General features: G+C 40.6%; 1 protein-coding gene across 1 annotated transcript; it reads right to left on the reverse strand.

The window, feature by feature from the left end:
- Positions 1-19,069: 19,069 nt before the first annotated feature.
- LOC113115821 (phospholipid phosphatase-related protein type 5-like) lies at positions 19,070-48,380 on the reverse strand. Its single transcript, XM_026283455.1, has 6 exons — positions 47,987-48,380; positions 37,959-38,091; positions 33,063-33,313; positions 28,624-28,800; positions 23,348-23,482; positions 19,070-21,100 (listed from the first exon to the last, which is right to left on the reverse strand). The coding sequence occupies exons 1-6, from the start codon at positions 48,188-48,190 to the stop codon at positions 21,071-21,073; spliced, it is 930 nt and encodes a 309-aa protein (XP_026139240.1). The 5' UTR covers positions 48,191-48,380; the 3' UTR covers positions 19,070-21,070.
- Positions 48,381-58,024: the final 9,644 nt, after the last annotated feature.

Genomic DNA, 58,024 nt, shown 5'->3' on the forward strand with positions numbered 1-58,024 from the left:
AACCCTCATTCCCTGAAGGAAGGAAGGGAGACGTTACGAATGGGGATCTCGCCCGAGAGCCCAATCACTTTCGAGAGGTACAAAACGAGCCAATGGTACACAAAGTACCTTGGTCTGCGGAATTTGCATCACGAGCTCCGCCCTGCAGAGCGGGTATATAAGGAGCAAAGCGAGCAACTCGCATTCAAGTCTTTGCTGAGGAGCCGAGCCAGAGACCCGGCCGTTCAGCGGAACAGCGATGTGGCAAGGGGACATAACGTCTCCGTTCCCTCCTTCAGGGAATGAGGGTTACATACGTAACCAAGACGTTCCCTTTCAGTCAGTCACGTTCGACGCTACAAATGGGGTCCCTTACAAAACGCCACATGGCTGTCTTCCAGCGACCCGTGTGAGTGATAGCACCCTGTCGTGAGGCCAGCACGAGTGAGGGCCTATAGCTCGTACAGAATACACTGGGTAGCATATTCCAGCTGGACATATGCTAGCAGGCTGCCTGCCCATGGGAGGACATACAGAAAGCAGGTATCTACCAAGGTGGTGATACATAAGAACTCTGAGGTACCCAGCCCGCAGGGTGGAAGTTTCAACCACAGAGCTGGCAAGGGGCTTGCCAAGGGAAAGACACATGCTGCGGAGAGACTTACTGTGGACATACACACGTGGGATTACCCAGAAGGGGAATCACGACACATGGAGGCACCTAGTTCCACACATGGCTGACCAAGGGGCATGTAAGCAAGTGTTGGACATCAACAGTGCTGGAGGAACCCAGGGTTCTGACTGAGGAACTCACCTGAGGGGAATAGCGCACGCATCCAGTCTGCGGAGTGGAATGGCGCAGCAAGCGGATTGACACCGAGCAGGTCCTTACTGGCCCGAAGGGGCAAGTACCTGGGAGGACACGGGGTCTACACAGAGATTTTAAATCTCGCAAATGTGTTAGGTGTCGCCCAGCCCGCAGCTCTACAGATGTCTGCTAGCGAGGCGCCATGCGCCAGCGCCCAGGAGGAAGCTACGCTCCTAGTTGAGTGAGCTCTCACCCCTAGGGGGCATGGCAGGTCTCGAGCCTGATAAGCCAGGACAATAACATCCACTATCCAGTGGGATAACCTCTGCTTGGAGACAGCCTTTCCCTTCTGCTGGCCTCCGTAACAGACAAAGAGCTGGTCTGAGGTCCTAAGGCACCAAGTTCTGTCCATGTAGGTGCGGAGCGCACGTACTGGACAGAGCAGCGCCAAGGCTGGGTCTGCCTCCTCCAGGGGCAGCGCATGCAAGTTCACCACCTGATCCATAAAAGTAGTGGTGGGAACTTTGGGCACGTACCCAGTCCGGGGTTTCAAGATAATGTGAGAGTTAGCCGGCCCGAATTCCAGGCACGCCTCCTCAACTGAAAATGACGAAGACCCTCTTAACGGAAGCCAAAGTCGTCAGGAGCGCAGTTTTCAAAGATAAAAACTTTAGCTCTACTGAGAGCAAGGGTTCGAAGGGAGCTCTCTGCAGTGCTGATAGAACCACTGTGAGGTCCCAAGAGGGGACTTGCTGAGGGCGATGCGGATTGAGCCTCCTTACTCCTCTCAGGAACCTGATGATCAGATCGTGCCTTCCAAGAGACTTACCTTCAACAGGGTCATGGTGAGCCAAAATGGCAGCCACATAGACCTTGAGGGTGGAAGGAGACAGCCTTCGTTCCAACCCCTCCTGAAGAAAGGAAAGCACTGACCCAATCGGGCATTTCCAGGGGTCCTCACACCGTGAATAACACCAAGTGACGAAGAGGTTCCACTTCAAAGCATAGGCATGTCTGGTGGACATGGCTCTAGCTGAAGTGATGGTAGCTACCACCTGTGGTGGCAAGGTACCTAAACCTTCCGTGACCCATCCAGAACCCACACATGTAGGTTCCACAGATCGGGACGTGGGTGCCAGAGGGTGCCCCGACTCTGAGAAAGAAGGTCCCTCCTCAGAGGAATTGGCCAGGGAGCGTCTCCAAAGTGTTCCCAAATCAGCTGAACCGACTGGGGGTGGAGTCTCCATTCCCCAGGGCGAGACTGCTGTCGTGAGAGCTCGTCGGCTGCACGATTGAGCCTGCCCGGAATGTGAATGGCATGAAGCGACCTCAGATGCTTGTGACTCCACAGGAGGAGATGGCGAGCGAGTTGCGACATGTGGCGGGAGCGTAGACCACCCTAACGGTTGATGTACGCTACGGTCGCAGTGTTGTCCGTATGGACCAGAACGTGCTTGTCCTTCAGCAGGGCCCTGAAGCGGTGCAGAGCAAGACGTACTGCTAGCAACTCGAGGCAAATGACATGCCACTGAAGTCGGGGTCCTGTCCAGGAGCCTGACGCAGCATGCCCATGGCACCCCAGCCCGTGGCAGAGGCATCTGTTGATACAACGACACCGGTTTAAGGGGCACGCCGGCCCATAGAAACGAGGGGTCCAACCACGGGGTGAAGTAATGGCGGCAGGCCAGAGTGATGGTCACTCAGAGCGTGCCCTGTTGCCATGCCCATCTCGGGACTCGGTCGTGAAGCCAGTGCTGAAGCGGTCTCATATGGAGTAGCCCGAGCGGTATGACTACCGCCGCGGACGCCATATGCCCCAGGAGCCTCTGAAACAGTTTCAGTGGAAGCGCTCTCTTGCCCTCGAATTGTCTCAGGCAATTCAGCAGTGACTGCGCGCTCGTTCGTAAGCTGCGCGAACATGGTGACCGAGTCTATTTCCATACAGAGAGAAGAGATCCTCTGCACAGGGGAGAGTTTGCTCTTTTCCCAGTTGACCTGAAGACCCAGTTGGACGAGGTGTCTGAGCACCAGATCCCTGTGCTCGCACAACCGCTCTCGAGAGTGAGCTAGGATCAGCCAGTCATCGAGGTAGTTGAGGATACGGACACCTTGTTCCCTGAGAGGAGCCAGGGCTCCCTCTGCGACCTTCGTAAAGAAGTGGGGAGACAGTGGGGAGACTCTGCAGAGCTTGATTCAAGGCACGCAGGTCCAGGATTGGCCGTAACCCAACTTCTTGGGTACTATGAAGTAAGGGCTGCAAAAGCCGGACTTCATGTCGGCTGGAGGGACCGGCTCTATCGCACCCTTTGCCAGCAGGGTCGTGACCTCCGCGCACATGACAGGGGCATCTTTGCCCACCATCGTTGCGTGGACCCCCCGAAACCTGGGGGGACGCCGGGCGAACTGAATCGCGTAGCCAAGCCTGAGTGTCCGGATGAGCCAGCTGGAAAGCCTGGGGAGCTCTAGCCAGGCTCCCAGGAACCAAACCAGCGGGGTCAAGGGGACTACAGGCGTACCCACAGTGGGGCAGCATGGTGGAGCAGACAGCCCCGGCATGGGAGGCATAGCGTCTCTTAGCGGGGGCGGAGTGCGGGCACTCTTCTGACTCCAAGTGGCAAAGAGGGCATGAGAAGGCGAAGCGTTCTTGAGCCATCTTTGCATGGAAACTGGCAAGGGGAGAGGAGAACGAGAGCGGCGAGGAAGCACGTCGCCAGCTGTCGTTCGTGGCCTCTTGGGACCCGGAGGTAGAGGAAACAGCTCTTTTAGTGAGGGTTTGGGTACGACCGGCCGCAGGGCCAGTGGCGGAACAAAAAGAAAACTAGAACAAAGGATTCTCCCCCGGCCCTCCGGTTGCGCCGGCGGCGGGGTGGAAGCAGCAGTGGGCCGCCGGGGCAGGATTTGTCTGATGGCCTCAGACTGCTTCTGGGCGGCAGAGAACTGCTGGGCAAAGCTCTCTACCGCGTCGCCGAAGAGGCCATCCTCGGACACCGGGGAGTTGAGGAGCTGAGCCCAATCAGACTCCCTCATGTCTGCCAGGTTCAGCCATAGGTGGCACTCCTGGACCACCAAAGTAGACATCACCTGACCCAAGGAGTGGACAGTGTCCTTAGTCGCCCGGAAATCGCGGTTGGATAGCAGTGCGCGCCTCCAGCAGTTTGGCCTGATAGACCTGAAGTGAGGCCATGGCATGCAGGGCAGAAGCGGCCTGGCCCGCAGCTCTGTAAGCCTTGGCCACAAGCGTGGATGAGAACTTACAGGCCTTGGAGGGCAGCTTGGGACCACCACGCCAAGCGGAGGCGCTCTGAGGACACAGTTGCATCGCAACAGAACGCTCCACCGGGGGAATCCCAGCATACCCCTTGGCCGCCCCGCCATCGAGGGCAGTGAAGGCGGAGGAAGAACCAGAACGGTTTCGGGCAGTTTAAGGTGCCTTCCATGAACTAGTTACTTCCTGGTGCACTGTCGGGAAGAAAGGAACCAGAGGGGGGTGCTCTCTGCTGCCCGGGAAAGCACGGCCATCAGCTCGGGATCGGACTCGGACAACGCTGGCACTCCCGAGGGAGGCAACGCAGCCGAACCCTCATCTCCCGAGGACTCAAGCCCGCCTTGTGATGCGGCGATCGACATACGGTCCTCTTCGCAAGCCCCGAATGAGATGTCAGGAGCCTGAGAGGGTCCAGCAAACCCATCCGGGAACTCAACCGGCTGCGGCGTATGTGAGGGGGTGTGGCCCGAGGAGGTTCGCTCGTCAGGGAAGCCCACACAGTAATCCTCAGATCACCCTGGCCACCAGCCGAAGTATCCCTCTTACGAGAAGAAAAGCTAGAACGGGGTGTGGCAGAGGGGACTCTATACCTTTTAAGGTAATCGAGTCTCGATCTCAACGCCGAGATGGTCATGTCCCCGCAATGAGAACATGAGCCATCCACGAACGCAGTCTCAGCGTGCTGGAAGCCCAGACACGTGACACAGCGATCGTGACCGTCACGAGGAGCGATATATCGACCGCACCCAGAAACACACGGGCGAAATGACATCTTTAAAAAGACGCAAATCGGCCCGTATCTCTTTTGTGAGAGAAATTTCTTTTTTAGGGGTGTTGAAGCGCTCAGGGCAACGCAGGAGCTGTCGCAGGAAACCTGTTTTGTACCACTCAAAGGTGATTGGGCTCTCGGACGAGATCCCCATTCGTACCGTCGAACGTGACCGACTGAAAGGGAACTAAACATCCATGTTTTCCATAGCTCATAATTTAAGACCATAAAAAGGAATAAACATGATTTTGTAAACAAAACTTAATTTCACAGCTATAAGAGGATGACAAAAAGGCTGTGTATGCCTTTATTTGTTGTTTGCATAAACCTTGGACTTCACAAATTTACTTACATAATAATTATTATAATTATATTATATATTATAATTATTTTTATAGTGGCTTAAGTTACACGCCAGTAAATATACCTCAGTCAACTTCAGTGCAATAAAGTGCATGGGGTTAGATGATAATGTTATGCATAATTTAGTATTGCAAGTCTAAGAAAAATAGTCATGGTCTCCACATTTTGATGTGTTTGCTAAGTGAAAAAGCCTTCTTGTCATTATTGTCAGACTAGCTATTCCCATAACAAAACTAATCTCCCACATCTTGGAAAGTCAACAGGCATAGGATACTTACATTGTTTGGCTTTTGAAAAAAGGAGGTGATTGTTTTTTGTCTCTTCATTACCTTTATGTGGAAGTTATGCAGTCTAAGGATGTGTTAATCAGGAAAACCTGATTAATCTTTTGTTTTACGGATGTGTGTCACCTTTCGTGGTGAAAGTGAGGGGGACAGATCGTGTCATTATGAAACTGAGGGGGTCATGACCCTCCCCCCCCCCTCCCTAGTGCCATCTGCGCGCCTGGGCGAGCCCGTAGTTTTGGTACCTAAAATGGACAGCTCGGTGCGGTTTTGTGTAGACTATTGCAGGGTGAATGCAGTATCTAAATTTGATGCTTATCCAATGCTGCGAATTGACGAGTTGCTCGATCGGTTAGGCAATGCTCGCTTTTATTCGACATTGGACTTAACAAAGGGATATTGGCAGATCCCCTTATCTCCCATTTCCAAAGAAAAGACAGCCTTCACCACGCGGTTCGGATTACACCAATTTGTTACGCTTCTGTTCAGCTTGTTCGGGGCCCCAGCTACGTTTCAGTGCCTCATGGATCGAGTGCTGCTGCCCCATGCTGCATATGCCGCCACCTACCTGGATGATAACCACACATACTGTATGTCAGAGCGTTAAAGGGGGATCAGGAAGGCAAATTCTCTTAATGGCATACAGTGTTTGAAAGATATAGTGAATAGTGAGTAAAATAAGAGAGATGAGTGACCTGATAGATCAGACTGTGGTAAGTCATGTTACACTTCAGTGCCATGGAAAAAATGTCTAAAAGTAAGCAAAGTAAGCAAATTTTAGGATTTACTTGGAAAAAAAAAGATTTTAGGATTTAGTTATTATTGCAGTGATGATTCTGCCGTGTTGTATGTTTGGCAAAAGTTCTTTTAACCCTAACTGATGCAGTACGTAGCTGTTTATTTCTCAAACAACCATGTTGGAAAACATACCTTAGTCCATAAACTTATTATTTACTGCAATAATGATCCAATATAGACTTAATATATAAAAAGTTTTTACTTGATTCAAATGTCAACTTAAAATGGCCAGGCAGGGTTTCCCTGAGATTCTGCAGTTTGAACATATTCATACACATGTAGTGTATGAATATGTTCAAAATGCAGAATCTCAGGGTCCCAGTGTCACAGTGTCTGGGTTGTGTTCCCTGGGTGTCCACTAGATGTCCTCTTTTCCCACGTCTGTCTGTCACTTCATTAATCACATTCCTCATGTCCCTGCTTAATTATTGCACCCAGCTGTTCACTAATTACCAATCATCACACTCTGTCAGTTTCCCATTAGCGTTTGTCTCTCCTTGTGTATTTAAACCGGTCTGTCTTAGTATGTGTCACGGAGTCCTTGTCTAATGTTATCCGTAGTCTTGATCTTGCTTTGTGTTTTGTCCGTTTCTTGTTTATTGGATACTCTGGTTTTGACCCTGCCTGGACTGTTTACCCCTTTGGATTACCCCTTAATAAATATCATACCCGGACTTGGATCTCTCCGTGCTTCCTTGTATCACCGGTCGTGACAGAAGGATTCCGTCACACAGAGAACCAGCGGTATGTCTGCTTGTGTCTCCTCCCCAGCCACAGAGCGGGGGAGGAATGGGTTTGAGGAAACTCACCTGGTGGTTTTTCGGGGGACCAGGGGAGGTCGCCGAGGAGGGAGTGGTCGAGAGGAGATTCAGCACCACTCTCAACCATGGCCTCCTTTCGACCCGGGGCTCGTGTGGGATGGATCAGAGCCACCGTCTCACCAGGGCGGACGGAGAGGAGAGAGGAGAGAGAGGAAGCACACGTCTGCCACGGCGGTGCCACTGCCCATGATGGCCGCTAGTTCAGCGCCACGAGGCAGGATGGACGCCAACACAGCACCACAACACAAAGTGATCACCAGTCCAGCGCTAAGGTGCAAGATGGCCGCCAGCTCAGCGTCAACGCTCAAGATGGCCGCTGACTCATTCTTGGACTACTTCTCCACGCTGTCAAAGATCTTAGAGATTCCCAAGACTGTTCACGTCACAGCTGCTGAGTCAGCGACACAGCCCAAGATGGTCGCCAGCCCAGCACCACAGCACAAGATGGCCGCCAATCCAGCGCCATCACACAAGATGGCCGCCAGCCCAGCACTACAGCACAAGATGGCAGCTAACCCAATGCCATGGTCCAAGATGGCCGCCCGTCCAGAGTCATGGCCTAAAATGGCCGCCAGTCCAGCGCCACAGCATAAGATAGCCGCCAGTCCAGCGCCACCACACAAGATGGCTGTCAGCTCAGCGCTACAGCACAAGATGGCTGCCTGTCCAGAGCCATGGCCCAAAATGGTTGCTTGCCCAGCGCTGCTGCACAGGATGACAGCCAAAGCTGTCCCTCTGGAGTCGAGTCAGGTTCCAGTTGACCCTCCGGAGTCGAGTCAGGTTGTGGTGGTCTTCTGCTCCGCCCTGGAGGGCTTCTGCCCTGACCACACGGTTGTGGTGGTCTTCTGCTCTTCCCTGGGGGACTCCGGCCTAGACCACAAGGTTGTGGTGGTCTTCTGCTCCACCCTGGGGGGCTTCTGCCCTGACCACATGGTTGTGGTGGTCTTCTGCTCCGCCCTGGGGGACTCCGGCCTAGACCACAAGGTTGTGGTGGTCTTCTGCTCCACCCTGGGGGGCTTCCGCCCTGACCACATGGTTGTGGTGGTCTTCTGCTCCGCCCTGGAGGACTCTGGCTTTGACCACAAGGACATGGTGGTCTTCTGTTCCGCCACGTGATGTCCTTTTTGGACTTGTGTTTTGTGTTTCTTGTTTTCTGTTATGTTTTCTGTCTGTTCCCCTCTGTGAGCCTGGCCCTCCGTCCCTCCCCCTGTTCCTCCTCCGGTCCTCCTCCCTCCTGGTCTCTCTGTTTTGTCTACACTTCTGGTGTATGTTCCCCATGATTTTTATTTTCTGGCCCTCTGTCCCTCCCCCTGAGCCTCCACCTGTCCGCCTCCCTCCTGGTCTCTGTGTTATGTCTTGTCGTGGAGCGTCTGGGAGCCGCTCCGTAGAGGGGGGTATTGTCACAGTGTCTGGGTTGTGTTCCCAGGGTGTCCACTAGATGTCCTTTATTCCAACGGTGTCTGTCACTTCATTAATCACATTCCTCAAGTCCCTGCTTAATTATTGCACCCAGCTGTTCACTAATTACCAATCATCACACTCTGTCAGTTTCCCATTAGCGTTTGTCTCTCCTTGTGTATTTAAACCCGGTCTGTCTTAGTATGTGTCACGGAGTCCTTGTCTAATGTTATCCGTAGTCTTGATCTTGCCTTGTGTTTTGTCCGTTTCTTGTTTATTGGATACTCTGGTTTTGACCCTGCCTGGACTGTTTACCCCTTTGGATTACCCCTTAATAAATATCATACCCGCACTTGGATCTCTCTGTGCTTCCTTGTATCACCGGTCGTGACACCCAGGCATATGATTCTTATCAGGACCTTAATTATGAACTGTTATCTTTATGTTTTCATTATTGCTTTTTACCTTCTGCTCTTCTCACATTTTAATCTTTGCTCATTTTGTTATACTTGCCTGAAAGCCTTCAGGATCTAAGATAATGATTAATTATTATTCTCAGGGATGCAGATTACATATTTTCAAATATTTACTTCATACTTTGCTGTCATCTAATGTTATTGCTATGGTGATACCATGACAACCTGAACAGTGCCAAAAACTGTAAGGAGGTATCAGAAGACTTTACCGCCCTGAAAGAATCAGTAAACCCTTGTTATATGTTAATTACTTAAAAACATTGTTTTTTGTATTTTTGTATGCCTCACTCGGATTGTTCATCAGTGTTGCAAAAGTGACATGATATAAAAAAAATCCTACCCTTTCAACACAGTAGACCATCTCAGATGTAGATCATTAAAGGTTAGATGAAGACCGAATCAAATCCATTGCATTGGGGCTGCCATCTGGATGAGACGAGACCCCTCTGATGCAGCTAGCAGTTCTTTGTGCCCTCTTTTACAGAGGCTGCCCAGAGCACAGGCGAGTGCCATCATACTAATGCCACTTCCACATGCAGAGCCTGGATGCTGGCACTCATCAAACAAATGTTCAGACTGATCATAGTGCTCATACGAAGATACTTTAGTATGAGAATTAAGGATAAAATCTCTTTCGTGTATGTGTGAAACAAAAAAAAAACAGTACACAGAATCTCGTAGATTACAGTTTGCAACTAGACGGATGCACTGACTACAGTCAAAAATCTGGGTGTTATATTAGACAGCAAAAAACCCTAATTCCCATGTTACAAAAACAGCATTCTTCCATCTTAGAAACGTTGCCAAGCTACAAAACATGTTACCTGTTTCTGATGCAGAAAAGCTACTTCATGCATTCACGACCTCTAGACTGGACTATTGTAATTCACTTCTAGGTGGTTGTCCTGCATCTTCAATAAACAAGCTACAGGTAGTCCAAAATGCAGCAGCTAAAGTCCTTACCAGGTCAAGAAAATATGATCATATTACCCCAATTTTATAGTTTCTGCACTGGCTACATTAAATTCCATTATCAGTTATAAATTATTATTACTTATCTATAAGGCCCTTAATGGTTTAGCTCCTGCGTACCTAACTAGCCTTCTACCACGCTACAATCCATCAGGCTCCCTAAGGTCTCAAAACGCTGGACTTTTGGTAGTTACTAGGATAACAAAGTCCGCTAAAGGAGGTAGAGCTTTTTCACATTTGGCTCCCAAACTCTGGAATAGTCTTCCTGATAATGCTCAGGTTGCAGACACACTCTCTCTGATTAAATCCAGATTAAAAACACGCTTCTTAGGTCAGGCATTCAAATAATGCATCTCATAATCTTGGACAGTTATATCTGATCAAATGCGCATTATTATTCTTTAGCTTGGGTTAAATAAATTAATTTTACTTGGTTGGAACAGCAGCTATGCTAATTATATCTCTATTCGTTTCTCTTTTTTGCCTACTAGGATTTACACAAGCTTCAGTATGGATCCAGAACACCTGAGAAGAGATGATGCCAACCCCTCAGAGGACCTCAGATGATGCTAACTCTGAAAAAACATACAGAACTACCAAATTTTGCTATAAGTTTGATTGCATCATATAATAGCTGCTGTTAAAAGCTCATCGCCTGTTTGATTGTGTCTTTAATAGCTTTTTCACAACACACATGTACGTCTGCACTTTGAAGCAACATACAGTGCAAACATCCTTCAACACCAAGGCATTGCACACTTTTTCTAAATGTCTTCTATTGTTTCACTTATATAAGTGAATTCCATTAATCTAGGCGTTTGAGGTACTTTATTTCTGGAATTTTCAGTGTGAACACATTACTCAAATGATTTATACAACAAAATGTTGCAGGATAGTGCATAATATGCCATTAAAGACACACCTACTTGTTCCATTGCTGAATGAATCAGTGTTTTTTAAACAAATCGATCTAGTAAATGATTCAATGACTTACTCATAAAGACAGTCGTTGTGTTTCCCCCTGTATCCTTATGTTGTGGACTATTTAAGGGGAAAGCCATTTGTAGAGGTGTCCAAAACAATAGACATTATTGAGTGCATTCATCCAATCCAATAATCCACCTAATAACACAGCTTGACTAATTAAAATAAGAATATAGAAATATAGATGTGAGCCATTATTGACAGATAGATAGATAGATAGATAGATAGATAGATAGATAGATATGCCAATCCACTCTTAAACCCATGACTCATTAGCTCCTTTGGCATAGCTGAGCACAGCTGATTAAAGAACAGCGTGACAGACTGTGAGACATGCTCTTAATCAGAAGTGTGTGCTGGACAGTTCCATTCAGATCCTCAGAATGATAGCCGGGTATCTATCCACACAGCTGACCCTCATTTCACTCGCTGATAAGAGAGCAGAGGCAGGTGTGATGTCGCCCTGTTGCTCAGCCTGTCAGAGTAAATCAGCAGCAGATGTGATGCAGACAGAGGCACACAGGAGTGAGTGGCACCTCCAACAGCGGCTCAGTGCATCGCAATGACAAAGAGAAAGTCAAGGAGAGCCACTTGTACTTTCCACAGAAGGTATTCCTTTAAAAAAGACCTGGATGCTAGTGACACCACTAAATAAACCAGGACCTCAATGATTAACCACCTCTAACAGGGCAACTGTACTAGTCAGACAGATTCAATAGCAAGGTTTACGCAAATGAATAGTATAAATTAGACCAACACTAATATAACATTTCGCCATTAAATAAGACAGACTTCAGTGAGAATTGTTTTTGTTCTTTTCTTTTGTATTTTCCTGATTAACCATTAGTTTAAGGTGTTGAGAGCATGCTGTAGGAAAAATGAATTAGTATTGTATGTGCCAATGTTGTTTAGGTATTATTCATATAGTATTAAAAATATTTGACATATGTAAAATTTGTAGTTATGGTTTAAATTTAGGTTCCAATAATTTTGTTCTTTTTTCATATTTTCTAATATTTCTATTAAGCTTTAAATTTCAGTTTCACTTTTAGTCATCACTTGAACTTAAATAAATATATTATATTATATTATATTATTTATTATACAACCGATTGGACAAATTATATCCTCTATACTAAACTTGCCATATACTAGATGAGCAGAGGTGAATAAAAAACAACATTACATTCCATTATATCTCTGTGTTAGTGGCCGGTGTACAAAGAGAGAGTTACGCATGTTAGTATTAGCCCTGGGTGCTCTCTGCTCTCTCAGTTTTCTGTTTTATCTCTGCAGTGGAAACTCTCATTGCAAGAGAGGATGCACTGAGATACCATTGATTCATTGAGACAGAGAGCCAGGCAGCCCATCGTCTAACCATTCTGCCCAACCCCTCCCCTCTCTCTGATTCAACACTCTGAAGCCCCCAGCTCTGTGGCATATAGTCTAAAGAGACACACTTAGCCTGCTTACTGAGGGAGAAAATTCACTTTAAATATATTTCTTTACATATCAGGCCCTTTACTTATATAAAACTTTACTATCAGTATTTGTGGCTTTTAAAAGTGTCTAAAGACACTAGATCTCCCAAAATGTTTTGAATTTAAGAGGACTGGCACCATGATCATTCCCGACCGATACCATATTCAGTTTTTTCAACCATTTAATGCTTATTAAAAGTTTCAGACATTTAAATACACATGAGTATTAGCAAAAACATACATTTACAGTTTGTAAAATATATGCTGATGTCTGTGGAAATGGCAATGATGATCCTTACAAATATAATCTGACTACATGTTTTTAATGATATCATATACAGGTGTGTAGGTAACTAAAGTTTACTCTGCTCTTCTCCCAGTTTTCCGTGGACTTACTTTTAGGAGGAGAGGATGAATTTGCGTGTTGTTAATCCCACAGCTCAGATTAATCACCAACTAACATGGTGGCGCCCATTACTCGGTATAGATCCACTAACACGGTCGATATAAACGTGTTTTAGCTACCAAATATATTTACTTGCACATATTTCAGAATCGGAATATCAGATATTTCATGATATAGTGAGCATGTCTTGTGAACATTTTGAATAAAACAGGAAAAACAATTTCACCATGGAAACAATAAGGCAATACATTCTAAAATAACGGTTGCCTGAAAAACTCACGACAGGGTCTCACTTAGGCCCGAATTCTATGCAATTAGGGCTTATCGAGAGTGCTTGCAAATCGCCCACACGCTTAACAGATGCTAGTGCCAACAGCAGGGCTGTCTTTAGCGACAGGGCCTTAAGGCCTATGGACTGTAGCGGTTGAAAGGGGGCCCTCTTTAGGGCTCTCAGTACCGTGGGCAGGTCCCATGAAGGGACAGTGGGAAGGCAATGTGGATTAAGCCTTCTGGCACCTCTCATAAATCGGAAGACTAAGTCATTTCTGCCCACCGACTAGCCTGCTATAGGGGCGTGTGACGCCGCTATAGTTGCTACGTAGACATTGAGCATGGAGGGGGTTCGTCCCTTCTCCAAGAGCTCTTGTAAAAATGACAGTATCACTGATACGTCACAGGATGTCGGGTTTTCGCCATGGTCTGAGCACCATGTGGAGAACAGACCATTTGTGTCACAGTGTCTGGGTTGTGTTCCCTGGGTGTCCACTAGGTGTCCTCCGTTCCCACGGTGTCTGTCATCTTATCACTTCCTGTTCCCTTATTTGGTCACCTTCCTCCTTGTTTTAGTTAACTGATTGTTCCCCCACCTGTCTCCTGTTTCCCCATTATCCTTCTGTGTATTTATACCCGGTCTGTCTGAGTCTTTGTCACAGAGTCCTTGTTGTATGTATGATACCTTCCAGAGTCTGCTCTTCCCATGTGTTCTTGTTTTGTTTTTATGTTATTGGATTTTCTGGTTTTGACCCTGCCTGGACTGTTTACCCCTTTTGGATTGCCCTCAATGGGCTAGGTGCACAAGATGGCGCCGGTGAGCTTCAGCGACGTGAGTGTGTGCATAATTATTTCCTGTCCTGCAACGCTTGCATTTACTATTACTTACATACGAAACTTGGCTAGATGGATATAATTAATGTTTTTCAAATTTAACAGCAAATAGTGGTATATCAAAGACACGAGGAAACATCCTCCCTAAACTTTTGCGTACCTCTGTGTGGAAATTAATCCAGACACAACGCAAAGATTGCTTTATTCTTCTGTTGATTATGAGGATCAGCATCAGGTTAATCAGTCCACAGGGATTTCTTCCTTCAAACACAAACCACTCAAATATGCAATACTTTACATTTTCGGAGAGCTGATTTTGTTCTGACTGTTAAATATAAGATCATAAGTTTTCTGACTGTCAAATGAGACAAATATTTCTGATAAAGTATGTATTTTTTATTAACTTTATTTGATAACAGTTTATAACTGTGTACAATTTAACGTAATGCCATTATGGTAGGTTGCATTAATTAAAAGATCGCTGTTTGCATTCACTGTTTTGTAAAATATCTGCAGCATAAATAATTTTGTCTATAAGCAGCACATGTATTTTTTATACGAATTCTTCAGATAAAACAAATATTAAAATTAGTCATGTGTTAGTTGTAGTATTTTACAGCCCGTTTTTTCATTTCAAAATGTTTGATGCAAAGTTGACTATGTCAAATAATAAAATATGTTGTGAAAATGATGATGAAACAAACTAATGTATGTGCACAATTGAGAAATGTGAAGATAAATCACAGCCCATGTCTCACAAGGTGAACATTTAATTAAATAAAAATAATAATAATCAATGTAAGACAAACATTTTCGAGAAATAAGTAATTTTTACATTTACATAATTGGCAAGGTAAAAATAAATTATTACTGTATTAATAATTATTGTGTAGACACCATGAGTTCAATTTTCATTTCGTGAACAGTAGGGAACATTAGTGTATTTAATTCATTCACCGGACCCAAACATACACAGTTTCAAATGCACTGGCTCAGTTAACATTTATAGAATAGTAATAATAGCAGTGTACATTTATTTATTTATTTATTGTTTGCATTTGAAGTGATATTATAAATCCTTTAAACATATTTAGAAGGTAATATTTGGATTTCTCCGGTTCTCTGCACTGGCGTTTAGCACAACCGGGAATATCTACGCACACACTCGCAACACCGGAAATCCAAGATGGCGGAGATATGCAACTAGCCCATAAACCTCTTAACTGCATTTGGATCTCTCCCGTGGTTCTTGTATCACCGTACGTGACAGAAGGACTCTGTCATGCAGAGATCCAGCGGTATGTCGGTTAACGCTTCTTCCCCAGCCACTGAGCGGGAGAGAAGCGATCGCTTTGAGGGAACCCGCCTGGTCGTATTTCGCGGGACCAGGGGAGGTCGCCGAGGAGGAGGTGGGCGAGAGGAAGCGCAGCATCGCTCCCCACCATGGCCCCCCTTTGACTCGGGGCTCACGTGGGAGGGACCAGAGCCGCCGTCTCACCAGGGCAGAAGGGGAAAGTCAGCGACACTGCCCATGATGGCCGCCAACCCAGCGCCGCTGCGGTGCATGGCCACCAACCCCGCACCACGAAGCAAGATGGACGTCAGCTTCACCCCACAGTGCAAGATGGCTGCCAGCTCAGCACCAATGCCCAAGATGGCCGCTGACACCTTTCTCGATTACTTCGAGAGGCTATCAAAGATCCTACAGGTTCCCAAGATGGTTCACGTCATGGCTGCTGAGCCAGCGCCTCAGTACAAGATGGCTGCCAACCCAGCACCACAGCACAAGATGGCCGCCAGCCCAGCACCATTGAAGACAGTGGAAGCAATCAAAAACAACAAAAAGAGCAATGATATATAAGCGCTATAACAAGTCTCAGTAAGGTTAACATAGTACACGTATCATGGGATTATAAATAATATAATAAATAAAAAGAAAACAGATAAAATAAAAAAAAGAATAGAGCAAGCTAGTTAGAGGTCTTTACACATACACACAAATATATAATTGCATAATAAATGAAAAGAAAAATAGAATACAAAAAGATTAGAAATGTAGTTAGATTTTTTAAAGAATAGAATTAGAATATTGAGTGATAAAGTTAGAGGGTCAAATAAAGATGGAAGAGATGTGTTTTATGCCGATTCTTGAAGATGGCTAAGGACTCAGCTGCTCACATTGAGTTGGGAAGGTCATTCCACCAGGAAGGAACATTTAATTTAAAAGTCGGTAAAAGTGACTTTGTGCTTCTTTGGAATGGCACAATCAAGCGACGTTCACTTGCAAAACGCAAGCTTCTAGAGGGCACATAAGTCTGAAGTAACAAATTTGGGTAAATTGGTGCAGAGCCAGTGGTTGTTTTCTGGGCAAACATCAATGCCTTGAATTTTATGCAAGCAGCTATTGGAAGCCAGTGCAAATTGATAAACAGAGGTGTGACGTGTATTCTTTTTGGCTCATTAAAAATTAATCTTGCTGCCGCATTCTCAATTAATTGTAAAGGTTTGATAGAATTGGCTGGAAAACCTGCCAAGAGGGCATTGCAATAGTCCAGCCTGGACAGAACAAGAGCTTGAACAAGGAGTTGTGCAGCATGTTCCGAAAGAAAGGGCTTGATCTTCTTGTTGTTGAATAAAGCAAATCTGCAGGATCAGATAGTTTTAGCAATGTGGTCTGAGAAAGTCAGCTGATCATCAATCATAACTCCAAGGCTTCTAGCTGTTTTTGAAGGAGTTATGGTTGAAGTGCCTAACTTGATGATGAAATTGTGATGGAACGATGGCTTTGCTGGAATGACAAGCAGTTCTGTCTTGGCAAGGTTGAGTTGAAGGTGATGGTCCATCATCCAGGAAGAAATGTCTGTTAGAAAAGCTGAGATGCGAATAGCTACCATCGGATCATCAGGATGGAATGAGAGGTAGAGTTGAGTGTCATCAGCATAGCAGTGGTATGAAAAGCCATGTTTCTGAATGACATAACCTAATGATGCCATGTAGACAGAGAAGAGAAGAGGTCCAAGAACTGAGCCCTGAGGCACCCCAGTAGTTAGATGTTGTGACTTGGACACCTCACCTCTCCAAGATACTTTGAAAGACCTATCTGATAGGTAAGACTCAAACCATTGAAGTGTGGTTCCTGAGATGCCATTTGCCAGTAGGGTTGATAGGAGGATCTGGTGATTAACCGTGTCAAAAGCAGCGGACAGATCAAGCAGGATAAGTACTGCAGATTTGGATTCTGCTCTTGCCAGTCTTAGAGCTTCAACAACTGAGAGCAAGGCCGTCTCAGTTGAATGTCCACTTCTGAAGCCAGATTGGTGGCTGTCAAGGAGATTGTTGTTTTTGAGAAATGTAGAGACTTGTTTGATCACAGCTCTTTCAAGTGTTTTTGCAATGAAAGGAAGAAGAGAAACTGATCTGTAGTTCTCTAAAAGAGATGGGTTGAGGTTGGGCTTCTTAAGTAGTGGAGTTATACGTGCCTGTCTAAATGATGAGGGGAAAATACCAGTGTGGAGGGAAGTGTTGATGATGTGAGTGAGTGCAGGTATAACTGCAGGTGAAAAATGGCTTGAAGAAGATGAGATGGAATCGGATCAAGCGGGCAAGTAGTAGAGTGATTAGAAAGGATGAGTTTTGAGACTTCTGCCTCAGAGAGTGAAGAGAAGGATGTAAATGAGTGTAAGTGTGCTGGTGATATGAGCTTGAATGATTGTGGTGTGGAAAATTGTGTACTAATGTGTTTAATTTTATTAATGAAAAACGTTGCAAAGTCGTTAGCTATTAGAGATGAAGCAGGAGGGGGAAGAGGAGGACAAAGAAGAGAGGACAATGTTTTAAAAAGCATGCAAGTTCCCTATCAGTTACAAATTATCATTACTTACCTATAAGGCCCTAAATGGTTTAGCTAACAATTTGTATTGTAAAAATCGCTATACAAATAAATAAACTTGAATTGAATAGCCGTGTTTTATTATTCCCATGACCCAATCTCACAATGGCTTGCCACTGTGAGGCCCGGATGGACAGAGGTTGGATTGACTCGAGTATTTGTCTGCCATGGGGGGGACATAGCACTTGTGAGTGGTATGAGAGGAAAACTACTCTTTTTGTGAAGGAGTAGTGTTTTTTATTTTGTGCATTATAACAGTGCTTTGTTGTCTGGGCGCTACAAAGGGCCCATCGTTTGCTGCAAAAACAGCTTCGTCGACACCTGGAGATGGACAGTAAAACACATGGGGCAGTTTGTGGTTGGTCCGGCTGCAGCGAGACATAGCCCCCTCCTCTCTCTTGCCTGTGGATCAGGATGATGGTGGCGGCGCAGGTTCCTCTGGAGGAGACCATTCCAGACCCAGCTCCTCCACTGCCCTAGAGAGAATGTGGTTAAGTTTAGCGTCCATCTCGAGTTTTGTGCGGCTGGGTTCAGATAATGTAGAGGGGGCAGGGTATATATATATATATATATATATATATATATATATATATATATATATATATATATATATATACAGTACAGACCAAATGTTTGGACACACCTTCTCATTCAAAGAGTTTTCTTTATTTTCATAACTATGACCAAGAAGGAGAGTGATGGGGTGCTGCGCCAGATGACCTGGACTCCACAGTCACCGGACCTGAACCAAATCGAGATGGTTTAGGGGTGAGCTGGGCCGCAGACTGAAGGCAAAAGGGCCAACAAGTGCTAAGCATCTCTCGGGGAACTCCTTCAAGACTGTTGGAAGACCATTTCAGGTGACTACCTCTTGAAGCTCATCAAGAGAATCCCAAATATCTAAATAATAATAATAATAATAATAATAATAAATATATATATATATATATATTACATTTCTTAGATTTAATTTCATTACATTTAACAAAAAGCACCCATTTATATATCACACATTTTTATATATACTATAAAGAATGTTGTCAGAATATTGTCAAAGGGCTAAAAATATTTATTTATTTATTTGCCAAATTATCCTGCCCTGTTAATTAAGTTAATGAACACTTTCTTTTCTTTACACAACAGTAAATTTCGGTAAATAAACCTGAATCTGAAAATAAGAAAATGTAACTTCAAACTTAATGTATTAAGGACATTTTCTTAAAAATTAATATGATCATTATACAGAAAATATACAAAATTACATATAGAGTCTGAGGGTAAATTGTTTATTACTGTTTGACATCTTGGGCTCATGGAAGATCTGCTTTCCTTTCCAGTTCAGTCTCTGAGGTCATTACCAGATCAGTAATACTGCTGTACAACATACAATATACTTATAAAACATATTTCTTTCTTTTTCAAAAGAAAAATTCCTTTAACTATTTGGGTTTTGGGCATCAAATCCTTTTGTAAACCAAATATGAAGGATATAACCTATACTGCAAAGCTTGTTGAAAAAAAAAATCTCTTCGGAAAAACAAAATCTTAGAGCGGAGTTAAGTTACCTCATTGCTTTCATGACTGGAACATAATCTCAAACGTATATATTCTTAAAATATACCATTGTGCATTTATTCCCAACCCTATTGAGTGAAAAAAAAAAACACACAACTGTCACTAGAAATAACCCTGAATTAAAGCCAGTGTGCAGGTAATGCAGTAGCTCTTTCCGGATAATTATAAATTCACTTTATATTGCACTTTCACAATCACAAAACAATTTTACAAATAGTGCTTTACAAAACCCTCAGTGAGCCAGCCAAACACTCCTCAAAAAGTTATATGCACAAGCTTTCCATGATGAAAGCATCAACTAATGTGACGAACACTGGTCATGAAAGGGATCATGATGTTCTGTAGTACTACTACTACATGAGTAGTAGAGAAATAAATTGGATAAATGATTTGCATCATTAGGAGACATGGTATTTAATGTATTCAAGCATGAATTTAAAAATCAAATCTCATCATTGGCCAGTGAGAGATCAAACATATGCTCAGTATAGTTTAAAATACCACTCCACAGAATGTAAATTCAACCAAACACTGCAGACCTTAGATGATACAAGAAAAACATGATTGTAAACCGCAAAAGTATCCAAATGCAAATATTGCCGTATATCTGTGTGAACCGACTGAGATACACCGTTTTCCATGCAATGAAGGTCCATCCTCTCTTTCTTTCCATGTCTAGCTCTCTCTCTTTCACAGGTACAGGTATTATTCCAGCTCTGACAAGAAAATAAACGGCCTTGTCTAGGCCACCAGAGACTGCGTTCTCACAGAGGCGACATCAAGGGCAGACTCACAAATAAGCACACACACATACACACGCACTTGTAACGTTAAAGCACAAAAAGTGATCCTTCACCTAGCAGCCTCTTTGGGCAAAATCCTAAGCATCTAATCTTTGTGAGTCTTGTAATCAATTGCCAGTCACAATTAAATCCATAATCTGCTCTGCCATAATGACACCAAAATCAATCATTATTTCTGCTTATAACCTCATGCCCACATCAGACCCGTGAAATAAAAAATAAAGTTTTTTTTTTAGTATATTGAGACCATGTATTTGCTAGTATATTCATATAAGTTTCTGGAAAACTGAACAAAAAATTTGGTTACTCAAATTGTTTCCTCTAGCAATTAGCAAATCATAACTAAACATTACTGGGGATTTAAACATGCTTTAAAATACATAGAATAGCATCTGATGCAACACTGAAACAATCTGCTTCTCTGAAAAATGTGTTGTGTTGATGTGATATGTTATGGCAGGCAGAAAATAATTACAAATCTAGCATCAGACCAAATCATAGAAGAACCTGATATGAGAATCAACAACAATTCTTCTTGTCAGCCAGAAACCTCTTGTAAATTCAGCAATGGACTCACAGTTGTAAATAGTACATCAGGATATGTTATACATTATACATTTCATATGACATCATGTTGCATTTTCTCATTCACTCCATACCCTGTATATTCAACCACAAAAAAATGCAAACAGAAATATGTTTGAATAAAAGTAGGGATAACAAAAAAGGGGGTTAAAAGGAGTACATCAAGGTATAGATTTGTATTTATTTTTTTGACACACTTAAAAATGGAAGTGTAAAAAATAGCACATATAGGCATTGCACACAAAGTAAAAAGATGCATTGGAGAGCAGCAACATTATCCACAGCATTGTGGCTTGATGGCTTTTCACTGTCATGTGATCTCAGCATAGGTGATGGGATTCTGAAAATCAAACAAAAAATGCAGTTTAATATATAGGCCAATTACATTAAACTCATGTGTTGTCTGAATCTGTTAAATTAATTTAAAAACATTAAAATACAATTTATGCATACGATCATTTCAATATGAGGTGCGTAATATGACATCCTGACCATGTTTTTGATGTCTGAAATAAAATATTTCTCAGCATAAGCTCTGAAATGTTATTGTTTTGTTTTTATCAGCTGAAAAAAAAATCTAAACCATATGAAACCAACGCGACTAAAATATTACATTGCTAAGAGTTTGGTACTTGTTTTATACTTTCGGTGTTTCAGACTCAAGTAGTGTTAAAGTCACTGCAGCCTAAGTTGCTTTTCTACCTCTCCATTTCATTGCAAAGTTAAAGACCTAGCAAACACTTCTTGTTTAAGGCTGTAGAGATAAGTAATAACTACCTTAAAGATTAATGACGTAGCCTTAAAATAACCAAGTGTGGCATTTGCAGGTGCACATTGTGTGTCTTGGGCTTACATGTAATCTTGATGAAATGCCTCACGGAGCCCCTGAGCTCACCCTTATATGAATCGAAAAATGAATCCTGGGAAGTCATATTGAACAATTAATCAAAGAAGGGCAAGACTCCTGTTGATTGTGATGCATAATGGACTTCAAAGACGACAATATCTGCTACCAGACTGTGGGTTCATGACCTCAAGGGGACCAATACTTGTTAAATATCGTATGGCAGCCCTGCTGAAGAATGGTGTTGAATACTGTGACGACCTGGTTATTCATTGGGCTTTTTTCCAGTAGAAGTCGGATGACTTTTTTTACGAATTGGCTTTCTTATGTCCCAGTTTTTGTTGCGTCCCCTTTTGAGTCACGGGACGTAACAAATACTGAAACAATCAGCAGTGTATATCTGATCTGTGGACAGTTAGGTACTGTATAAACATTAGTCAGTGGATGATATTGAGGATGGAAGTTGAATTGGGAAACATGGGATTTAAAATCATATTCATGTAAACCTGTAAATAAACAACAACAATAAAAGAGGTGTGCAAGCGTAATCCAACGTTTTCATTCAGAAGCAGCATGTAGACGTGATATATTCAGCTAGATGTGGCTATTTTGTCAGAGACTGGAAGATAAACCCACTGACTTACTCTGATCTCTTATGACACATATACAAGAAATTCCTGCCTGAGGCAAAGCAGCTGAATGAAGAAAATACTGAAAAGAAATAATGGGATTTACTAGGGAAGAATATTTAACATTCAGAACATAATATTCAGTATCCAAAGGCTGTTCAATGTGATGGCTGTAATCAAAAGTATTTTATTATTCTATAAAAGTAACTGAAGTGAAATGAGATTGAGTTCAGCACTTAAAAAAAAAAGAAGCTAAAATGAGAGGACTGTTTATCAAACAGCTGCTATTCCTCAGGATTTCATCTCTGATTGCTGAAATCTTAAAGGCCCTTTACCAGAAACGTGTGTTACCATTTAAGGTTTTAAATTCATAGCCATACAGTAAGAGTTTAAATTTTAATGCTGCAAAATCTGCCAAAGGCAAAGTCATAAAATGACCCACATAAAGCTAACGTGTTGTTAATATTTCAAGTGCGGGTAAATGATCTTGTATGAGCCATATGTAAAAAGCTCATCTATATTAGAGTTAAGGCCCTTCTCACCAGGGAATATAATTATGATAACTATAAAAGTCAAAGTCCACACCCACCACAACTGTAACAATACAGGCACAGAAGAACAATGTCGCTAGAATCAATTTCAGAACGATTTTCTCCAGCTCCAACGAAAGAAGATAATGACAGCCAATCAGAGTGTGAACAGGCAAGACGAATATTTGGTGCACAAAAACTAGTGCATTCAAGATTTTTAATTCGAATCTCCATTCTATCACACTGCGAAGAAAACTGTCCAACCAATCAGATTTAAGTTTTTGGTCACATGCCCAGAGCTGCTGTTGTTAAATGAAACTATGTCTTGGTGGCGCTTACGAATGGACTGGACTTACGAATTTGCAAAGCAATAGCGAATATCAGAGAAAGAATCCAGGACCTGCTGTCTTGTGTCTTTATACTCTTGTATCTGGTGAATACAACCAAAATCTGAACTGCTGTTTGAAAATCATAATTTACAACTTTGAAAAATATTTTTCACTCTACAGTTAATGTTATTTTAGATAGAAACTGGCCTGTTTTAGTACACATTCTAATAAACATGAATGCTTGCGTTTGAATACCTGGGATGCTATGTATTTCTCCATAGTGTGCTCCATGCTAGGCTGAGTGATCATGGGACCACTGGACACAGACTCCTCCGGCGGTATCTCACTTAGTAAGGGCTTCCCTTTGAAATTCTTCACCACACACACCACCTAACACAAAAGTGCCCATAGGGAAAACAAAAGGAAAGAGGGAAAAAAGGGAAAAAAGGAAAGTTTTACACCTCTGAAAGGCTTTCTGTAGCACGCATACACATATATGGCTTTTCTCAGGCTGTAAATTATGATTTATGTAAGTCTTGAAAGGGCAAAGATGCTCGCATGACTTGTTGCCCAAAATAAAAAGGCTCTGTGCTCTTTCGGGAGGGAGGAAACATGCAAGTTCATGTCCTGGAGGAGATTCATCCATTATCGAACCAAAATGAGTACTTTCAGTGAGACATTACAGGCAATGCTCTGCCTCTTGAAAGACTGCAGCATAGCAGAAGAGAGTTTCAGCAGAGGACATCTTAGGGCGTTCTCCACTCCCAGAGTCTTGAACTAAACAGAAGGGCTCAACAATAAAGATGAAGCTGCGCCACTCTTGAGAGGTTCTGTCACTCTTGTGAGAGTTTTGTTGTTGATCACATACATTTTATACCTAATAAATAACATCTTTTTTTTGTGATTTTTGAGATGTATACTGAACATCGTTGTTCAAAAGTTGACTTAAATAGCTGTGATTTTATCCTAGCAGAAAGAATTACTGGTAACACTTTATTTAAATCCTTTATAATGGATTATAAATAGTCTTAATGCACTAATTATGCCATGTAATGCACCTTGTAATGCCCCTTATTATAACTATGGCTATAGCCTATATCAATTCATTCAGTGAAGAGTGAATAATATATAGAATATTATAGAAGTATGTTTGAATCACTAGTTTAGGTAATTGATATTACATATATCCATATAAGTTTATGTAGCAGCTAACACACAAAGGATGAACACTGCTAATTCACCATTTGGGTACTGATTTAGGTAATTGGAAAAAAATGTAATTCTAAAGTCGAAATCATCTGAACATAAACTGACATGTTATTCATGCTTGTAGACTTTTTATTAATATAACTTGCTACTAAAGGTATTTACAGTGGATATAAAAAAGAATGCCCCATTTTAAAATAATCAAATTTTGTTGCTTTGCAGCCTGAATTGAAGACAGACACAGTTTTTGTTTTTTACAGCTGTATTTACTCAGTGCAGCTTATAACATCCAAGTGAAAGATGTACCAAGATGTCAGGAAAATAAATTAAAAAAGAAGTGGAAGGTATTTGGTACAACCCAGACCCTCCCTGGATCAAGATGGTGCTCCAAACTGAATGAAAGTGTCAGGAGGAAACTTGTCAGAGGCCTACAGAAATTCTGAAGCAGTTGCAGGAATTTATGACAAAGACTGTTCATTCTGTGCATGTGACAGATATATCACAAATTCTCCACAAATGTGGCTTGAATGGGAGAGGTGCAAGAAAAAAGCCACATGCAGTCATGACTGAGCTTTGCCAAAACGCACCTTGAAGATTCTGAGGCAAATGAGACTAAAATTGAATTATTTGGCCTCAACATCAAACAATATGTCTGGTGGAAATCAAATACAGCTTACCATCCCAATAACAGCATTCCTACAGTAAAGCATGGAGGTGGTAATATCCTGTTATGAGGTGTTTCTTTGTAGCAGGGACTGGAGCACTTGTCAGAATATAAGGAAAAATGGAGGGGGCAAAATACCATCATAATTCTTGAGGACAATCCACTGCCCTCGGCCAGAAAGTTGTCAATGAGAAGAAGGTTTACCTTCCAACATGACAATGACCCAAAAGCACAAGGCAAAACTGAGCACACAGAGGTTGAAGAAGAAAATAGTGAATGTCCTTGCGAGAGAGAACCAGGCCTGGGTTTTATTTTGTGTTTTGGTCTTGTTTGTGTGCAGCAGTTGTCTGCAAGTGGCTGTCATGCTGTGTTGTGTTTATTTTATTGAAAACATATTTACTAAAGGAATTTGTGAACTTATTAGTATATGCTTATTTTAACGCAAACAAAGATTAAGTAATGCTGAACAGATGTGTTGTTCATTGTTAGTTCATGTTAACTAATGCATTAAATTACATTTACTAATACAACCTTATTGCAAAATGTTACCATCATTTACACCGATTTGAACATCGATTCATTCAGGAGCCAAACACAGATACTGTGTATTGGTCAAAGACATTCTGCTTTGGCTTAATTTCCTATATAATATTATATATATATAATAATATTAATATTCTGTATAACAGCCCTCTTGCTTGTATGGTATAGCTTAGTATGTTTTCCTGACAAACATAAAAGCTAAAGTAAAATATGAAGTACTCTTCAAATTATGTCAGCAGAAAAAAAGAGTCATTCTTGTTGAGCCCTGACCTAAACTCCATTGCAAAAAAAGAAAGAAAAAAAAAAGAAAAGAAAACAGGAGACACGCATTTGCAAGAATATTGTAATACATTTACTTAAGCACAAACTGGTGTTCCTTTTTACTGCATCCTGGTGATGTGATGCATTATAAGATTTGATCTGACCATGAGTTTGATGGCTATATTCACCTTCCAACCTGCAACCCCCCCACTCCATCCCACCCAAACAACAGAAATAGGTCAGTGCACATCTTGTACAGTATGACTACAGCACCACAGAAAATAGCCACGATTCCACAAACTCACTCACAATGCTGTTATGCCTAATGTGTGTCAAGCAGGCATGAGCTGATGTGTGATCTTTCTCTAAAGCTCACAATGGGTTTCTCATCTTCACTGTGCATTCTTTACACAACAGTGTGCCTAGCACAGCACAGCACAAACTGTGGTGTTTTATTGAAGAGGAAGCTATACATGTGCCCTATTCTGTGCCCTGACCTAGACATTAATTAGTATAGTTACCTACTAATTACCTAAACAGCCTTCAAACTGGCTGTTATTAAGCCTCTCATTTAAAAAAAACACAACTTGAATCCAAAGAACTAGTTAATTACAGACTGATCTCAAATCTCCTTTTTCTGTCCTCACAATTATATCCCTTCTTAGAGAAAAATTGTATCTGTGAGGGTTTCCAGTCAGGATTTAGACTGTATCATAGTACTGAGACTGCTCTAATTAGAGTTACAAATGACCTGCACTTATCATCTGATTGTGTTTGTATTAATGCTACTGAATCTTAGTGCTGCGTTTGACACTATTGACCACAACATTCTTTTGAATAGACTAGAAAACTTTGTTGGCATTAGTGGAAGTTCATTAGCATGGTTCAAATCATAGTTATCTGACCGCCATCAATTCATAGCAGTGAATGAAGAGTGCAGTATGGAGTTCCTCAAGGCTCAGTACTAGGGCCGTTACATTTCATGCTTTACATGTTACCCCTGGGAGATATCATCAGGAACATGGCGTTAGCTTTCACTGTTATACTGATGTCTATTTAACTTTGCAGCCCGGCGAAACATACACATTTAAAAAAACGAACAGAATGCATAATCTACATAAAAAACTGTATGAAGAGTAATTTCTTACTGTTTAATTTCTATAAAAAGAGAGGTGTTAATTATCAGACATAAAACCTCTGCATGTAATAACCTAGAACACAGTCTAAGACTTAATGGCTGCTCTGTCAATTCTTCATCATCAGGTAGGAACATAGGTATGCTATTTGATAGCAGTCTTTCCTTTGAAAGCCACGTTTCTAGCATTTGTAAAATTCTTATTTTTGAAATTGAAAAATAATCTAAATTATGACCTATGGTCTCAATGTCAAATGCAGAAACATTCATACATACATTAATGACCTCAATGTTATATTGTAATGTTTTATTGGGTGGTTGCTCTGCAAGCTTAAAAAACAAACTCCAGCTTGTCCAAAATGCAGCAGCTAGAGACCCTATTAAAAATTACGTAGCCCTGAGTGGTTTAGCACCTCAGTATTTAAACAAGCTCTTATTGCATTATAGTCTTCCACGTCCATTGCGTTCTCAAAACTCTGCCAATCTGATAATAGCTAGAATTTCAAAATCAACTGCGGGCGGCAGATCCTTTCCCTGTTTAGCGCCAAAACTCGGGAATAACCTACCTAACATTGTTCGGGAGGCAGACACACTCTGTCAGTTTAAATCTAGATTAAATACCCATCTCTTTAACCTGGCTTACACATAACACTTTTACATCTGCCAATGTTAGTGCTAATGTTAGTCTGTTTCTTTCTTATTCTGAGGTCACTGTAGCTACCAAATCCAGTCTGTATCCAGATCAGAGGGTCACTGCATGTAAAAATACAGCATACTGTAAGTCATTATAATATGTAATTATGTCCCCACTGGATGCAACAAAATGCCTTGTTTGTAATGGGTTTTATTGGTTTTGTCTCCGGTGTTCTGACGATTTGTTCTACCCTGTCAGGTTTTGCTACTTCTCACTTAAACAGATAGCAGCATAATTTGGAAGCAAAATCCTTTATTAACATACTCCTACCCTAACCCTTAACCTACCCTTACAGTTAGATAAATACAATGTCGGTAGCATAATCTGATAGGTAGCATTATTTAGAACACCAGGAAGTGGCATCATGGTATGTCAAGGGACATTACATTTCCGTCACACACTTGAGGAATTTGGCTGATCACAATGCACTGGATAGCTGGCCTATCAGATCACACCTTGCTATTCAAAACCAATGAGCACTGTAAAAATCAAAGGCACTTTCAAGTCTATGAGGCATTTGAACAGAGATTTTTAGTATGTATTTTTGTTATACCACTGTTAAATTATTCAGTACTATGAGGTATGTTATGTACAATTTGTCTACACTCTTTGAAGGGCATTTTCAAACTGTTGATGTTCCCCACTTCCCAAACATTTTTAAAGCACAGCATATTAGAATAAGTTCTGAAGAAACGTGTGATACTGAAGACTGTGGTAATGATTGCTATAAATGAACCTTTGCCATCACAGAAATACATTACATTTTAAAATATATTATTATTGAAAACAATAATATTTCACAATATTAAATGTTTTACTGTATGTTTGATCAAATAATTGCAGCCATAATAGACTTCTTCCTAAATTATTTAAAAAAATTTACCCACCCCAACATTTCATTTCTATAGTCTTTATTGACGTAATTAAACATTATATGATTAAAAGCATCTTTATAAAATAAGCACAAACAAGTATGCATATGAACTGCATTTGAATATTTACTATTAGTGTGTCAGAAGTGAACTCACCATGAAGACAGCAATGGCTCCTCCGATGATGAAGCCAGCAATGACATCAGACCAGTGGTTGCGGTACTCCACCACTCGATTAATCCCAGTTAGGAAGGCCAGACAAATGAGCCCCAGAGAGAGCACCGGCTTGGCCAGCCGTGTCCCTTTGGCCTTCACCGAGCATGTGATGTACATCTGAGGAGAAACAGAGCACTCTGTAATACATCTTCATCCTTCAACAGCTGTGTAAATGCTTTTCATAGCTCAATCATTCCCTGCTCACATGTGGGCATGTTTGTCTGAAAACACAGGTTTCAGTTTAACTGTTTTTAAACTGTGGCTTTTAGAATAATAAACTGCACACATGCACCAATTACACTGATCGGTAAACATTTGCAGTGTTTGTATATTTGTAAATTAAATACATATCTATGGTTCAGCTACATTGTTTCATTTATCCCAGACATTGGCATTGACTGAAAGAGTGGCATCTGAAGGCTACCTGCTTTGCTTTTATCCTGAATCAAGCCTTAGGGGAAAGAGGAAAGGTGGGGGTGGCATTCATCTCACTGTGAGGATTTGATCAAGTACAACTATTAATGTCTTGAGCAAGGAGCACCAGCAGCATTCAGACAGATGGCCTTTTCATTCTACCAAGCTTCCTTTTAATTGTTCCCAAGGAAGCCCACATTGTATAGGTCTAGGGATACACTGATTAAAATGCTGATTCTTTCCATGTTATGGCCAATTAATGATAAATGGCCGATACTAAAAACTTAAAGTCAAGTGAATAATTTTAAATGTTGCAAGTGATTTAGGTTTCACAACTTCATACTGTACAGTATGGAAAATGCATATTAATATTTGCTCAAGATTACATTTAACAGTTTCATTAAATTATTAGTGATGCTTTTAGAGATTAACTTTAAGTGAGCATTAGATGATGCCAAAGATAATCTAAATGTAATATTAAGTGTAAGCATGTGCAATTAAATATCCGATATCATATAATAACAATAATTTCAAAATTCAAATATGTAACCAATGCGTAAACATACCAGGGTTTCTGCAGATTCTTTTAGAACAAGTAAAGAAAACATTCTCATCTTCAAACATCATCTCATATTTAAACAAAAATAATCAGATCATTTTAAGACTTGCAGAAACCCTCAAATTACTTCCTCATTTTTATCTAATTCAAAACTCAAACTTTTTAAGGGGTGCCTACAGGACAGGTTTGAAAACCACTGTCCTTAAAGACCAAATTGCATGGTTTACCATCTGTCTTAAGGCTGCTAGCATTAAAACATACACATAATATCTATGTGGAATGTAAACTATTTCTGATTCATTTAATGACTGGAGTCACGTTGAGTAATTAATTTGATTGGCACGGTTAAGGTTTCAAGATTACTAGGAGAAATATGTACTTACATGATTCTTATTTATTTATTTATTCATTTCCATGTCTTGCTACAGACATTTCTGGCATTGCACAAAATGCTGTGTATATTAACTTGTGACATTGCCTAACATCTAATGGATTTGACCTTGTATGACTTTTTAGATGCATTTCTACAAACCTCTGGATGAATCATAAATCAGAGCTGCTAAATCCTGCTCCTGGAGGGACGATGCACTACAGAGTTTAGCTCCAATATACCTGCCTGGAAGTTAGTTAGTAATTTTAGATTCTGATTAGCAGATACATGTATGTTTAATTGGGGTTGGAGCAGGTCAGTGGCCCTCCAGGAGCAAGATTGGACATCCCTGTATAAATCGTAAAGTTGTTAACACGACCAAAAATCAGAGTGCTAGCAAAGCAACTTAAAGACCTTTAGAGAACTAATTGAAAATGAATTTTTTTTTTATTATTTTTATATATTTGTAAAATATATTTACAAATACAAAAAACAGCTTTTTATGCTTATAAAAAGTGGCACCATTAAAAAAAAAAGAAGAAAAAAAAACATGTTATGAAGCCTTGGATCAATACCATGGTGGAGCAAGTGAAGCAAAGTGAAAGTACTTTGAAAGTTGAAGTGAAAAATTTAAATCTAATTGAGAGAGAACAAAAGCACACACACTTAAGAATAGGCTATTTATTCTCCAACATTTCAGCTAGTAGCCATTTACACACTCACTTAAGGATAAGTTATTCATTCTACAACGTACCCCCACAAGGTACCTTGATAAAGGCTACTAGCCAAAAGGATGGATAATACAGGTGCATCTCAAAAAAATTGAATATCATGGAAAAGTTCTTTATTTTTTGTAATTTAATTAAAAGAGAAAACGTACTTATAGTTTAGATTCATTGCACACAAACTGAAATATTTAAAAAGTTTTCTTTGTTTTAATTCTGATTGCTATGACTTTTTTCTCAAAGATCAATCAAAAAAATATGTACAAAAGATCAAGATCTCCAAAGCAGGTTTAATTATGCACTCAAAACTTGGTTGGGGCTCCTTTTGTATGAATTACTGCTGCAAAGCGGCGTGGCATGGATGCTATCAGCCTGTGGCACTGCTGAGGCGTTCCTGAAGCCCAGGTTGTTTTGATAGCAGCCTTAAGCTCCTCTGTATTGTTTGTCAGGTGTTACTTATCTTCCTCTTCACAATACCCCATAGATCTCTGTGAGGTTCAGGTCAGGCATGTTGGCTGTCCAATCAAGCACAGTAATATCATGGTCATCAAACCACTTGGAAGTGGTTTTGGCACTGTGGGCAGGTGCTAAAGCCCTGCTGGAAAAGGAAATCAGCAACTCCATAAAGCTTGTCAGCAGATGGAAGCATAAAGTTGTCTAAAATATCCTGGTAGATGGCTGCTTTGACTTTAGACTTGATAAAACTGGACTTTGGATTCTGTGCCTTTCCAGTCATCCTCCAGACTCCAGACCCTGATTTCCAAATGAAATACTAAATGTACTTTCATCTGAAAAGAGGACTTGAACCACAGTTCTTTTTCTCCTTACCCAAAGTGAAATGCTTCTGAGATTATTATTTTTTTTTTTTTTTTTGATTCAGGAGTGGCTTGGTCCTATGAATGTGACAGCTTATAGCCCTTTTCCTGAAGATGCCTGAGTGAGGTGTGAGTGTGGTGACTCTTGATGTTCCAGCTTCAGTCCACTCCTTGTGACACTCTCCCAAGTTCTTGAATCGGCTTTTCCTGACAATATTCCCATGGCTGTGGTCATGCCTGTTGCTTGTGCACCTTTTCCTACCACACTTTCCCCTTCCGGTCAACCTTCTATGAATATATTTTGGTACAGCACTCTGTGAACAGCCATCCCTTTCAGCAATGATCTTCTGTGGTTTTCCCTCCTTGTGGAGGGTGTTGATGATTGTCTTCTGGACAACTGTCAAGTCAGTAGTCTTTCCCATAATTGTGGCTGTACTGTATGTTCTAAACTAGCCCAAGAGGTACCCAGTATTTATACTCAAAATTAATTAAACTAATCAAGTTCAAAATGGAATATTCAAATTATTTTGAGATACTGATTTTTTTTCTCCTAAGCTGTAAGTAGTAACCATTTGTATTAAAACAAAAAACTCTTGAAATATTTAAATTTGTGTTTAATGAATCCAGAATATAAGTTTGCTTTATTTATTAAATTACAAAAAATAAAGACCTTTTACATGATATTAAATTTTTTTAGATGCACCTGTAAATTGCCTATGCTTAAGTGATTGTGCAGCTGTTCTCTTTCAATTGGATCAATACCATATCATGGATAAATTGATTTTTTCATCAGGACTTGAAGGGGTGTTGGAGCAAAATCAAAAAGCTCTTTATAAAATCTTAAATCGGAGAACAATTAAAGTCTACCAAGCACCACTTGCACAAGCCATGCATATTTATTTTATACATCATATCATATCACAGTAAGTTTTTTAATTATTGTTTTATTTTTCTCTGAGCTCTATGTATAAATGTCATGGTGTGGTGTGGGAGAGAAACATGTAACAAGGAAGATGATGATACAAAGTTTTTAATATTCCACATGGGGTAATCCATAGGGAGAAGTCAGAAACACACATACACATCGACAAGACCGTACACCCAAACACTGAATTTATAAGGCAAATGTTAATGACAGACACACTAGAACATAATGACACAATAAACATGGGAAACGGAACTCATGAAGGGGAAAACACAACATAATGAGTCCAGGGGTGTGACAATAATGTTTAGCAATAATAGACTGGTGTCATAATTTAGTTTGGAATTATCGGTTTCTACCTTTGGTTTGACCCTAATTTACTACAGGCTGTATTTTTTATTAATTTGTGCACACAGCCTTTATAAACTGCAAGATTAAAAAAAAAAGCATTGGACCAGGTTTGTATTTAATGTATTTTTTGCTGTTAAAAAATTAATTCGAATGAATCCGAAACAACAGAGTTTGACTCGTCTCTTGCTTTTGTGTATGTGTATATGTCTAGTTTACTCACAGCAATGTAAAGAGCTGCATAAACACTGATGGCCGCCTCTTTGGATGGGAAGGATTTGCGAGCTTGTAAGATATCATCTTCATTGCCTGTGCAGGCTTCCTGTTGGTTGATGAAACGCACCACCTGTTGGCACCCCAGTGCTGTGTAGTTGGGTTTGCACACCGTCAGGAAGTATGGAGACAGATTTCCTGTTACCACCTGCCCGGCATTTACATAGATATCTGTGGCAAAGAGGCCAAATGCGTACACACCTGGAGGAACACAAAGACAAAAATCTAGGATTTCAGTTTTAAGATTTTAAGATTTAGAAGATTAAGAAATTAAGATGTTATGTCTTCGAAAGAAGTCCTACTGTATATGTTCATCAAGGCTGCATTTATTTGATCAAAAATTAAGTCAAAACACCAATATTGTGAAATATTATGTCCATTTAAAATAACTTTTTTCTATTTTTATATTTTTCAGAATTTAATTTATTCTTCTGAGGGCAAAGCAGAATTTTCAGCAGCCATAAATCCAGTCTTCAGTGTCACATGATCCTTCAGATGTCATTCTAATATGCCTATTTGGTGCTAAAGTCGTGGCCTAATGGTTAGAGGGTTGGACTCCCAATCGAAGGGTTGTGAGTTCTAGTCTCGGGCCGGACGGAATTGTGGGTGGGGGGGAGTGCATGTACAGTTCTCTCTCCACCTTCAATACCACGACTTAGGTGCCCTTGAGCAAGGCATCGAACCCCCAACTGCTCCCCGGGCGCCGCAGCATAAATGGCTGCCCACTGCTCCGGGTGTGTGCTCACAGTGTGTGTGTGTGTTCACTGCTCTGTGTGTGTGCATTTCGGATGGGTTAAATGCAGAGCACAAATTCTGAGTATGGGTCACCATACTTGGCTGAATGTCACTTCACTTAAAGATTTATTATTATTATTATTATTATTATTATTATTATTATTATTATTGAAAATAGTTGTGCTGCTTAATATTTCTGTGGTAATTGTAATACACCCTTTTCAGGATTTCTTTTTTCCAGGATGAATATAAAGTTTAAAAAACGACTGGCTTTGTCACTAAGTTATTTTAAACGAAAATTTAAAGTAATTGAATTAGGATTTGGCGCTGAATAATTAGCTAGAGTTATTTTTTTATTTATTTATAAAAAAATTAGTTTTTGGTCAGTGTTTGTCAGAAAGTTAATACTGTGTAATTTTTATTTAGAGATAGCACAGCACATTGGTCAATGTTACGTTTTTTTAACTGCTATAAAAAAAGAAAAGAAAAGAAAAGAAATTTCAAATTTTTTGAAAGGTAGTTTACATACTGGTCAAGTGGGATGATTAATTGCACATAATTTTCTTCATAATTAATGTAATGCTTCTCCTTAAAAAAAATAAAATAAAAAGGAAACTAATCCTGAAATTATGAGTGTTGCCAAACTGTAATCACATCATGGAAAATGACAGACCATTCAGTGCTTGGATGGCTATATCATTTTTACAACCAAAATATTAGGAAAGAAAGCAGAGGAATGGGACTCAAATCTTAATGTAAGTGTGGGCAGCTTTGTCACATTGAATGTTTTCTATGAACAGAGCTTGGAGACGCAGCAGACTGAAAGTATGGTTTACAACGAGCACTACCGCTGTCAGTTTACTAACACAGCTCCTCCATCAGCCCCCACATTAACAAACATTTTCTTTATCCTCCAGAGGACTACATTTTTAACCAGAAATCTAATGTGGCACAGCACTGAATTTCAGTTGAGATATTCTCACGACGAAATGCAAGAGTAGTCATATGGTTCATAAAACTACATAACTGCACACTTAAACTGAGAGGAGCCGCATAACAGACAAGACAGTGAATTTACTGTGCTGAAATAATGCAGCAACTATACAACATCTCTCTAACACTTACTGCGTTAATACACTTACAGCATTTGTTTCAGGATGAACCCAATAAAGGTTTATGTTAAGGAAAAGTGTGTTTTTTTTTTTTTTTTGGAGGTTATGTTCTAAATGCTATATTGTGAAAGACGGAGCAGACTACCACAATCTAGTATACTTTACTAAAACTATACAATATTGCTTCCCCATTGCAATTTAGACAGGTGAATCAGTTCTTTAACATGTATAACACAATGTAACAAAGAATTGTTTCGCTTACATTTTTATGGTCCTTCTGCAATTCTGTGTTGTTAATTATAATTGCACTGTATATTTTTACCTAGCTTCAATATTTTGGTAAATATTTAAGTCAGGTAAATTTCATTTATTTTTCATTTTGTTATTAATTATGAAACACTGGATCAGTACAGATACGTTTTTGTAAAAAAATTTATTTTATTTTATAAATGTTATTATATATATATTTTTGCTTATTTTGGTTTTGCAAGGATGGGAACATTCTATGAATTTCTGTAATTTTTGGAATAATGCTTTCTAGATCATTTCAGAAAAGACAAAAATCATCCAGTGTACACTTATGAAGTTTCGGATGACTCACTTATGGTAACTGTTTATGTAAAACTGCTGTTGGCTAATATTATAGATATGCCATGTTATTTTCACTGCCAACAGCCATTAATAATTTAACTGTATTTTATCAAGAATTCACACATTAAATATCAATAGCTACTGTGTCTTGACAGATATGTCGATCACTCAAATCAGAAGGAAGGTGAAGAATTTCTGTCACCGATGGAGTTTTGGTTCCTTACTTTGGCTTACTTAGTTGGGGACGCTTGACTGATTGCACAGACACTACTGGAAGAGAGCTGAACTGGTTGATGACATCACTGAATCATCAGAACTGACTTTAGCTTTAGGAAATGACTCATTGTTATTGTCCCACTTTACTGAAAAAGTACTTTCCTGTTTGACACTGTAAATCTGCTTTGACACAATCAGTATTATATAAAGCGCTAAACAAATAAAGGTGACTTGACTTGACTTGGATGACGGCAATGGGCGAATGCGGGAGGTTATAGGCTATCTCAAGCATGTTTGTTTGTAATATGTGGATACTCAATATTGATTGGATGAATTCTCATTTTAAACAGTTTATTGTAAAAGTAGTTAAGGTGTGATCACGCTATATCGTAATTACTATGATTACGAGATACCAACTTGTGAAAAGTGTTCACATCCTCGTAGAAATCGGAATCGTAATCAGAGTTTTCTGAGAGCTAACTGCAAAACTGCTTAACCCTCTCAAGGCAGGTGTTGCAGATTTGCAACAGTAAAGTAACTGAAAACCTTATTACTCCAGATACATATTTTATGTATCTGGAGTACTAAAAACTTTACTAAAGGTTACTAAAGTTACTAAAACTTAATTTGAGCCTGAGAGGGTTAAATAACTGCTTATCTACATTTTACTATTGGAAGTGCCGCCATTTTTCTCTGGTTTCGTGTCAGGTTCAGTGGTCACATGGTACAAGCCATAGCTCTCTGTAAAAATAAGTTTTACGAGGATGTGAATGCTTTTTACAAGTTGGAATCTTGTAATTATGGTAATTACAATATAGCGAGAAAAAAATGCTATACTTCCGAGACAAAAGGTGTGAACATAGTGGTACAAGTTGTAGCCCTCAGAAAACGTACAAATCGCATGCACATAGAAACATTCAGGAGTGCAGAAAATTATTTTCAATGCTGTCCTTTGATTTATCTGCTTAAAAATTGAAAAGTTCCAGCATAATTTTACTTTCTGTTTCTGAAGTAACTACAACCCTCACCTTCACTGTAGTATAGAGACGCTGCACTGACAAATGAGTTAAACTGTCATTTAATATAAAAGTGGGTTAATTGTACCAATAAACCATGTTAAAACATTTATTCTATTATCGTGTATTTATTTTTTTGTTTAATACAAGTTCTGAACAGATATTTCAAAACTTACGGAAATCATTGTGATCACTGAATGTTTAGAGTGCGAAAAACGAATTGTTGCCGCTCCAATACACCCACTCTGCTCAGTACTCGTTAAGAGATTATCAGAATGGTTGAATGCATTCAAAAACTGAATTACTTAGCTTTAAAATGGTACATAGTCATGTATATCTATAGTTATTAATTATAAAAAAATATCTAGAATAGACAGAAACATGCTGTCTTACATTTTATTCGCCAAATGTTCAATAAAGCTCTTCAAATGATTTATTCAAATCATGGGTTTAGGTATTATTTACGCAAGAACGATGCAATGTATTATATTGGCTATTTGGATTATTTGATTATTTTGGACTCATTTCAATAGTGAGAATCTGCTGCAAATAATGATGTGCTATTTTCCACGATCTATGCCTATTTTATTAAATTACGAAAGAAAACGCCACGTGAAAGATATAGTGTTTTGTTGTTGTTTATTATTTGTTTGTTTGTTTATTTATTCATTTTGTGTTTTGTTTGTTTATTTCATTTATCAATTTTTTTTTTGCTGCATCTCACTTGCACCTGTCTGGTTATAGCTCTATGCGGAATATCTCTGGATCTAATTGACGTATTATGTTAAATTTGGGCTCTTTTTAATCTGGAGAATTTTTAAAAAAGAATACTGTGCCATTTTTCAAGTTCTATGCATATTTCAAGTTATAATCTAATATGAAAAAATAATTACATACATTAGCTGAGTTTCTAAGCTTTAAAGTGATACCTATTTTTTGTTATTCCATTCAGTGGTTGCTTAGTAATTTGATGATGATTTTAATTTTTTTTCTTGGGGCGGGACACTTCAGGAACCTCAATTTCTCTGTCCCACACAAGAAACTCGCAAGTACTGTATGTGTGTCTGACATCTCAATTTTCCTTTCTTCTGCAGCAGGTGCAGATGCACAAGAAAAAGACAAAAGTCTATGTCTACATTTGCACTAATTAGTGCACTTCTGTCTGTGAAGACTTACCAAGAAAACGAAATGTCCTTCGGACCAGAGGGTTGAGATAACAACAGTCGCCCATCACAATGATCTTCTCACGATTGTCCAGATCTTCTGAGACATACTGCAGCAAGAAGAGCACGGATTCTGTCACTGTAATCTGCAGACAAAAAAAAAAAAAACTAATCAAATAAGAGCAATTTAATGCTATACTTTTCTTTTGTAGACACTCTCTCTTCTCCCGCTTTATTGTTTTTTTATTGATCTTTACATAGAACTATAATCTAAATGAAGCTAAAATCTAATTATTTTAGCTTGAAGACAAAATCAGGCTGTATTTCGGCTATTTGTAACACAGGAACACGCATAAAGACCAATTCATGAACACAATGGATATGATTAGACGTTGATTTTGTGCCGGCCAGAAGCCAGTTCTCAGCAGGGTCTTGAACCTGATTTTGCCGAAGTGTCAGGGTGCACCAGGGTCAAAAGAAGCATAAAAAAAACAGTCCTAATTAGTGCTGGATGGTTGTGAAAGAATAAAGCTGTAGAAGGCTATGGGGGTTCATGATAACTTGCTATAAATTGATTCAGTCTGATTTATAGGCAATCCAGGGCCTTTTCGAATGCCTTTCATCAATAACAAATGCATTGAATCCTGTACAGGATCAACTTTAAGGTGAACAAGACACTGACTACGTTTACATGCAGCCAATAAATAACCCTTTCAAAACCGGGATATTAGCAATAACCCGGTCGCGCACGGCCATGTAAACACACCGGCAAAAACCCGGATATGCTCATATCATTATACCTGGGGTACCCCTTTTCTAACCCGAATATTTGGTCTTGTAAATGCGTTTCTGCATATCCCCATCAAAATGTGTGTTCTGCGCATGTTCTATTCGCAAGGAATCTTGGTCTTTTGAGTCTTTGGATACAGGAAGAAGAATCGGAAATGACGCATATTGCGTATTACGTCCAGACGCTAACCGTGCGTCGCTGTTTACATGGGGATATTGGTGACTGATTACACATTCCATGTATACAGGAGTAACTCTCTCTGCTCACGCATGTAAACGGGTTATCCCGAATGTTTCAGAAACCCAAATAGTGACCTTAACCCGACCATAACCCGAATTTTAACAGCATGTAAACATAGTCACTGTGTGTGGCATAAAGAAGGATGTACTATCAACCCAGACATATTGATACACTTAAACATTTAGGGGGAGGGATGGTCCAAAATTGCAAAAAGCAGCTACAGAAAAGATGTAGTGAAGATTTTGCTGCTAAAGAAAGATCTATAAGTACCTAATTTCAGGGTTTGACACTTTCTCCATTCTGCTGTGAATGTATTCAAGAAAATACAAGCTATAAAAAGGTTTTACTTCCCTACCATAAAAATGTACAAGTAAAATTATCCATGTTATTAGTTTAGTCTGTTATTGTAAGTTATATAAAGATCAGACCACATTTTAAGTAATTAATGCAGAAATCAAGATATTTTCAAAGATTTTATCAAACTTGCTCTTGCCACTGTGTGTGTGTGTGTGTGTACAAAAATAAACATTTTGCTTGCTTTCATTAACTGTTTGGCATAAATTCACTTTTAACTTTTAATTGCCAATATTTTTATATCCAATATCCAAGTTTGCACTTTCAGTAAAATAGACTACTATTATGAACTATACATGATGAACCTTTTAGAGGTTAAAGATACTGCCCCAGTGCTGAGTTGTTGTACCCCTAAATGTGACGATGTGTGTTTAGGAAACAAAAGGAGAGGGTAAGATCCAATTGCTGGTATTTATTGCACAAAAAGGGAATACAAAATAAACAGTCCAAGGAGACAAACAAAACAAAACAAAGAACCGGAACGGGAACTCAGAAGAACGAGAAGGAAAGGGGTAATCTCGGGAGCCGAGATCATAGGTACACAGACGGTAAGGACTCCATACAAACAACAGAGAAGGACAGCTTTTTATAGGGAGAATAATGACAAAGGATTGTCTGCACCTGTGTGATTAACTGGAGTGCAATTACTGTGAAGACAGGACCAGACTAGAGGAATTAAAGTGCCTATGGTGAAGTGCCTAAGGAGAAGTGAGCTCATTAGGGAACACCCAGGAAAACAGAGACTGACAGCGTGACACTAAAAGTACAATTTTTGCCAAAAAAAAATAAACTTTCATTATAAAATGTGGCCTAGAGAGGATGAAACTAAGTGAAACTTTTCATCAGGGTGTTTTAGATGTTAGTAACCCAGCAGCTACCAGTTTTGTTAACCCATTTTTGTTAACCCATTGGTTCATCAAATAGATCAAAATAACTTTTTTTATTCTTATTCAACTACATAATGTAATTGTTCACTATGTACACTTCATGTTTTCTTAATACATGTAGAAACCAAAAAAAAAAAACAGGTTACTCATTTACAACTGTGTATGTCATTTAGAATACAAAGCATCTGCAACCAATTCATAGCACACGAAGACCTGCAGAGGAGCCCAGCACCCTTATTCCAGTACCAATACCCATATTCCAACACCAATGAAAAAAACACAGGAAGTGACAGGTGAACTTGTGAACTCTTGTGCCAACTCAACAGTGCAGCAAACTCCAGGTTTACAACATCAGTGATATCTCAATATTACTAAATATACGAAAATTCAGAATGTACACTTTTCAATAATTAAATATTAATATGGTCTGATCTGTCAGTGAACAGGAGACAAATCCTTTCATGACTTTCATGGAAACTTATGCATTTCATGTGGAGTGGCATGATTCACTGTTCACTCCTAATATAGACATCATGCCATCCTTTCCTATAAATGTCAAACAGCCAATCCTCGAGAGCGAGACAGTTTCTCTAACTGGCATATGGGCCGGCCAAAAATTCTTTAAGTTTTTTATTTGTTTCCATATATTCATATTTAATATGAAGAATGTGAGATGCAGCCCAAAGAGAGAATTCTATTAGTCTGCCTTCTGCCTCCAAAGTTTTAACTACAACACACCTGTGTTAATCTACTGTTTAAGTAATGCAGGTTTGTGGTTCAGAACAAGCATTAAAAAAGCCTCAAGGGCAGTTAAGCTTTGGAAAGTGTTTAAATTATATTTCTTGTATGTTATTTTTGGGTTATCACTTTGAAATTGGGAATAGAAGTGTGAGTCAAATCCTAAAACTCTCTCGCTGGCATTTTTCACATCTGTTGTCAAATGTCAGTCAGTGCAACTACAATACAGTAATGAATCCATTCAATTTGTTCAAGAATTATCTACACTGACTGGTAATATGGGATTAAAAAAAATTATGATTATGTACATAGGTAAAAGCCCATTGAAAAATGATGGTGGCTTTAGCCGGTCAGCATATATGTGCCCTGAAAGCACATATAAACACTACATCATAAAAGAGATAGGACGAGCTGTTTGGTTTTCGAATTTAGATGAAAACTGAATGCTTGATGCATGTGATATCCATGGCAAGCTACTTTTTTAAGGGCCATTCACAGAATGGGTTTATCCATTCTACTCCACTAAATTTCCATTATTTTGTAAACAAACATTTGACATCTTTAATTGTTGCGCTTGTGTCTTTTGTCATTTACAGCGTGTGACGCATGACACAGCACTATCAAATCATGTCACTTAAGTTAAAAGAAAAGTTAAAATAAGTTTTTCCATCCAATTACAATAACTATTAGCTTCTAAATGATGCAAACACACCATAAATTTATCATAAAAAGCCCATACTGTCTTGTAAAGCCATATAGCTTTATGTGATGAACAACACAAAATCTATGAAATCCCGTTACCACCACATAAGATCAAAAAAACATGCATTGATAAATCACGATTACAAATCATAAATCAAAGAAAAAATATTAGATTAAAACATGACAAATTAATGAGGTAAAAAGTCATGACAAAAACAAATTCTGAGACAAAATGTATGAGTATAAAAGTTTAAATTAATCCTTAAATTGTCATAATTACGACTTCTCATCTCATAATTCTGACATAATATGTCATAATTTTGTCTTTTTATCTCACAATTATAACAGCTCACTGGAGGTGAAAGGTTTTAACAATTTTAATTTCAGTTTGTTCCTCACACAAAGCTATAATATGAATTCATAAAAGTTGTAATAAAGGACACGAGTCATAGACTACTTTTATCGTACCTATATGAATTTCTTCATTTGCGTTCCACAGAAGAAAATGAGTCACACAGTTTAAAACAACATGAGGGTAAGTAATACACTTAGATTAATAATAAACTCTCGGATTTTGTGAATTTATCAGTTGCCTTGTCAGAAATGCCCAAGTTCAGCATGCCAGCAATATGTGGGACTCACACTAAGCCTTGCACTTTAAAAGCCCGTCGAGCTGATAGCTGACCTTTACTGTCCACCACAGAGCACGCTTGAGGCCAGAGAAGTGAAGAGAAGTGAAGCTTTCAGCAAATGGGTGAATTTGTGTGGCCTTAATATTAGGCCAGGAGGAGTGTTTTCAGATCAATTGAGCAAAGTCATTGGAATTCATTTTCAGAGATGAAAGCAGAGAGGCTCTGTGGTGATCCTGGTGCTCTTTAATTGATCATCGCAGCTGTAAATATTTTGCTTAACATTAATTATATTTTAATATACTGTAGGCACAGAAAGCTACAGTCTAGAGCCAAAAAGTGACTTCTCAAAGAAAGATCCCAACATTCAAATGGCCAACCTAGTAAACACTAATGTCACCCTGCATATGTGAGTTTTTCATATCTTTCATATCTCATTTCTTCTATACAGCAATTATATTAAAGGGGTCATATGATGAAATTTAAACATTTTCAACTAACCCGCCCGCACCTCGGACCGTAAAAAAAAGAAAAGAAAATATTGTACCCGACCCGCTGTCACAACCACACCACTCACCTGAAGGAAAGTTGTGTTGTTTCTGTGTCCTCCACGTGTCAAGATTCACCTGTGTCTGAAACCTCTGATTCACATTAAATACTGTTTCACTGAACCCTCTGTGTCCTCGTCTGTGTCTGACAGAAGACCAGACCAGATGCAGAGCTCTCCAGATACAGGCGAGGACCGCACCGCGGATCCCTTCACCGAACTGGTTAACGCTGTACGGTCCTCACTACTACAACAAACTCAACTTTCTGCTCCCACTATCACCGCTACACCGCCGGTCACTTCTTCAGTTGCCCCTGCGAGTCCCATGGCCAAACCTGCGACATACAGCGGCACGGTGGAGGATTGCAGCGGGTTCCTACTACAGTGTTCCCTCTACCTGGAATCCAACGCTCATTTATTCACCACTGAACGCAGTCGAGTCGCATTCATCATCAACCTGCTCTCAGGTAAAGCTCTTCAATGGGCTCAATCTCTCTGGGACTCTAACTCCTCAGCTATCGGATCGGTAACAAATTTCTGTTCTCAGTTAAAATCCGTCTTTGGTCAACAAACTTCGGCCTTATCTGTCCATGATCAACTGTTTACAATTCGCCAACAGAGAGATGAATCCGTGAGTGATTATGCCGTACGCTTCCGTACACTCGCTTACATAAGCGGCTGGAATGAAACCGCCTTAATTACGGCATATCGCCACGGTTTGTGTGACAGAGTACAAGAGTTGACTGTGGTATATGAAGACTCACTGGGACTTGAGTGTCTAATCCAAAAATCCATTAGAGTTGCCCAGAGACTCACTGCCTGTCATCCGCTCACTCCCACTGTACTTCCTCCGCCCGCTATACCATCTGTCGCTCCTCCAGCACCAGAACCCATGCAAGTGGATTCTAACCATCTATCCACATCGGAACGTCAGCGGAGGATTAACACCGGGCTGTGCCTCTACTGTGGGGGAGATGGACACCTCTTACCATCCTGTCCAGTACGACCTCCACGCTCAGCGGTGAGTACCATCCATATTCCACCTCTAACTGCTCCTTTGACTAAAACCTGGGTTACTCTAAGACATCTCCATTCTTCCGTTTCAGTACAAGCCCTCATCGACTCCGGTTCGGCGGGGAACTTCATCAACCGGCAAACATTAACTCGTCTAAGTGCCAAGCGAAATCGAAGCCCCGTCGAACTCAAAATAACAACAATACAGGGAAAACCGCTGGGCAAGGGTCGTGTCCACTATTTCTCCCCCACAATCATCCTCCGCGTGGGACTCCTGCACGAGGAAAACATTACGTTTATGGTGCTGGAGGAATCCACCGCAGACATCATCCTGGGACGCCCCTGGCTAAATCAACACCAACCTCACATCCATTGGCCCACTGGTGAGATCCTGAAATGGGGACAATCCTGTCATCCTACCTGTATCACTCCCCCAACTAAAGTTCCCAAGGTCATTCCTCCCGGGAAGAAGTCATCCCTACCGGTCCAGTCCACATCAGTGGAAAGCCCCGACTCTGAGGCTGATCATGTCATCCCTCCGGAACATCGGGCGTTCCAGGATGTGTTCAGTAAGCGGTTGGCAACGAAACTTCCACCTCATAGGCCATGGGACTGCGCCATCGACCTCCTGCCTGGAGCAACCCTTCCTAAAGGACGAGTCTATCCACTGTCCATCCCGGAGCAGAAGGCCATGGAGGAGTACATACAGGAAGCACTCGCTCAGGAGTTCATCCAACCATCTACTTCCCCTGCCGCTTCCAGCTTTTTCTTCGTGGCCAAGAAGGACGGAGGCTTGAGGCCGTGTATCGACTATCGCCACCTCAACTCTCAAACCATCAAATTCAGCTATCCTCTTCCCCTGGTCCCAGCAGCATTAGAACAACTACGCGGAGCCAAGATCTTCACAAAACTGGACTTGAGGAGCGCCTACAACTTAATCCGCATCCGGAAGGGGGACAAGTGGAAGACTGCTTTCATTACCCCTTCCGGACACTACGAATACCGGGTCATGCCGTATGGGTTATCCAACAGTCCATCCGTCTTCCAAAATTACATGAATGAAGTCTTCAGAGAATACCTTAACCAGTTCGTAATTGTCTACATCGACGACATCCTCATCTACTCCACTTCCAAGGAGGAACACATCCAACATGTCACGCTCATACTCCGAAAACTCCGGGAACACCACCTCTACCTCAAATTGGAAAAATGTGAGTTCCACACGCCCTCAGTCCAGTTCCTGGGATACATCATCGACCCACAAGGCGTGAAGATGGACCAGGGGAAGGTGGACGCCATTACACACTGGCCTCAACCTGGTTCCATTAAAGACCTCCAACGTTTCCTGGGCTTTGCCAACTTCTATAGAAGATTCATCCAAGATTACAGTTTACTCAGCTCCCCTCTAACTTCTCTCCTCCGGAACCGGCCCAAGTCTCTGTCCTGGAACCCCGAAGCCACAGAAGCCTTCCACCGACTCAAGCGGGCCTTCAAGACTGCTCCGATCCTGGTCCACCCTGACCCTAAGCAACAGTTCATTGTGGAAGTGGACGCCTCATCAACCGGAGTCGGAGCAGTCCTATCCCAGCGGCAGGGGGATCCTCCAAGACTCCATCCATGCGCCTTCTTCTCGAAGAAGCTATCCCCGGCGGAGCAAAATTATGACATCGGTAACCGTGAACTACTGGCCATCAAGCTGGCTCTGGAAGAATGGCGTCATTGGCTGGAGGGAGCCCAGTTCCCTTTCAGGGTAGTAACAGACCACCGGAACCTGGAATACCTCCGTGAAGCTAAGAGACTGAATCATCGCCAAGCCAGATGGGCCCTGTTCTTCACGAGATTCAACTTCAAGGTCACTTACCGTCCTGGCTCTCAGAACAATAGAGCCGATGCCCTCTCCCGTCTTCATCAAGCAGATCCTGAACCCAAATCTCCGGAACCAATCCTCCCTCCAGCCATGATTGTAAGTCCCATCCAATGGAACATTGATCATCTGATTGAACAAGAAAACCTTCAACACCCAGCTCCGCCGGGAGGTCCAGGAGGGAAACTCTTCGTCCCCCCTCAACATCGGATTACCCTCCTGGACTTAGCTCACACCTCTCCGGGATCTGGACATCCAGGCAGGAGGCGGACCCTCTCGCTCCTTCAACAACGTTACTGGTGGCTAAAGAGTTGGATTCCCATGCTAAACATGGACAAAGTTTTAAAAATTAAGTTGTACGTTTGAAGGAGTATTTTTGTTCCAAAAATACCTCTTCCGGTTTGTCACAAGTTTCGGAAAGTTTTTTTGGATTATGGGTCTGTGTGACGTTAGATGGAGCGGATTTTCCTTATATGGGTCCTAAGGGCACTTCTCCCGGAAGAGCGAGCGCGCGCACATAGAGCAGAGCAGAGACATTCACTGATCAGAGCGAGAATGCGAAATGTCACAAAAGGAGTGTTTTTGGTTGCCAGGGCAAGACAACCCTGCACAGATTACCAAAAAAAAAAAAAAAAACAGCATTAAGGGACCAGTGGATGGAGTTTATTTTTACAGAGCATCAACGGAGTTGTGCAAGTGTTTTTGTTTGTTCCCTGCATTTCGAAGATGCTTGTTTTACAAACAAGGCCCAGTTTGACGCCGGATTTGCATATCGTTTATTTCTTAAGGATGATGCAGTCCCAACGAAAAAGGGTCACGATCGTGTGTTGGAACCGCAGGCGGTGAGTAAAACTGCTTCAAATATCTCTGTGTTGTTAACTTAGCTATCGGCGCGTAAGCACATCAAGTAAACAACATGCGATGTTGACATCAAACTGCACTTCCCACATTTACACCTTTAAAAAAAAAAAAAAGACGACATAAAGTGGAACTTTAACTAAGCAAATATATACAGTTTCAATACATACTACATAGAGACGTCCTGCTGTAGTTGTTGCTGCTGCTGCTCTTGTTCAATTTCAGCCTCGGGATCTGATTCTGGATCATAAATATACGGCTGAATCTGACTGTTAGCCATGGTTTGTTTTGGATGATGGTTTTTTCCTCACGGTAATGTCACAGTTTCCAGACGCTCTCAACGCAAAAGCTTACGCGCGCTCGTGATTCTTTAGCTCCGCCCACACGTCACGCCTCCAGAGTACATGAATTACTCCGGGATATTGGTTTGTTTTAACTCAGAGGGAGTGTCAACCACATTAAAAAAGTTAACAGCTTAAGTCATTTGTGGATTAATGCGTATTAGAGATGCGAACCGTTTCAAACGTTTCAGTTTGATTAAGTGAACTGGTTAAAGAAGATCCGGTTACATCGAGTGATTCGTTTGCGATCCGGATATCACTAAACTGCAGTGGTGTGAACGCACTCAAAACATACCTGGAAGAGAAGACAATGCTAAATAAAGTCGTACTTTTCGCTATTTTTGGACCAAAATGACTTTTTGATGCTTCAAAAAATTCTAACTGACCCTCTTATGTCACATGGACTACTTTGAATATGTTTTTATTACCTTTCTGGACATGGACAGTATACCGTACATACATTTTCAATGGACGGACAGAAAGCTCTCGGACTAAATCTAAAATATCTTAAACTTTGTTCCAAAGATTAACGGAGGTCTTACAGGTTTGGAACGACATGAGGGTGAGTCATTAATGACATAATGTTAATATTCAGGTGAACTAACCCTTTAATGCATCCTTGCTGAATAAAAGTAGGCTATTAAAAAAATATTAAAAAATAATCCCAAATAAATGTTCTGACCCCTAAAATGTGCAAACTACACTGTAGTTAGAAAATACACAATTCATTTGCAACATTATAGATGTGTTAAGCATTTTCCATTCTGAAAACTGAACGTTTAAAAAAAAAAATATATATATATATATATATATATATATATATATATATATATATATATATATATATATATATATATATATATATATATATATATATATATATATATTAAATCCAGATGCCACATTGTTCTCCTAACTTTGCAGGTGGTCTGGCTATGAGACTCTATCAAGAACATACAATCTCTACAATTCACAAACTGATTGACATGATTCTATTATGTAAATAAAGATCATCCCAAGAACCACGAAAAAAACGCACTGCTTAATCTGAACCTTTAACCTACTATACACACTCACCACGAGTGCTGGGACCCCTGCGACCACCGCATACAGGATAGCTGGTGGGATCGCACTGGACTCCTCTGGTCCGAGATAGGGCTTCGTATAGGCATTGTCATGACAGAAAAATCCCTGGATGTGCACGTTGAAAGTATCTGTATACTCAAAGTAGTATGCCAGCATGACAGTCCCTGCCATGATCACCAACTGAAAGTAAAGCATTGTGAATAGGGATTCAACAGAAAAGAAATCCTGTGGAGGAAGTGGAGGGTATTCTGTCAGCTCCTACGATAACATTGGTATGATTTCCTCTTATTCCACCGTCACTCCTTTTAACATCCAACAGAAATACAAGCGCATTGTATCGGAGACGGTCATTGCGCTGTAAAGTGCGCTGTAGTATTTGAGAATGAACTGAGTTAGAGCTCGCGCTGTAGGCGTGCCTCACTTAAATAAGTGATGATGGGATGCCTGTAAACATGCACTTGAACTGTTTTGTCTTATAATACTGTATTATGTGTTACGTTCTTAACGACTTAAAATATTTCATGTAGTTTTTGCTTGGAACCTACTTGCTGCTGTATACACTATTCGCATAAAGACTTGTCTAACAAGTTCCTCTTCATTAACAATATATGGTCAAATACGACCACTGATCAGTTGAATATTTTTTTTTCAGCCTCTAAATTTTGAAATAAAATCGAAAATTGGGTTCTGCAAACCGTGATAAATCAATCCAACACAAAATTAGGTGAACAAATTCATTTTCTTTTTCAGAATATTTAATTTGCATACTGTTCTACTGAAATGTAGCAAAGTAGCGGCTTCAATGTATTTCTTATGTCTGATGATTATAGGAATTGTGCGCTGCTGCCCTCTTGTGAATGCACTAAAGTCATACTTTGAAAAGTATTTTTAAGTTTCACTTTAAAAAACAAAATAAATAGATAAATAAAGAAATAAATATAAAGAACAGTGCAAATATAAGTTCAATCTATACATGTTAAAAGTGTAAATGGAAAATGTTTATATTAAAGTTACAGTTATGTGTCTGAAATTGCCTCCTATAGGGCACAGTTTTAGGGGACAGCCATTTGTACTGGTGTCTGAAACCATATAGTGCACTTTGTACAACCAGGGAATGGCTAGAGAAATACCCATAATGCGCTGTGAGGGTCGTGCCAGATAAATACATGCTAGTTTCCACAACAGAGTTAACACTATACATGTTTCCATTATTGGATCTGCTAGTCTGCTAAGTATTGAATGATTACTAACAGCAAATCAGTGTCTCACCCATTTTCATTCACTATTTTAACTGGACTTTATCAGTGGACTACTGTAGGGGATAGTGAATTAGTTTATGGGGTGATTTTGAAAACAGACTTTTTTTTTTTTTGCCACCTGCTGCAGTTCATAGCTAATCTTTTATTTGTTTATTTATTTATTTTCGGTCCATTTCATGCTAGACACATGGACAATCTTGGATTAGGTCAGTGTGTTTTTTTTTTTTTTTTGCATGTCGTTGTCGTTGTAGTTCATTGTAGGTAATTTGTGTTGGTATTCACTTCAAGTCATCTGGGTACATTTCGCCTAGTCTTTTTTTTTTTTTTCTTAAGTACACTGAAATCAGTACAGAAATCAGTACAGAAGCTATGTTTGGAATTGCATACTACCATACACCTCCTATGTTGCAGTATGCTATGTGTATGCTGTGATTGTGAATTTTCTTTATCCATAAAATCTTCCGGATTACCTACAACGTTTGCTGACATCTGATGTATGATTTCCACAATGCAATGCATTCCATGTGATGTTTCATTTTCAAATGAGTCTGTAGGGCAGGGAATAGTAATTATAATTGTACCACTTTTATATGTACATATATACATGTTACTGTAAACAACAAACTATTGCTGTGTATCTAAAAACAATATCGTTAGTAGGACATAAATTGTATGTCCTACCCTCTACGTTTTTTCGATCAAGTCAAATGGCATCACCTTTATCTCTATAGCACTTTATACAGTACAGATTGGTTTCCAAGATATTAAATAATAATATTGCGGTAATATAATATTTATATAACATATTTAAATAAAAATAATATTTCAATTATGGAAACAGAATTCATTTCCCATTTTGAATTGAATTAGAATTACATTTAAAGCAGCTCTAAAAAGAAACCGAGTTTATTTCTCATAGTACATAGTCAGATTTGTTGGCAGAGGCTATTTTCAATAACTCCACCCACCAATGCCTGGCTGCGATAACAGAACTGCAAAAGGCGCAAGTTTACCAGTAGTTTCTGTAACGTAGTGAATAAAGCCCAGCTCACATTGTGATTTTGGCAAAAATTTGGTTGTCTGAGACAAATTTTGGAAATCTTAAAATATTCCTATAATCCTAAAATAAAATCTGTTGTCTTTGATCGTTGGTTTGACATGTTCACTGACAGCTGATTAATGGTAATTGCAATATATATTTTTCCTCCAATTAAATTATGGCAGTGTCAGAAGGTTTCACTTATTGAGTTTAATTATTAAGCGACAGGATGTTTAAACTCAAATACCAAAAAGGCCCCAAGTTCCCTCTGTAGAACTGGAAGTCTATAAAGTCCTCTTTTGCCCAGCCATGACATACACGTCATCTTTGTTTTGTTTTGTTTTTTGTTTTGTTTTTTGCTTTGTTTTGTTTTTTTTATTATCAAGGGTTGTTATTAACAAAACTAATGCTACATGTTGCTTTTGTTTGCAAGCTACCATTATAGCGAGAGAATGCAGGTCACGGATTGATGATGTAAAACTCCGGACAAGTCTTCTTGTGTACGTCCATTTTTGTAACGTTTTGACTGTCATACAGTCTGATATTACGACAACTTCTGGGGATCATGTTTGTACAGTGTGACAAACAACAATCGCAAAGGTGCAGTTCAAATCCGTCTTTTGCCAAACTTGTTCTTCTCCTTTTCCCATTACATATCAGATTGCAAATACATTTATTTTCACAAAAAATAAAGGTAATATTTGAAAACTGAAAAAAAAAAAACCGCCTGATTAATAGTACAGTTTTATTGGGTATGGTTAGCAGTAGGTGCATGCTGCGAGGGCTGTGTCCCAATAGGGTGAAATCCATTTAATAATACTATTAAATATGACTATTTACAACCAATATGTTATTACATACTAATGTACTACAGTACTGAGGTATACGTATCTGCCACCTAACTATTAGCTAGAGAAAATAACATTTTATTTCATCAATTCCATTCAAAAAGTGAACTTGCATAATTATATTCATTCATTACACAGAGACTGATATATTTCAAGGGTTTATTTCTTTTAATTTTGATGATTATTACTGACAACTAAGGAAAATCCAAAATTCAGTATGTCAAAATCCCAAATTCAGTATGTCAGAAACTTTGAATATTACTTAAAGAGCCAGTAAGATGAAAATTCTAAGCTTCCTATCACTGTTTATAAGTCATGTACATTAGGTTTAAATCCATCCAAGGTTAAAAAACATTGTCATTTTGTCAAAATATCATTTAAAAATTACCTCAATTCTCAGAGATCCCCAAACGGTTCGCGCAAAGCTGTTCAAAAGATTTAGTTTCCTTACACCCCACCTTTCGGTAGCATACTGTGTTCTGATTGGTCAACTAACATAGTCAGGTTTGATTGGTTGTTCCGCACACACCTCCACAGTAAACAATGCGTTAGCATCTGTTTGGGGTGAATTATGTCTTATTCCTCTCATCGCGAAGCAAACAGTAAAACAAAAACTTGAACAGTCTCGCTGCTTTTTCTTCTGTGTGGGTATATTCAAACCGCGCGCTTCAGTTTGAATCTGAATAGCGCATTCAACGTGGGGGCGTGGTCACGAAAGGAGACATGAAAAACAGACATCGCGTTGTTTTCATATGGATTACTTTATCACAGAATATCTGTTTTCGGCAGCACATTTTAATGACGTGTTTGTACATGACGATCAGCACAAACAAAGGCTGCAGACAGCACACATACTGATAAGACGCTCGGGAGAAAACAGACACATAACTTCATAATCATACTTCGCGTTTATGGCCAAACGCTTTGAAAATCCCGCCTTGTACTCACCGAGATTAGAAAAGCAGTCGTCAGTGAATTGTTGTGAACACAACAAGGATTTGTTGTACTGCTCTGGTATGGTGGTAAAAATGAATTTTAGCCATAGGTTCTTCTGATCTTCATTCTTTGGCAGTGAAAATAAAACAAACTTGCCTTTACAATTAAAAACACACTGTCTTCTCGACATGAGGCTCTCACACCAACCAGAGCGTCTGTGTGGGGGGTGGGGGGTTTCGTTTCTCTCAAGATGGTAGGCGGAGATTATTATGCAAAGTGCTCCTAGTGACGTACATAGAGATGGGCAAAAGATTAGAAATCTATAACGACTCGTTACAGCGATTCAGAGTTGGCTCCTTACTTTAGAAGCCAATAACTTTATAAATCGTGTACTTTTTGGTTTAATTACTTTGCACATTGTTTACACTGATGGACAGCTACATCATACACTGTAATACAGGTAATTTTTGATTTCCCATCTGTGTGGCTCTTTAAGACCAATACAAAGAAAGGATTTTATTTTAATCTTGGCCAACTGAAAAGTATGAACATGAAAAGTATGAGCATGCACAGCACTCAATACTTAGTTGGGGCTCCTTTTGTCTGAATTACTGCAGCAATGTGGCGTGGCATGGAGTCGATAAGTATGTGGCACTGCTCAGGTGTTATGAGAGCCCAGGTTGCTCTGATACTGGCCTTCAGCTCTTCTGCATTGTTGGGTCTTGCATATTGCATCTTCCACTTCACAATACCCCATAGATTTTCTATGGGGTTAAGGTCAGGCGAGTTTGCTGGCCAATTAAGAACAGGGATACCATGGTCTTTAAACCTGGTAGCTTTGGCACTTTGTGCAGGTGCCAAGTCCTGTTGGAAAATGAAATCTGCATCTCCATAAAGTTGGTCAGCAGCAGGAAGCATGATGTGCTCTAAAACTTCCTGGTATACAGCTGCGTTGACCATGGACCTCAGAAAACACAGTGGGCAAACACCAGCAGATGACATGGCACCCCAAACCATCACTGACTGTGGAAACTTTACACTGGACCTCAATCAACGTGGATTGTGTACCTCTCCTCTCTTCCTCCAGACTCTGGGACCCTGATTTCCAAAGGAAATGCAAAATTTACTTTCATCAGAGAACATAACTTTGGACCACTCAGCAGCAGTCCAGTCCTTTTTGGCTTTAGTCAAGGCAAGACACTTCTGACGCTGTCTGTTGGTCAAGAGTGGCTTGACACAAGGAATGCGACAGCTGAAACCATGTCTTGCATATGTCTGTGCGTAGTGGTTCTTGAAGCACCGACTCCAGCTGCAGTCCACTCTTTGTGAATCTCCCCCACATTTTTGAATGGGTTTTGTTTCACAATCCTCTCCAGGGTGCAGTTATCCCTATTGCTTGTACACTTTTTTTCTACCACGTCTTTTCCTTCCCTTTGCCTCTCTATTCATGTGCTTGGACACAGAGCTCTGTCAAAGAGTGTAATCTCCAGTCTCTGTGGGTCACCCCACCCCTCGACAGTAAGTCTGTGCTGTAATTCAGACATTCTGGGACATGTACTGCCCGAATGGAGAGTGTTGATCTGCCCACAGAAGAAGGTCTTTCGCTAGCCACAGCAGAGGCCACAAGCTCATACTCCCTTGATGATTTATAAACACTTCCACTGTCATGTTGTCTGTCCTGATAAGAATGTGATGGTGAAGAATGTCATGGAGAAAGTATTCAAGTGCTAGGTGTACAGCACGGAGCTCCAGACAGTTTATGTGCAACATCTTCTCTGTTTCTGACCACGTCCTGAAAGCTGGTATGTCATTGCATATGGCTCCCAAACCCGTTCTTGATGCATCTGTCGTAACAATCTTTCTCCTGATCACTTGCTCAATATCAACAGCCCAGCGATACAGTCATATCATGCCAAGGGGGCAGCGCATCCAAGCAGTCACACGTCACTTTGACGAGCAAGGTGCACCATGCCCTCTGTGGCACACGGCTCTTTAGCCAGAGCTGAAATGGTCGCATATGCAAGAGTTCTAATTTGCACACTGTAGAGGCGGCAGCCATCTGGCTGAGCATCCTCTGAAAGCATTTCAGTGAAGGAGAGTGCATAATTTGAAGACTGCGAGAGAGCTGATCAGTTTTGGTGAGGGCTCCTTAAAAGGAGTTGTTCTGGTTTGGTGCCAGCATGCTCTTTTGCATATTCACAGTCAGCCCTAAACTCTGAATATGAGTGAGGTGTCTGAGTTTGTCACTGAGCAGTGCACTCTCTGATTGGGATAAGACTAGCCAATTGTTGAGTTCAGTATGCACATTACGCTCTGCTTCAGAGGAGAGAGATCCGCATTCATGCATTTCATGAATGTATGAGGGGCCAGAGAAAAACCAAAGGGTATGACCATGAATTGATACACTATCCCCTCAAATGCAAATCTCAGGAAGCGCCTGTGGTGAGGGAATACCTGAATGTGACTAAAGCATCCTTTAAATCCACAGAGATAAACCAATCTCTCGGTCGGATGTGTAAGAGGTTTTGCCTCAGCATAAGTACTGAGGCATTCTGCTCCCGTACAGTGGAAATTAAATTACCATTGAAAATGGGGCGGTCTGTGGAAGAACTGAAGTGTGTAGCTGTTCTTTATTGATTTCATAACCCATTCTGATACCCCTGGCAGTGACCGGCCACCCTTTTGGGAATTGCGACAGCTGGCGAGCCGGACTGCACACTATGTGAGATAGTTCACCTTTGGTAACTGGGGGGTTTAATACCACACATGTATGATAGTGAGTGATTAGAGTGAGAAGAGGAAATGTGCTTTGATATTCAGGTGAGTTTTCTTTGACTTTATTGCACTGCATAGTGGAACCATCAAAACACAAACATGCCAATTGTTCTCACCACCCACAAAAGGCAGAGGGGCATGGTAAACACACACAGTGGAGCAAGCAGACTTCTTTAGTGGCTGGTCTTAGGCACTGGGTGCAGCTTTTATCCTCAGCGTCAGGAATGCGGCTTTGTTTCCTGTGCCGGGGTCTGCTGTCTCTGTCATGGTGGGGCCTCTGGCTCTTTGAGCCCTGACAATGCTTCGGCCACGGCTGTCTTGGCCTCACCGTCGGTTCATGTTCACACAGAACAGCAGCAGAAGGGACGTGCCATCTTCCTGCGCACTGTGCTGAGGAGGAGTTGGAATGCAGGCTGAAAGTGACTAATGGCCTTTGACTGTTTCTACACTTCAACGAAGTGCTCCGTGAATGTCTCCACCGCTGCTCTGAAGAGACATCTGGGATTCATGGGTGAGTGTAGAAGGGCCGTTTTCTCTGAGTCCCTTAACTCAGTTATGGTAAGCCACAGGTGATGATCTAGCGCCACAAGATTTCCCATGTTGCGGCCGATAGTCTGAGTTGTCACTTTTGTCGCTCTGAGGGCCAGCTCTTTGAAAACTTCAGAGTCTGGCCAGACCACATCCAGAGACTTGGGTAGCTTGTCCTGATACACCTGGAGTATTGCCATCACGTGCAGTGCTGAAGCTGCTTGGCCCGGCACTGAGAAAGCATTGCCTGTGAAGTTTGCGGTGGAGGGGCAAGGTTTAGAGGCTGAAGGACAGAGATTGGCAGCAATGGCTTCTTCCATGGGGGGTGGGTAGTTTAACATACCCCACTTAGTCAGCGCCATCCACTGAAGACAGGAAGGAGGATCCCGGGTTGTGCACTCGACTGGTGAGCTGTTCATTCCACAACTTCACTATCTCTTCGTGCACCCCAGGGGAAAAAGGTGTATCCTTCCAGCTGCGGTCCAACTGGAATTATCATTCGTCCAGATGGCTTCTGGCTGGCCTGGCAGGAGGTGCCCATTTCAAACCGAGCTCATACACTGACTTGAACAGGATGCGTAGGAGCTTGACATCACTATAATTTAGGTCTAGTGGTGTAATCCAGTAGAACACGGTGTAATCCCATTGGGCTGTTGGACCACTCCTCCCTCGCAGACGCTGCCACCGAAATGGTATCATCCTCATACTCCATAGCACTGAAGGTGTTTGTTCTTACAAAACAAAAAATAAAATAAATAAATAAATACATACATTTGTTTCCTGTTTATTTTGTTCTCATGGTACAGTTTTTTTCATGTATGCCTATTATATTTCAAATCAATAAATAATTAGAAAAAAATTATTGACTGACGTTATTTTATTTTCAATTTCATTTTTAGTGGCTGATCATTTGGAGCATTCATTCATTAATTTTTTGACAGCATTATTTTTTTTTTTTACCTTAAAGTGGGGGTGAAATGCTATTTCATGCATACTGAGTTTTTTATACTGTTAAAGAGTTGGATTCCCATGCTAAACATGGACAAAGTTTCAAAAATTAAGTTGTACGTTTGAAGGAGTATTTTTGTTCCAAAAAAACCTCTTCCGGTTTGTCACAAGTTTCGGAAAGTTTTTTTCGAGTATGGCTCTGTGTGACATTAGATGGAGCGGAATTTCCTTATATGGGTCCTAAGTGCGCGCTCTTCTACCGGAAGAGCGCGCGCTCCAGTATAGCAGAGCACTGAGAGAGGCTGAGCACAGCCTGATCAGAGCGAGAGCGTCGCGAAAAGTCACAAAAGAAGTGTGTTTTTGGTTGCCAGGGCAAGACAACCCTGCACAGATTACCAAAAGAGAAACAGCATTAAGGGACCAGTGGATGGAGTTTATTTTTACAGAGCATCAACGGAGTTGTGCAAGTGTTTTTGTTTGTTCCCTGCATTTCGGATTGCACATCGTTTATTTCTTAAGGATAATGCAGTCCCAACGGAAAAGGGTCACGATTGTGTGTTGGAACCACATGCGGTGAGTAAAACTGCTTCAAATATCTCTGTGTTGTTAACTTAGCTATCAGCGCGTAAGCACATCAAGTAAACAACATGCGATGTTGTCATCAAACTGCACTTTCCACATGTACAGCTTAAAAAAAAAAAAAAAAGACGACATAAAGTGGAATTTTCCAAAAACCAAAACCGCTAAACAAATATATACAGTTTCAGTACATACCACATAGCATACCGCTGATGCTGCTCTTGTTAAATTTCAGCCTCTGGATCTGTGTCACAGCTTCCACATGCTCTCAACTCAAAAGCCTACTGGCGCTCGTGATTCTTTAGCTCCGCCCACACGTCACGCCTCTAGGCGCTCATGTTTTTCCGGGAAAAATCGGTACAGACTATCTTTCTCTTATAAATATAATAAAAATAAAGACTTTTTGGAGTTATGAAGGATGCAGTACTACTCTATAGGTACTCAAGATTAACAGGATATTGAGTGAAAACGAGCATTTCACCCCCCCTTTAAAGCATATATTCCTGTGTCCACCCCCCCTTGCAAACTCTGTTTTGCTACATGTTGATATCCAGTGACACATCAAGTTGAACATACTGTATGTATGAAAAAACTGAATGATGTATTGATTTTGGGCAGAGAAAATCTTGATGGGATTGAGCTCTTGAAAGACACTATATGTGGAGTTTATGAAACGTCATGCAGTCAGTTAATACAGTAGCTACCATATTTGACTCTGCTTTAAAGCATACTAGTTAGATAAAATTGGAGGTAGAAAAGAGCTATATTAAAACTGAAAGCAATCACCACTAATCTATATTGTCATTTAATATCCAGTAGATGGCGCTTGTGTGCACTGAAACAAAATTCATAGTAGATTCACGTTGGCTTTATATTTCTAAGCTTTCAATCTGAATGACTTTTTGGAAATTTGAGTTTAGAAGAACATTTATGGGAAAAACAATAACCCAAGTTATAAATAAAAAAAGTTCGTAGGCTGCTGACTCCAAACAGACATTCTCATTTTGTGATTTTCGTAACACTTTATGCATAGACCTATTTGAAGAAGGACGAGCATATTGGTATGTTCATTATTTACTTGCAATACGATAACATATACATGCTTAATATGCAGTTT

This window comes from Carassius auratus, chromosome 2 (assembly GCF_003368295.1).
Source record: "Carassius auratus strain Wakin chromosome 2, ASM336829v1, whole genome shotgun sequence".
Classification (NCBI taxonomy): domain Eukaryota; kingdom Metazoa; phylum Chordata; class Actinopteri; order Cypriniformes; family Cyprinidae; genus Carassius; species Carassius auratus.

Bases quoted from the DNA above. Each gene is read 5' to 3' on its own strand.
- LOC113115821 (XM_026283455.1), bottom strand. From the start codon at position 48,190: ATGCTTTACTTTCAGTTGGTGATCATGGCAGGGACTGTCATGCTGGCA. The intron at 28,801-33,062 runs GTGAGTAAACTA...GTTTCTCCTCAG, and splicing joins ATGCAGCTCTTTACATTGCT to ATGTACATCACATGCTCGGT. The intron at 21,101-23,347 runs GTATTCAAACGC...TTTGATTTTCAG, and splicing joins AGAAATACATAGCATCCCAG to AATCCCATCACCTATGCTGA.